The sequence below is a fragment of the Abrus precatorius genome, unplaced genomic scaffold, assembly GCF_003935025.1.
Source record: "Abrus precatorius isolate BTA unplaced genomic scaffold, Abrus_2018 Scaffold3, whole genome shotgun sequence".
In the NCBI taxonomy this organism is placed as follows: domain Eukaryota; kingdom Viridiplantae; phylum Streptophyta; class Magnoliopsida; order Fabales; family Fabaceae; genus Abrus; species Abrus precatorius.
Genome location: NW_020874373.1, coordinates 3,793,672 through 3,854,619, shown reverse-complemented (window position 1 = coordinate 3,854,619; position 60,948 = coordinate 3,793,672). Strand labels below are relative to the sequence as shown.

The following is a 60,948-nucleotide window of genomic DNA, read 5'->3' as shown; positions in this document are numbered from 1 at the left end:
TAACCACATGATTAATACACTATATACCAACAAAAGCCAGTCTGCGTGAAATATAAGCATCATGTTTACAGATCAGTAACATCTATACGTCTACCACCTCTAAATAAGATCGCAATTTGAGAAAAAAATAAAAATAAAAAATTTAAGAGTTTTTGAGTCCTGTGGAGGTAGTTTTGATGAAATAGAAAGATGTGAACCATAAAAAAAGTATCAAAGGCAATAATATATCTAGTTTAAGAAAACCTATACTTTATTAAGGCTATATATTATTTTTTTGGGGTTATATATACTTCATAAAAACGTTTTATGAAACTTAAACTTTAACAAAATATTTCCCTTATTTAAGAAAAAACAACAACAATGGGTGGAACACTAGCTGTTGGTCATGAAATGCTCTACCAAAATAAGCAATATAATTCATGTCACTCGTTACATGATCATTCATATAATATATGTATTTTCAGGGAGAAAAGAAAAAGGGAATAAGTAAAAGTGTAGGTAGGGCGTATACTAGTATAGTACACCACCGTATAACTACGTAGCAGGACTACAAAATAATCTAAACTAGACATCATGACTACAAAACCATCTTATTCATCTCTAAATTCTAATTAACATTTAGTATTCATGGTTGTAGAAACCACTTGGGTCTCAAATCCATATAGCCCCAGCATTCTTGAGCAGTGGTACTAATTCATTGCGGACATGCAAGCTCATGATTTTTTTGGATCCACCTATGAACCTTTGTCCTATAAACACAGCAGGAACACTTGGTTGGCATCCCATTTGGAGCAATGCACTTTCAATCTGTTTCCCATTCGCCATTTCATCAAGCTCATGAACAGTGGGATTTGCGCCAAAGCTACGTATCAATGATGTCATGGAGTGGCTCAAGCAACATGTGCTCTTGCTGAATATCACCACAGGCTTATCAGCTACCATGCTTGTAATCGTGTCCATGATGTATCGCTTGAAAAAATAGATGAAATACAATGAAATGATAGAGCATATAGGAGAAAGAGTGAAGAGTTTTTCAACTTGGGCTTGGTTATGTGGAAATGAGCTTCATTGAAGGGTTATTTATAAGCTTATTTGAATGTGGTGGCCATTGTATTGTCGCCTCATAATAGAAGAATAAGATCATAGAAGAGAATTCAGAGGATTCCCGATAACTGTCCTTTACCACTGTACTGCATGTGTTGTAGATAGCAAGTTGGCTATAGAATGCTATTAAGGTCAATCTAATGAATCCAGAACTTTCTTCAAGAATAAGATTCATGGTCGCGTGCATGAAGCATATATTTTCTTTTTTTTTTCGCAAATTTAATATATATGCCACATGAGATCTTATCACCATGGTACAGCATTAGCAACAAAACTGAACCAATAAACAAAAATCAATATGCTATTTTAATTTTTCTCTTAAAATGAGTTTTTCTTGTTTATTTTGGATTTGAAATCAACTTTTTTCATTAAAAGATTCGCGCCCTTCCTTTCAGTTGAGAAAACATGAAAGATGATAGAAGTGATTAAGAATACAATTAAATGGTTAAAAGCGAAAGATACGGAACTCTTGTCAACGAGAAAATCAGCACCCTACATAATGGCCATGCAAGACCGAACAAGAAAATGTTTATGCCGGCCATATAACATTTTCCATGCACTCTTCTATCTTAGAAAAATCACACATTCTTAACTGTAAATATTATTTCTGTCATGTCTTTGCTTACACCCAAAATCTTATGGTCATAGAACACTGTAATAATTGAGAACAAGCAATGCAGCTGTGTAGTTTGCTTCAGCAGATTAGTATCTAAAAATGTTTTTGTAATGCCCAACCTGCATTAGCAGCATTACACTGAATTGATCAACCACCTTAATTAAGGCTCTTCCTTGTTATTATCATCTTTGGCTCTTAAAGTCTGATCTAAAGCTTTGTTTATTCTTAAAGGGAGGAATAAACACAGGTGATCATCAACCACCTTCATGAAGGTAAATATCATACCAAGATATATCATTAAACTATTCAGTCATTTATTTATTTATGAAACCATAATTTTATGTATTTATATGTTTATTCAAAGATGAGTTATTCGCGCAACTCAAACCTGACACCTCAATTCCAATCCTTACTCACCACCTCAACCATATATTGTAACTCTAGATGAGTATGATTTGATAAGACGAATATATGGCAAAAGTGGTTGAGAAAGAGACAAAGATATAAAGGGAATAAGAATATATAATAGTTGTGGATGAGCGTGACTAGGACACTATTAAGTAATGAAAACGAAGACGGTTTTCAGCATACAGTCATGGATTACAGATTAAGGAACTTAGATATTATCTCTCTCCGCTTGTTCCGACCACGATGTATATGTTTCTACTTTAACCCTTTCCTAGATGCAAAGTGGAGCTTATATTCCTTTGATTATATGTTTGAACATATAAAAAATATGGTCATTCTATACTGCAATCTAATGCTATATACAATCAGTAAAATCATTTGAATTCATCACAACGGTACAATGTGCATGTCAACTTCACAGGATTCTGTAAGTGGAATCTTTATGAGTGCAATTTGTCGGTTTTCTTTTTAATTTTTTTTTTTCACGTGCTAAACTTTGGGTTAGATAATAACCGGTGAATCAGCATATGTTATATTTCAGCTACTGCTAGAAGAAAATGCTTCTTCTACACCTCTCTTTTAATAACTGGTCAATCAGTAAATGTTTTTCTGGTTGGATATAACTAGGTAATTAGGTGGTTAATCAATACAAAGAGGAATGGTAGTAATATATACAATGTTTTAACACACTAATATTATTTAATAAAATCTATGAGAAACTTACTAGACAGGAAATGAGGCTCATTTATTTATTTAGTAAAAGCTTACATGAATTCCATCCATTAATGAAAAATATATTTAGAAGGATTAATGTCAAAAAAGTTTATAGATTTCCCTCGATACATATATTATATTTAATAATTAACTCATCAACGTGATAAATATCGGTTCATTCATAATAAACTCGCGAAATTTAGCTCACAATTAGGAGAATTATCACAGCTAAAATAATTCTCCAATATCAAACAGAAAGTGTGCTTTACTTTTTAAAAACAACACGTTCAATCCTTACCTTAGTGATTTCATTCAGAACAATAAAAGTGCTTGAACAGATGCAAGTTAACCAGGTTATTCAAATCTCATCTCATTTGAAGATTACTAAAACGCTCAAAATCAGGTAGATGCCAGGAGAGCATTTACATGGTGATCAACGTAATCATCTAGAAAATACAAATTACAGTAATGAAATGTACAGTTATAACCACTTCAAAATCACAACTTCAGTTTCTAGAGATTTAAAGCCAAATGCCTGGCTGTAAAGAAAAATGCTACAAAGACATGATAAGCATCCCTATGATGATGATATATATGCCCAATTGATCATGTTGGGACCAGAGAATTATAATGCTCTCCTAGCCCAAAAGCATGCTTATGGTAAGAAAGCATGATACTCGAATTAGACAAGCTAGTGCCATCATCAGGTTTATACTCTTTGCCCATCTCCACATCTGGGAAGGACCCTGAAAATATCATAATATGCTTCTTCAGGCAATGAGTCAAGGCACCAAGCTCTAGTTGTCCTCCCCATATTGCCGTGGACTCCACTTCTTTACAATAATTTTCAAACTTCTGAGCAGGTGATTCATCAGAATCACTTCCAATCAAATTCTCTGACAGGAAAAATGGAAGGAAATCAGATGTATGCTTTCTCATGTATGTGGCCACCATTTCTCGGAGTTCTTGGTATGTATAAGGAGAACTACCCCCGGAGAGGAGGGCCAGCTGATCCTCAACAGCTCTATAGAGGCAGTGCCCATCAGGCTTTATTTCACAAACAGTCAAACCTAGAGGCTTCAATTTCCTTTCCAATTTCTCATTTTCAATTTCTCGATCGCTTATAATGTCACTCTGCTCTGCTTGGATTCTCTGCTCCCTTTCTACTTCTTGTTGAGCTTTCTTGTCTCGCCTCTGTTTTGCCTTGCTGACCTTTGTATGCTCAGGTTGACTAGTAACAGATACTCCAGCTATGGCCTTCACCAAACTGTCCAAATTGCTCTTTTCGTTTCCATTGCCACTGTTATAGCCTAAGGCAGCCAGTTCTTTGGCTTGTTTCTCCTTAAGCTTAGCAGAAAGTTGGGAAACCTCTTCCTCCACTTGCTTCTTCTTAGCTTTCTGCTCAGCCTTGCTACCTCGAGCTGCAGCCTTTTTCATCTCAACTTCCTTTTTCTGCAGCTGTGATATCTCTTTCCTGAAAATACATCAGTCATTGGGAGAATATGCATTACATGGGAACCAAAAGAACTTATAAAGTAACACAAACATTAAAGTTCAAGTTAAGTTCAAATACAGGGAAAGCAAAGGACAGTAGGTTGACTTGACTACCATGCCAAACAAATGTAGCTAGCAGTAGCGAGTCATGCAGTCAATTCAAATAGAATATGGCAGTGCTGGTATGTCAAATTCAAATAGATTCTCAACTAATAAATCTTAAACCATATAGTGTCTGATTAATTTACTTCGCAGCTGTTGCCAGGGGAAAATGGCAATTGGTATAAGTTGTCCAGAAGCCAAATCCCAAAGGTACAAACCCCGAGGGAAGGAAATGCTCTTGTTTAATTTATTTATTATCAATAAATAGAAAAAAATAAATTATTTGAAAATCTAAAAGAAATACATAACTAAAACTCTTAATCACCATTTTTTTAATATCTTATATCATTCATTCATGTAAAAAAAACAAAAAACAGTTAAAAATGTGATTTAAGGAAGGTGACATGAGTGGAAGTTTCAGCAAGTTGTGTGTGTTTGAAAAGAATTAAGGGTTAAAAAGAGTAGAAGTAAGAAACCTCTAGGCACTGGCTCAGAAGAAAAAACACAAACATCCCAGTTAACTCCAAAATCCACAAAATACGGCATAAATGTTGTTATGGAACCTTTGTATTGGTATTCTATGGTTGAATTGAAGGTCACGAAATATGCTGAGGAACGTTTTGAAAAGAGAGAATGCCTTGCCAAGCACTCTCCTAGACGGCAACTGGCCAAGATTTATGTAAGAATAAATACATTTATAAAAACAGTGAGATCGCATGGTTGTGGAGAAATTTGACATATATCAAGCACCAGATGGAGCTAATGGCAACCGGGTTATAAAAATAGAAAAAGGAAACTCATTCAAAATACATTACATCAACAGATTGAATCCTCAACAAAGATAATTTTGAATCCAAGATTACTTTAAACACATGGTTATCTAAGTTTCCGTCACCATTAATCTACTGAAACCACATCCTACTGGGTATTTTAATTATGAATGAGATGTAATATAATTGATTAAGCTATAGTGCTGTCTGATAACTATGAATTTACCATAAAACTGCTTTTATCTTGCAGAGCAGAACAGAAATAAATTATGCGAATGACTTAGTACTTCAAAACTTCAGAATGGGAAAATATTAGTAGTGTGAGTTTTAGAATCCACCTCTATGAACATCTATATAAGACTAAATACATTTATAAAAACAGTGAGCTCGGATGTTGTTAATCTTATTTAGAATGAATTACCTGTGTCGTGAAAGAACTTCATCAAGCGTTTCCTGCTTCTTCTCAGCTGTTTTGTCCAAAATCACTTCTTCATGTGACTTCGCCTCAATTTCTGGGGTATCCTCCATTGGAGAAACCCTAATTTTCAAAATCAATGAGAACATCTTAATAAAAAAGCATAAAAATCCAATCATCATAACGAGAAATAAAATAATGTGGCCGTCTAACGATACCATTGAGGTCCTCAAAATCCCATTGATTTGTTAAAGTCTAACTATCCAAACAGAAGAGTGCTAGGAACACATTCTTTCTAACATGCTCTCAAATCTCAATTATTGGATGAAATTCGTAGGAAACTACAAAAAATGAGTGATAATCATTATATTATGAGCGGGGCCACATGATTTTTGTAATTTTGAATTAATTTAAACCAATAATTGACAATGTTTTTGAAAGAGTGTGTTAAATTGTATGTCATTCCTCTTATCCAAATATCTAACTTGTGAAAACATGACTCACATCACATAGATAGTGCAGTGTAAGTTATGAAGCCATTAAAACAAATTCCCAAACTAGATAGCTAACCATTAACTGAGAACTCAGAGAAGATAATATCAGTAAATACAGCGCCACATGCAGATTATGGCAATCTTAGACACGTTTAAACATCAAATTCCAATCCAAACTTGTTCAGTGATAATAATAATCACAAGACTTCAGATTTTCAAGAATACAAACTTCATAACACAAGAGGGATAAGGGGACTGTAACGCAAATCAGAAACTACTAACATGCAATCAGAGATTCCAACTACAAAAAACGTGGCAACACTCGGGAAAATCCCCTTGCATGCACATGCACAAAATGGGTAAACCAATAACTATAAACAGCCAGCAATGTGTATGTGAGAAAGATGACCCACCCTTGACCAAAATGAATGAATGAATCCCTGGATTAACGCAAACTCACATCCGATTCATGAATCAGAATCAATTTCACAGACCATTTTTAACAACAATAAACAAATAAAAAATGGAAAAATGAAGTTTCATAATCAAAGATATTAACTAATAATTAAATTTAAAAAAAAAAACTAGAATAAAATCGTAGAATGGATGAGAGCAAACTGCAAACCCAACAGTTCTAGAAAGAGAGAGAGAGATGTGTAAATTCCAAACCCTCAAAGCCGAACAATACAATTACAAAGCTATTATATACATCAAGAGTGCGTAACAGATTAAAACTTAGGTCAATTTTCGAAAAAGGGTAGTTCATGGCAGCATTTGCAAACGTTTGGGGCACAGTACGAGTTTGCTTACTGATATAAGAAAGAAAGGAAACGGTGCATGGTAGAATTTAAAAATAAAATAAATAGAGTAATAGAAAAGAAGAAGAAGAAGAAGAAAAAACTAGTTTAGTGTAAAAGTGAATTGAAAGAGGAAGAGAAATTGCTTACGTAGCTAGCTATTACCTAGGGCGGAGACGACGATGTTTGTGTGTCTGTCTCACAAATAACGCAAACAGAGAACACAACTACAAGAGAAGGTCGTGGGCTGGGCCGATTCATCTTACTTGGACTACGAGTCACCATGGCCCATCGACATACCATTTCAGATAAAAAATGGAAATTTGATTTTATTTTTTTTAAGTCATTAAATCAAGACACCACATTATAAATATTTTTTAGGTGCATTATCTGCCTCTATTATACTTTAATATAAGTTTAAAATTTTAAATATAGTTATTTTTTAGAAATATTTTAAAATATCCATTATTAATAATTAAAATATTTTTAAGTTTATTAAATTTTAAAAATTATATATTACATTTTTAATTTTAATTTAATAATAATCATGCAGAATAAAAAAATGATTATATAATTATAATTATGCTTTTATGGCATAGTTAATAATATAATGACTTTTGTTTCTTCAAGAAATATTTAACACCCAATACCTCACCCTAAAACAGCATCCCGAGAAAATTTTATGAAGATAAATTTATTTATTTTATCTTAATTATAAAATCACTATAAAGCTACCTAATTAAGAAAGGATAATCAATATCTTAATAATAATAATAATAATAATAATAATAATTTGTTAAAAACTACGCTAAAGATTATAATAAAAAATTATTAATACTGTTTTCAATCATTTTTATTTTATTTTTAAATGTATGGCTGATATCTTTAGAATATCAGTTAGTATTTATGATTAAAAAATAGTCAGAATTTATTTATAAACAAATTACCTTACAAGTAGGAGAACTCTTAGATCCTCCTTTGATAATTACATTAATCATGTGAGAATTTCACTTTCCAATTCCATATCAACTTGATTCTACGAGCTGTGTACCCACAGAACTATACCAATGGAAGATGGAAGAATATTGAGTCATGACCACTGCTTTAGCTCTTTCTCGTCTACTTCAAGTTCACCCTGCTTATATCGTTAGTTCTGGGACCGACCACTCTTACATCTATAACAAAATAATGGTAACAAAATATAGTATTTACTATATACAAAAAAAAATATTGTTTAATATTATTTTTAGTATTTAAGTAATAATTTTCCATTCACTGTATTTATAATTATATGCCATATATACAAATATAAACTTCTAAAACTATATAAGAAAAAATAATTGGGAAAAGTTATTTTTATAAGACATTTGATAACAATTAATTTTTTTAATTTATAAACATACCATCATACTTATTTTTAGTTGATTAAAATTAAAAAATATCAATTTTTTTTATATAAAGATAAATTTATTATCATATCAAAAGTCTTACTAAATAATATAAGTCACTCTTTGTTTGTGGGTATACACTTGAAATCACCTAATAAATAAAAAAGAGAATGTTACTGATATAATTTCTTTAACCATTATAAGATAAAATTTTATGTTGGTTCTATCAAGTAATTTAAGTCCATTTTCAGTAACATGTTAATATAATATTTCAATTAATATTAAATAGCGTGTTAAAAATTTTAAAATTATTAATATTTTCCAAAAATAATTAAAAATAATAGAAAATATTTGCAATTATCTTTTATAAGTGCTATTCAAATCCCAAATTTCAATAACATTTAAAAAAACCCTGCCTTATAATAATTCTATTATTTGAAAATATGAATATTTTTTAATTTTTTTATATATGCACATCTAAAAAAAATTTAATAAATAAAATAATTTTTTAAGTTATACAAAAATAATTTTTCATAAAATTTCTCAAGAATCCACCATTTTTAATGACATTATTTATTCTTATATTTTATCAAAAAATAGATTTAATTCACTATAAAAAAAATTATAAAGAATATTCTAACTACATATATATCTAGTTGATATGGGGTATATATCTTAACATATTTTTAAAAAAAAGTAAAATGGTGAAATGAAATTGGTGTATGAGGCACATGATTAACAAGAGTGCTAGACAACACCACTTGACAAAAAAATAGTCCAACAGAAAGAACCCCCAATGACTGAGATAGTGTGACTAGCGAGGCTACTCGTTCTCTTGAAATTGCACTTTTCAATCTTTTCTTTTAAAATATGGTTTCAAAGGTGCACCACATCTTGTCCTCAATGGTAGCGTTAACAGTGAACATATTAGCCTTAAATCTCTGTAAATGCAACATTATCATTTCTATAGGGTCAAGTGTTCTCACTACTTTGCACAATTAAATTATGTTGTGATTTTAATTAGTTGAGAGAAGAAAAAAAAATCAAAATGAGTTTCTCAAGTTCACAGGTAACCAATAAATTAATTTGAAATACGTTGTGATTTTAATAATCAAATTTTAAGAATAGATACTTAATTATTGTAATTTTTTTTTCAGGAGTTCACTATAGTGGAGGCTTATCCCTCCTCAAGATAGAGTCATCCTACTATAAATTCTATCAGTATCTTTTGCTTAATAGCTTATATATATATATATATATATATATATATATATATATATATATATATCCGTCCCGAAGTTTCTACAGAAATCTTAGAACATAAAAGAAAAGAAACATAGTATACATAAACAGAATAACTCAAAACCTTTATGTTTTGCATAACAAACTTCATAGAACAGTTAAAGAATGTTGTATAACCCATTTGGTCGGTTTCTTTAGAGTGCTATATTATAGTCGAGTTGCCTAACTACCCAGCATAAGATATCAAAATAAGGTGCAATCTTTAACCCACTCCACTCTTAGACATGAACAACTAGAAACCTACTATAGAAGTATACCTTATCCTTCTAGCAAAATTCTCACTTTCAAGTTGACATTCTCATCCATTAGTTGATACTAAAAATTGATGTTGAAGAATCTCATATCCTTTAGATTTGCTTTCGTGGATATGCATACAAGATTACTCGAATTCATCCAAGTTAAACGTGATTACTCAGCCAAGGAATCTAAACCGAGGGAGTTCGAATCATATTGATGAAATCAAATATCAAACAGCACTAATTAGGATTTTCATGACACCCTCAATTTTTAAGAATCCCTTCCCATGCCCAAGAGCCAAATGCACATAAAATTACTGGACATTACCACTGTTTGTGTATTCCATGATTCTGATGCGGGGACCAAAGTGAAAAAGTGGAAGGGAATTGGATAAACCCTTATCTTTCTCCGCATCAGCCTCGCAACCTACCACTATACAGAAACTGAACCAACTATAACGTGTTGCGGAAATTGGCAAGAGTGTAAGAAATAATAATTAGTAATACCACATCAATATACAAGTAACTGGTTAAATAACACAAGTATGAATTATTAGCATAACCATTTTTCTTTTGCTTCTTCTTTTATTCCCTTTTTATGTTTTCATATCTCTCTATTGTGTATGAATTAATAGATATGGGTCCAAAAAAATATATAGGAAGGGTATAAGGTTTGGCCCATGGTTACCCTATTGATAACCATGCAGATGACACTTGGAATTTCTTTCCACTTCTGGGTCTCTGACTTTGCATATTATTAATTCTATTGGATTCCTTGCTTTTGATAGATTTTGTTGACAACGCAGCATTGGTTTTGTGCCACCTGCCTCAGAGAAGTTTGCTCATGTTAACATTAGAATAATGTTTTTGATGCTGAAACTAGGTCGGAAAGAGTTTTTTGGCCTAATAAACTATACGTTGTTCTTATTCTTGCATTGATTGCTCGTACGGCCACCCAAGGGATTTGAATTATCACTTACAGTGTGATGCTAAACGCAACTTGTTCATGGCATTGGCAGTGTCACCATCGACCAAATGATCAAGAGGCATTTCCCTTATCCAAACAAATATCTGAAGGAACTTTCTTTCTTTCTCTTTCCTATCCATTTAACTATAATTAATTTGTTTCTATGCTTTTTTCTAGCTTATACAATTCAATCCACTATCCTCACCAACTACTATAAATAAGAGGTGATGAAATCTCAAAGTTCACCAGGGAAAAACAAAGCCTTAGCTATCTCACAAGCTTCTCACACTCATCTTTCTGTAAAAAGCTTTGAATATTTTTTAGTTTCATATTCCCCCTAGTTCTGATATTGAAGCAATGGATAGAGTTAAGGATTTGGCATCAAAGAAGGCTGCCGTTATATTTACCAAGAGTTCATGTTGCATGTGCCACAGCATCAAGCAACTTTTTTATGAGCTTGGAGCAAGTCCAGCTGTTCATGAGCTTGACAATGATTCCTATGGTAGGGAAATGGAGTGGGCTTTAAGGGGTATGGGTTGTAACCCTTCAGTCCCAGCAGTGTTCATAGGCGGAAAATTTGTGGGCTCATCCAAAGATGTGATATCTCTCCATGTTGATGGCACTCTCAAACAAATGCTCATGGAAGCAAAGGCCATCTGGTTTTAGTTTCACCAAAGAGCTCCATGTACTTAAGTGGTATAGAGGGAGCTTTAGTATACTATTTGCAGAGACAGTGTTTAATGAGGGACACTCCTGCTTTTTCTTGAGTGTCCAGATTAAATTAAGCCAAAAAAAGTCTGCATAAAAAAGTAACTTTTTTTTTGTTGGTATTTTCTAAAGGCTAACACTATGTCTACTAAGTTGTATGAAACTTGATCATGCTGGATCGAGAAAATGGCATGGTTAATGCAAATGTAAACTTTCTGGGATTCACTTTTATGTTAAAAACCTTAAGAAAAAGAAGTGCTTTAGTTACACACTTCCTCCAATTTCACCATAACATGTTCCTCACTTTTAAGATGATATTACAAAGACTCACTCTATTGCTGACAAATTTGATGTATAATAATAATTTCCGCAGAGTATTATTTTTAATTAAAAACATAGTTTTTTCTTTAAGCTCATCCGCTTCGTGAAAAAGGAATATCCCTTCTTCATGAAAGCCAGCTCAGATATATAAACATATCATCACTATTATTCCTAGTGTTAAGGCATAACTAGGTGTTGATTCCTCACCGCTAAATTTGGGCACCTGGTGCGAGGGATAAAAATCAAGTAGGCACATCACGCTTCAAACTTTTTAGTCAAGAACGTGCATGGCGCCTTCCTAACCTTGAGACAAAAAGGTAATGCTAGCACTTTTTGTCTCCTTTATTATTCTTTCATATCCACAAGGCAGGATATATAATTTTCATGTACGATTTCCATGCATGTGTAGACTATATAATATATATACAAAGGCATAATTTAATTTCTAAAATAATTTATCTACAAGAGCACGACGTGACAATCAAGCTGCATGCACGATGAGCAATAGTTTATGTTCATATTTATTAGTAATTACGTTTTGCTAACATATTCATCAAACCAAAACTCACGTGCCCATGTTATGTAATTGTGTTTTTGTACCTAACCTACCCCACGGATAAGAAGTTGAATGGTGTAGTTAATTATGATGCCGGATTCTTTGTTAGTTGATCGGTTGTTAATGGAAGAGAATTAATTATCTTTTTCTCAAAAGGCAACTATTTTTCACTCATTCATGTGCTCATCTACACGTGAGAACACTATAGATGTGAGTGCTGCATCTATGTAGAGTCTGCAAACTCCCAAAATTAAACTGCTTGAGTGTCAGAGAGAATCCTGCGAGTTAGTGGGTGCAACACAAAGAATCTTGTAGCCACTGAAAAAGCCATCTCAGTCTCTCATTCTTTCGGCATAAGGATTCAAAGGGCTTTATTGTGATCTGTGAGAATCTGATATAAATTGACCATTCTCTAGTATTTCCATTTTTATTTAGAGAGAAAGAGGGAGAGCAAGCATCTTTATCATTCAGAAAATCTGAGGCAAGTTTAACAAATGGTTAATATGCGGCACACGTTTGACACAGGCAAGGGAGATACTGGTTTTTTTTTTTTTTTTTTACATTCGTTTATGTTGAAGAAAATCTTCATACTATATGGTTTTGGTCTCATAGCTAGTCTACCAATTGAGGCATATACGTGTAAATATGTCTTCCAACTTGCACAACCGAATAAGATCATACACTTAGTTGGGTATCTAAAAAGCACAACCTCTTTGGAATGTGCTTTGCTCTTGCTCTAACAAAGCGGTTCCTAAGCTGTCCCTATAAATAGTCTAGTATACCACCTCATTTGAAATAACCTCAAGCTTCATATAATTTTCTATTCCTCAAATCTTCTCCTTAGACTGCCAACCCAATATAGCCATTGGATCGAATTCAGTTTGGATTCGGTCTGATGGTTTGGGAGTTCTAATAAGTCTAAGGTAATCTAAGAGACATCTCTCAAAATTAAAATTTTAATTTTTCTTCCTTGTGTTATATTTTTTTTTCTTTTTGTGTTGTCTCTGGACATATATTTAGAAGAGCAGGTACTTGAACAGTAGTATATCAGGATGGACAAGGTGACGAGGTTGGCGTCTGAAAAGGGTGTGGTGATTTTCACAAAGAGTTCTTGTTGCCTTTGCTATGCAGTCAACATTCTGTTTCAAGAACTTGGGGTGAGTCCTGTGGTTCATGAGATTGATCATGACCCTGAAGGCAGAGAAATGGAGAAAGCTCTATTCAGGTTAGGTTGTAATGCTCCTGTCCCGGCTGTGTTCATTGGAGGGAAGCTAATGGGATCCACCAATGAAGTCATGTCCCTCCACCTAAGTGGTTCACTCACTCAATTGCTGAAACCTTATCAGACTTTATCTTGAAATGAAACACAAAAACACTTCCTGATACCTGCTGGAAGAATAAACTGGCTTGAATCAGTAGAGTAGGGAGCTTAGTACTGATATTCTATGTAGTGCTATATGTCTATGAAGTGTTTTTCCAGCATTTGATTAGCTATAATGTAATCAGATAAATATTCTTAATGAAGCTTGATTTATATAACTGTAGCAGTCTCATACTTCTACCAACTCACACTGTTTCCCACACTGCTATAATGCAGTTTTTGGGTTAATTAATTAAGGTTAATAATCTCAGAAGATAACATGTGGTACTAACTATATAGTAATGACTAAAGAGCATACCCTGAAAGTTTCTTCCTTTATGCATCTTAGAAAAAGCTCCACCACCTCTCTCCTTCCTTTCTTTGTCCCTCTTAATCCAATTTTTTTCTAGCAACTACCAGCAGTAATATTCAATAACCTTGAAGTCATCCTAGTAACATGAAAGTATCTACAATCACTTGCTTTGAATATGTGTGTGACTGTGTCCATTCTTCCTTCATGTAAAGAAAATATTCTATGAAAGATATGTAATCTGCATCATACTCAATAAAACACAAACAGCTAGCCAACCCATTATGGTTTTGCATGTCTCAGCCTTACCAAGCATTATAAAGGTCAAAATCAAATTTCCTGTCACATTTTGCCAATCCTTCTCATGTTAACCTCATAGAAGGACTATTGAAGAAGGGAGGCTTCTCTATGGGCCAAAAAGTGTTACCTTTCAAACTTTGAAAATTGTTTCGAGGGGGAGAATAGAATCTTGAGGCAACATATAGGAAAAGAAATATATTGTGCTGGCATTAACTTTTCCATCTCTTGGCATTGTCCACATATTTAAAAGTTAGTAGGGAAATCCTAGCTTTTTATAGCTAGTGCTATGGATTCTTCAACTTTATCCCACGATAAAGAAAGGTATTACATTCCTTACCTTTTGTTATCTTGTGCTTATTTTTATTCTATTCTTTTCCCCCCACAAATAGCAGTCAAAATCGAACTGTGGGAAAGCATACCTTAGGTTTAGTTAGCAAAACTTACACCAGGGTCATTCTCATTCCAGAGATAGTGCTGTGAAACCAATCCAGCATTTGTACAAAATTCTTTCCTTAGTTTATTTAGGTATATAATTAATTTATCTTTGTTAGGAAGCTGGTGGTTATCAATTCCAAATATATAATGAATGATCTTCTAGTTCCACAGCTGAAGGCAATAGCACAGTTAAAAATAATATAATATATGTCAGGATAAGTTAAAATAACAATTCTCTTATCTCAGCTTTTTTAAATTGACTTTTAAGTATTTAAAAAAAATTATTATATTAAAAATATAAAAATATAATAATTTTTTTATACAAAAAAATACTACTTTTTAATTCAACTTGAAATACAAAGTTTAACAAAACTGTTAAAACATATTTATTTTTTTCCTGAACAAAATAGGAATCAAATCAAATTTCCTATCCATGTCTTATGAATGTTGAATTTCCCAACTATTTGGGAAATAAGTGTCTAATTGTAGTTGAAGTAATGGTCTATTTACTAAGGAAGGAAATTTGACGGCTGTTGAAGAACAAAATGGGTCAATTATTGTGACAGTTGATGATAAAATAGGATTAGGAGTTACGTAGCAGTCAAAGACAAGTAAGGGCATATATTGCAGATAGCAACTGTGGGTGTCGTGGAGGCAATGCCTGTGAGTATTTGGTCCCCTACGCTCCGCCAGATTCATGTGATCCCTATATTTAGTATCTTTCAGATTTAACATATTTCAGTGCCCAAAAATCAGCCCCATAATGTCCACAATTATAAAATGCTAAATATAAATAATCACAATTATCATTTTTTTCCTTTTTGAACACTGAAATATGTTAATAAAATACAAAATTGTATAAAAATTTATTCTATACTTTCTTATTTAATTTTCTACACGAGTAATCTGCTAATTTGTAAATTAAAAAAACTTTTCTTGAAAGCGTACACAGCTTAAGCCAAAGAGATAAAATAATAAACGTGATAAATGATGTAATAAAAATAAGGGACGTAAAAATTAGAATTAGATGATAAAAATATTTTATTCAATAGTTTATTCACATCTCTTTTTACACAGATATATGCATTTTAAGAGGACAAGAAAGAAAGTAACAAATGTAAAAGATAATTTAATGGGAAAAAAAAAATATATATATATATATATATACAAAAAAAAGAGTAAGATAAGTATAGCCTTTAAAGTGTAAAAAAAACCTAAAATAAACATGTAAATGATACATAAGTACCATTTTTTTAATATCTATAATTAGTAGACTACATTCAGTTTGAGTAAATTTCTAAAGAAGTTTTTATAAATTAAAAAACAACTTATATTTATTTATTTTATAAATTCTTTTAAGTTAAATTTCTAAAATTTAAAGAAATAAATTATTTTCAAATTTATGATAAAAAATTTATTTATTTTTTATATTAATTTTTTTCTTCTATGAGAATTTCTTTAAAAATTTACTGACCTAATTTAAACAAGAAAATAATATATGATGTTAATTTTATGAACATTCTCAAGGCATTTGATAAATTGGATGTTTGTGATCAAAGGATATTTTCTTGTACGTACAAAAACCTAGTTTCTTATAAGTTTAAATACGATTTTTAAACGTTTAAATATAATATTTTCTATTTGACCTTCTGAAAATAATATAACTAAATTTTCATTTTCATATAATTTTTTATTAATTTTTCGTGTTATATTTTTCTGTTGAATGTCATTCTATGTCGTTAATTTAAATATTCCAAATTTATTTAATTTATTAATTATTCCAAATATTACGGATATTGTTAGTCTCTTATTCTTAACTGACACATAAACTATTAAATAATAAAAGAAATGAAAGATTAACCGAAAAATCATACAAGACAAGAAAGAATTAACAAAAATAAATTATAACATTTTTTAAAATAGAAAACAAAAATTAAAATAAAAAGGTGACGCAACTAGATTAAAAATATATTCAACTATCTTCGTGTGTTCATATATGTTCAAGGTTTGTCTTTTATGGGTTTGTTGCAAACCTAAGTGACAAGGATTGTGCACTGTACCTGATCAATAAGTCCAGACCCAAACTCAGGATGGGACCTCTTAACTATGACTCATGTCTAGGCATACCAAATCATGCAAATTGGAAAATTTTCTCCTTAAAACCGAGTATGACAATGTTAAAATTGATTGAGCCACTCACTATTGAACCATTGAATGACTCGGCCTACTCTGCATTGCATGCTTTGAAAGATGCTATAAATTGCGCAATCATGTAATTTTCACACCCAATTGCATGCACAACATTAGTAAAAATTCCCACTTAAGAATAAGGATAAATTTGGTCAAGCATCCCATCACAGTTTATGACCTAATAAGCTAGCAATGTTAGGTTTGATCTATTATAAACAAGTTAGGTCATTCTTTTATAATATATATATATATATATATATATATATATATGCTTTTCCAAATATTTAAAATAATAGTTTTAAAAACTTGTCGAATATTTTAGGCTTATTAGATCATTTAAAAGCATTAATTCTTTAACCCACATGAAGGTTTGTTGTCTTATTCATAGGTAGGTAGATTGGCCAAGTTTAAATCTCATACCTTTAAAATCAGGTTAAGCATTTAAAAATTCTTACAATAAATAATTAGGTTAGACTAAAATTATATGTTTGAGAGATTAGGCAAAACTCCTTTATAACAAAGTTTAGCCTAAACTAACCTAGTTTTATCCGTATTTAATTTAATAACTTGGGTGTGTCATTTAATGCCTTTGGACTACATTAATATGAATTGAGAAGTTAACTGTTAATATTATTGCTCACGCATATAATATACATAAATAGATAGAGTGTTTGTTAAGTAAATGTATATAAATTCAATTATAAATGAGGTTGATTTTACAAAATTAATGATGGTTAAAAAGTGGGCTTAGAGTAAAAAGCAATATATGTGTAAATGTTTAAAAAAGTGATTCTGCAATTTTTTTTAAATATCCACCAATCTAGTTGCCTAACGCAGAAATAAGACTTTTACATTTTTGCTCAAACGAGTATTTTATAACTAAATTTCAATTTAAATATGTAAGCCAAATAATATGAAAAATAACAAACTCGATTTTGGCTGAGACTAATGCCAAAAAGCATAGAAATAATTAAATGTTCGGTCACCAAAAGTAGCCTAAAAATGATCAAGACATGGAGGATTAAGAAATGTGTTTAGGCTGACAAAGAGTTGATGGCTTGTATGATATTAGTCGTCCTAATTTTCATGATAAAAACCGTGCATGATGTTCTAGTTTAGTGTATTTTTTTCCTTTCTTTTTTATTTCAAGTTCTCTTAATTGTTTCCACTTAATGATTGAAAAGAAATATGCAAATTGCAGTCATTAAAACACTTATAATAGATATGCTTAGCGATGATGATGCCTTTGTTCACACGAAAAAATTTATATTGTTAACTAGAAAAAAGTTAAATAGACTAAATAAGTTAATTAAAAACAGATTGTAGAGGCAAAAACAGTTTAAAAGGAATTAAGTTGAGAAAGTGAACATAACAAGTTTATTAAGACAAAATATTAGTTTGGAAGCAACTAATGAAATATAGCCTGATTCAAGAACATAAATATTTAGATAACAGAGCTTCCTATCATAAGTTTAGTAGTGACAAATACATTAGTCGAAAATGAGGCTAGCTAATGAACAGGTAAGTTGAGAAATTCAGTAGTCGACGAACATGTCAATCATGATAGTAGTTGGTTAATAACATGTTAGTTGAGCTTAGGGTTAAATGAGGCATGTATCGGTCAAAGTTGACAATCAACAACAATTTATATAGGAACTCTCTTTACTTTGGAAAATGGTCAAATGATGCATGTGAATTAAGACGGTGACTTTGAAGAAAATAGGAAGAAAAAGAGTTTGACAAGTTAGAACGATAATAAGCAATTAGCAAATTAACTATCTCTTAGGTTTTCGAGGTGATTATAAAAGCGAAAAACATTCATCACTAATCTTCCACGATTGTACATGTGGGTCAAAGATTAAGAACGAGACATAATGAGAGATTACTAATTTAGGCTTATAAATGATAAGTGTAAAACAAATTGTATTTGATCACTAATGAACCACCAAATAGGTACAAAAAATAAAAGTAATAAATATAAATTCTTAGACATGGTAGCTATCTATTCAAGTTGAACTTGGTCCTTGTTCTAAATCGGGAGAGTCAATTCGAATCCAAAAAACAAAAGGAAAAGGAAAAAAGAGAAAACGGTCTTTGTGAGACCGTACAGTCGGTTGGTTCAACAACCGTCGTATTTTTCTTATAATTGAATTTAATTACAACCTTTACAAAAAATTTCTTACAAGTGCAATACCTAATTTTAATTGGTACCAGACAAGAGGTGTTCTGCCACACCAAACACAAAGAAGAACTTGAACTCGGTTGACGTGGCACAATAGGAGTAGGAGATAACAATGGGTTTGTAGATCTGGTTGCATAGAATAAAAATAGATAGGTTGGGTCTCTCTCTCTCTCTCTCTCTCGTGACTCCTCCTTTCCTCTCCCTCAGTAACCGCTCTGGTACTGTTAGATCCTCTCTCTCAATCGGAAGAGATACATATTTAACAAATCGAAGAAGAAAAGAGAGGGAAAAAACGCAGTGAACAAACGAACCTAAGTCACGTTCGGATCTCTCCTTCTCTCTCTCTCTCTCTCTCTCTCTCTCTCTGCCTAATACACTATTGCCTGTCACTGATCCTTCGTTAATGGCTTCTTGATCAGGTATTATGAATTTCTTAAACTCTACCTCTCTCTCTCTCTCTCTCTATTTTAGTTTCTATGCGGAATTTCACTTCTAGCTAAGCCTTATCTTTCTGCGAAACCAAGGGTATATTGAAATCGAAGCGCGTTTCTTTACTTAGATTCGATTCTTCGTTTTTCCTCATTCTAGGGTTTAAGCTGTGCTAATTACCGAAGAATCGCATTCCGCTTACCCAAATTTTAGGAAATCGAACAATTCAGAACTTATAAATCGGTCCTGCTTTTCATTTCTACGGTTTCGATTAGTTCGGATTGAATCGATTCTCATGTGAATCTAGTGTGATCTGTGGGAATCCGATTTCTGTCTCTCTCTATCTTGGTTTTAAAATTCCCCTGTCTGGACGCAGAGACATCTCTCTCGTAAAGATTGTTTGGAGAAGCAATTGGATCATATGAGGTGTTCACTTGGTTCTCCAGTTGTCAATTCAGATGTGCAATTTTTGCAAGCTTGCTATAATAAGGAAATTTCCCTCAGAGTCACACAGGTTAGTTGTGGATAGTATGCATACTTATTTCACTCTTCGTGTTTATGCTCCCGGATTTTTATTTTTTGGTCACTGAAAACATGCTTTAGTTGCCAATTGCCGTTATTGCGGAGAGTGAGAATGTTTCAAATCTGCCTTATCGTTCTTAATACGACTATTAGTTTTGTTTCTTTTTCTCCCCTTTCTAAGAACTGAGGTGATTAGTAGGCACGTGGGTGTTTCTTTTATAATTAAATTGTGCGTTAGTGGATTGGAGTTGTGGCCTTATTGGAATGGGAATTGATTTGCAGGTGAGCAAGGTGAGATTGAATCTTTTGATCCAAGGAAGTACTGTTTTGCAGTTCCATAAGTTTGGCAGAGGAGGACACAGGCTAGCATGGCAGAAGGTGAGGAGCGTATTGAGCTTAAATTCCGCATATATGACGGAACTGATATAGCACACAGTACTTATTCATCTTCAACGACAATTGGTACCCTTAAGCAAAGGCTAGTTGCTGAGTGGCCTCAAGGTTAGTCATCTTGTGGAATGTGTGGTGTCTGTATACAAGACTTTGCTAGCATTTTGGGTCAATGTAAATATACTTGGCAACTAATTGGTTGTTCCAAATATTTATGAGATCAAGTTAGTCCTCCAAAGATTTATCGTGCCATTAAAATGGTTCAAATTGATGTCACGCGTAGGACTGATTTGAATGATATCAAGTGTAACTTTGGAGGACAGAAATGCAACTTTTCTCTTTTGGTAACCTCAATTTTATATCATGTTGATAATTTTTTCTTTTATTTTATGTTAAATTTAGATACTCTATTCACATTGTATTTCACAAAGTACTAATTTAAAACATACATTAGATTTTTGTTTTGGCAATTGGCTGTAATATGTATCCAACTATTTTTTGCTGCATGGTTGACAACAACAATAGCAACCATCCCTAGCACCATTCCATTCTGTGTGCATTTATCCTGTAGTTCTACTTGTGAGCCCAGTATTGCAGGCTCATGTATTCTGCCAAAAAAATATGAGAAAATCCAGTCTTGCACATGATCATTCTTGCAGATGAATGACTTATTTGCCTTTTCCGATGAATATAACATATATATGTCTATCGTTTGATTTCAATTTTCATCTTCTCATTTCTGGAACATTTTTGCCTTACCTTTCAATGGAATCTTTCTGTTTACAGGTAAAACAGTTACACCAAAGTCAGTAAGTGACCTAAAACTTATACATGCTGGTAAATTTTTGGAAAACAGCAAAACTCTTGCTGATTCCAGAATAACTTTTGGTGACATCCCTGGAGGTGGTATTACCGTGCATGTTGTAGTACAGCCTCCAGTAACTAAAAAGAAGACAGGTTTGTTCAATCTTTTCATCTGCAATCTTACTCAAGCTTGTAAGTTGCGTGGATCCGGGTAGAGCCATAAGAGTACCTGTATTAGTATTGATAGTATACAGGATACAATACAATTTTTAAAAACTAAGATATAAATGCGGGGAAATATACTAAAAATATGAAAACATAAATAATAAAGTAATTAAAATCACAAGATAAGTATAATTTAATGATATTTTAATTGTAATCTTTCAACAAAATTCTATAAATATATGAAGTAAGCAAAACTAGCCAAAGAAGGCGTAAGGTTTGAAGGGTCAATGCGTTGTGTCATATTTAGTTGCAAAGTGCAAACCTATCTATTTATTAGCAGAGCTTGTTTTGTCTGATACAAGCTTGTACTTGAGCGAGATTGTCTCATTGTGATGCTTTATCAAACAAAAAGCAACTCTTATGTAAGTATGTAACATCACATCTTTTGTAAAACTATGTTAATTTAAAAATAAAATAAAAACATGATCGTAAATCGTGAAAATATGCATAAATGAATAATGTATTTAAAAAGATAAAACGGTCCTTTTTTGGTGACCGGTTTACGACTTGTATTGCTACATATATCCATTTAGTGATTTATATTAAGTTGCCTTTGAGACATATATCTGATGATTGACAGACCAAAACATTACTATATATATTTTTAATGTGCTTTTTCCCTTGTGGTTTGCTTGCAGAGAAGAATCAGGAGAACAAGCAAAAGATGAATTCCTGCTCATGCACTATCCTCTAGTTTAGGAAGCATACCTTGTGCTGCCCTTGAAGATAAGGATGCATTTTTGCTTTTTCAACTCTCGGGATGATGGGTAGGCAGTGCGCTATCCAATGGCATTGCGTAAGACATGTTTGGTTTTGTCATGCTTGCTTCTTTTAATGTTCGATTCATTTTTAGTCATTGTCTTCGGAGTGAAATCATCAGATATTAGCATTGTAAAATTCTGACCTGAACGAGTACAATAAGAGTGTTGCAGGGCACAAACCTTGGCCATACTCCAGATCAGACGGCCCCAACATTCGATGAATGCATATTGTTTGGAAGTATATAATATGACGACTCCTCTCCCCTCCCCCCCTTCCCCGGGTTCTTTTTACACATGGTTGAATTCACATGGATTAACTAAGAGAAGTTATTCCAAGAGAAAAAAAATATATGAAAAATCATAATATTTTTATAAATTAGAGGAAATGAGTTGCTTTTAACTTATTAAAAAATTGTTTTTTTTTTATACTCATGTTTTCTTTTAAGGGCTTTTTATAAGTTTTTCCAAACCGATCTTAAGTCTAGCACTTCACCATTTAATGATTCAACTCAGCCAAAAAAAATGTATATATTGAACATATTAAGTTTAAGTAATTAATAATAATAAAATTTTATTAAAAAATATTTGTTGTACTTTTATGTTTTTTTGTTTTTGTTTAACAATAAATGTTGGGTTGCTTTGATTTTTCAATTTTTGTTTTTTAAAAAAATATTTATTATACTTTTAGAACTAATGATAATAAATGTTGGGTTAGTTTCTTTTAATTTATGCATTAATCTCATTTTATCTTTTTTTACAATTATAAGAATTAATATACAATAGAAATTATAATAAAAATATTAATACTAATATTTTATTCGTTTATTTGAATGTATGATAAAAGATAAATATATAAAATAAAAAATATTAATTTAAGTTTTTAAGGTTAAATTTTGTTTATCTGGTATTTAAAACATGTTTAATTACTGACTAATAAAAAATTTACTTTATTTCATACAATTGTGTTAATCTTAAGGACCTTCATGTTGAATTTGAATTTAAATATTTAAAAGTAAAATTTTTAATTAAAAAGTAATATATACATTATATTAAAGTTATAAAAATATAATAAATAATTTTTATTTAAAAAAAAATATTATAATTTGTTGTTCAAACTTGTTTTTAAGAGTTGGAACTAATATATTTTTATTTTATATTTTTATCTTTTATCTTTTATCTTACATTTAAATAAATAAATAAAGTATTAACATTAAATTTTTATAATTTATATTAAATGTCAGTTTCTATAAATTTTTTGAAAATTAATTTTTTAATGAGAAAGAACAAATTTATTATTTTTGAAATATAAAACTATACTAAATATAAGTTTGTTTGAAGATATAAGTTTTTAGTCTTTTAAAATTTTATAAACTTTTTTATTTAGTATCTTTTTTATTTTTTAAATAAGTTCATAATTTGTTTTTTATTATTTATTATAATACTTATTTAATTTTTATAGTTGACATTTATTTATAAATTAATTCTTATAGTTTTTATTATATTTTAATTCTTATATAATTGTCTTTACGTCTTAATCCTTTTCATTTAATGTTGTTAACATGTTTTTCAGCGACAAGAATTAATTCAAAAATAATTTTTGACTAAATTATAACATTTTTAGATATAGACTAAATTAAAAAAAATGCATAAAGTATTAAATTAAACTTATAATTTAATTATAAAATTATTCATATTTGTATAAATTATTCAATTTTTTCTTTTTTTTTTTGGATTTATATTTTATTGGATTATTTTATGACTACTCAAAAATTTACTTAAAAATTTTAAAGATTTTGTACAAATGTAAGTGCAACACTACAAATATTTTTATGATTGTTTTTAAATGAAATTAAAATTTCATTTGAATAGTCGATATTAAAGATGAAAATCCGTTCATGATTTGTGCATTATGTAATGCAGAGAAGAAAAGGTCAATGAGCCGTTCTCTAAATTAAATATAAAAAAACACCATTTAAATTTATGGATTAAATAGTTTGTTTGAATTAAACTAATTTTGCTGACAAAAAAAAGTTGTAATGAACAAAAAATAAGTTGTGGACATAAAGATGAATTAATTTAAATACGGATTTGGTTTACTTTATGTTATGAATAACTTTTGCTGACATCTTTCTCACAAATTTTTTTAAAGTTATATTTTTAGAATTCATGTTTTTTTAAACATGTTTCTTTTTAATCCACCCAGTCCAACAAGGTACTGGTGGGGCATGGACCGAACTCACTCTTAATTTATCTAATTAATTTAATTGTTTGCAAGATACGACGCAATTATTTTATTTTCATGCCCAAAATAACATCTAAGGGCATGAAAAAAAAAACAGTGTTAGTTGAATATTTGAAAATAGAAAAGGCTAGCAACATTCTATTCTCTTTGACGTAAAATTTATTACTGAGTAAAATTATTAAAAATTATAAAAATATTAATTTAAAAATGAAAAAAAAATACATTCAGTTAGAGTTTTAACTGGCATTCCTCTTGCTCGAATATAAAATTAAAAATCACACCAACAAATGGAGAGACAGAATTGCACTTGCCGCTCTGAACTAACACATTAAAGACAATCTAGCCCTGTCGTTGTGTTGTATATAGTGATCAAAATCCGATTCACTTCATTTGGCGCCCTGTCCCTAACCCTAATCAATGGAGGAAAACTCTGCATCTGAAAGGAGAGAGGAGTTTGGGAAGTTGCAGTATGGGTAATTTAATCTTCCAAACACAACTTCTTTCACTTTCTCTTCCATTTCTTGTTTAATACTTAAATACACGTATTGTTCCATGTATAGATGCGAGCACTACAAGAGACGATGTAAAATTCGAGCTCCATGTTGCAATCAGATCTTTCCATGTCGTCACTGCCACAACGACGCCATGGTCTTTTTCTCTCTTCCTCCCTAACGTTCACTCCTTTTATATCGATCACCTCTTTTTTCTCAATTAGTTTCCGATTCTTTTTGCCATTTAGAGCTCATCTAGCAACCCCGTGGATCATCATGAACTTGTTAGACGCGATGTTAAGCAAGTAAGAGAAGCTTGTTGCTTCTTTTTCTTCCCTTGCATGTATTGCGTTTTCTTTGACGTAGGTTTTGCTTGTAAACCCTAATGTGATTGTGCATTTTGATTGTTTCAGGTTATATGTTCAATCTGTAATACTGAACAGGAGGTAGAATCTAGAGTGTTTTTTTCATTTATCTTCTCTTTGCTTTAAAAAGCATTGACTCTATTTAGAACCTCGTTACTTATAAACAGAAAAAGAAATGAAGACTTATCCCTTGATTTTGACGATTCAGGTTGCCAAGGTCTGTTCTAATTGTGGTGTCAACATGGGAGAATATTATTGCGAGATTTGCAAATTCTATGATGATGATGTACGATGTTTAGTTCAAATTAGTTATATATATGAAGTGTACTTCCCTTCTGAATATTGGTACTGAAATCCTGTATCTTCATTATGTTATATGTATATCTTTTGGCTCTTTAATTTGATACCATATGATGTTTTTACGGTCACAGACGGATAAAGGACAATTCCATTGTGATGAATGTGGGATTTGCAGGTTAGAATCAGAAATTTGTGAGAGATTTGACTCCGAACTTGATCTAACACACTATAGATTGAGTTAAATTCTTTGATTTGTTTACTGAAATATTGATTTTTCTGTTTTTTCTAACTTTTTCTTATTTTCAGGGTTGGTGGTCGTAATAACTTCTTTCACTGTAAGAAATGTGGTATGTTCTCTGGTGAACCTTTGTAATTTATTCATCTCTCTTTCTTCAAGCATTAGGACCATATATCATCACAAAGTATACAGTTGTGTGTTTCCTTTCTCATTAGCGTTAGCATCTGCATTGCAAATTTCCCTTTGTTTTTATATGTTTTTGTCATGAATCTGCTCACCATCTTTTAGCAACACTATGAATTCAGGTTCTTGCTATTCACAGAGCTTGCAAAACAACCACTCATGTGTAGAGAACTCAATGAAGAGCTCCTGCCCTGTCTGTTTTGAGGTCTGTCTTTGGTAGTTTTAATTGCTTCATTTCCTCAAAACTCTTATTAAAACTTTTCTGACAATGTGGTTACATGTTTATAGTACCTTTTTGATTCAATAAAAGGCAGCATCATTTTTAAGTGTGGACACACAATGCATTTGGAATGCTATCAGGAGATGACAACACAAAAACAGTTAACTTGACTTCCTAATAATTCTTTCTTTTGTATCATATTTCTTATGAGCTAAATAGTAGCTCTCAATTGATAATTTTACCATTGTTTCGTTGATCAGGTACCGTTGCCCTATCTGCTTGAGGACAATGGCTGATATGTCTCAGGACTGGAAACATTTAGATCAGGAGGTGTGTGGAACTATATTAAATATTGTTTAAAAACATTTCTTGTTGGTCAATAATGGTTTAGGGTTTAGGGTTTAAACTCAAAATTTCTCTTCATACAGAGGAAAACATGAGGTAACTGCTTGATTACAAGATACTTTGACAGTATAGCTTTTGAAAAGTTAACTTTTTAAAACAGAAGTTGTGGGAGAACTATTTGTCAGCTTTTTAAAATCATTTAAGAACTATTTTCTCAGTTATTTTATCACTTGTTGGCTGATGAATACATCAGAGAAAATATATTGACTGGTGTTACTCAGGATTTATAAGCTGTTGAGTGGTATCTTAGAACAAGGTTAACTTCACATTCATCCTTCTTAATATATAAATAATTGCCAATGGTCGTTTATGCTTTGGTCTTGGAAGCTCTCGTGCTTGCTACTTAATAAATCTATCAACTATTTAAAGCTATGGATTTTCTAGGAATTGCTTTTTTGTACTTAGGTATTTTATTTCAATAATTATTCCTTTCCTCACCTGTGAAATTTGTTTCTTCTGTATGGACACGCTTATAATTCTTCTTGATAGATTGAAGCTTTTCCTATGCCTGAGGACTATAAGTTTGAGGTACTTATGTGTTTTCTCTTTGATTGATCTATTAAGACTAAAGAGCATCATTTAGAAGTTTGCCCATTTAAAATTTCACACAATCTGACACAGCTCGGTTTCCCTTTCCAACAACTTGATGACTATATTTTGTCAGTGCATATATGATAATCAGTTTACAATATCATGTCTATCTGGGTTTAGATAGGCATTGCTTAGTTTATAGTTAGACAGTGGAGGCAAATTCAAGATTTCTATTCTGGTGTTGCTTTAGCAATATCTCAGCTAAATAATGCCTCTGTGATCTTATGTGAGTGTTGTTGCAAAAGCGATGTTGAACGTTTTGGGTGGTGATTCATTCATATTCGTACATCCACACACGCACCAACACGCACATAGGAATTCATATTTCTTTACCTATGGCAATGTTTATCTTAGAGAGGGTTTTCTTTCTTTTTTCATCATATGATGAAACTTGTCAGTAACTTTATTTTATTCTCAAATATTTCTGGTCTCTTACCCTTATACTGCTCTTGCATACAATGTAACTACCGAGTGCTTGGGTATGTGACAGGTTTCAATTTTATGCAATGATTGTAACTCTACCAGCAGAGTTTCTTTTCACATATTTGGTCATAAGTGCAGACACTGCAGTTCGTATAACACCCGTAGGATTTCCTCACCCGAACATCAGTGAAGGTTTGGGTGTTAGTGAAACCCAATTATAAAATATTTAAATTTCTTAATTTATTCTTTTCGCATTTTGTTTTGAAATGTTTCACTCTTTCCTATTTTTCCCAATGTGTAGGAAACAGGTGAATATATTTGATTTTGCTGATAGTCTTGGCTCAATTTGTGGGTCAGATATATTGTGGGTGGCCTACATTACGTGCAAGCAATTTGTATTCGCGCATTGAAGGAAAATAAAATAGTGAATGATATTCGATATGTCAGTATCAATGTGAGTAAAACTGGAACATCCAAATTCTCGATACTTTTCAAGCTTGCTTGATACTTTAGTAGCCAAAAAGAAAAGAAATATTATTTTTAATCTGATGCTATCCATCGTTGGTTTACTTTGATCTTGGATACACGTCGCTAAGTCGTATTTAGGACCTAATTGTGTGTTTTTAGGGGGGACTGGGGTGAAATAGTTGAATGTATTTTAAAAAATTACAATAATTAGAGAAGTTTTCGACGCAAACTAAATTTTCATGTCTTTTTAGAAAGGCTAAAGATGATTTTCAAAAGTAGTTCAAAAACAATTAAATCTTTTTTGGATGAATTTTATCAAATCAACATTTTTAGCCCCGGGCCAGCCCATTTTCGGGGAGCTCTGTTTAACTGTTAAACAGATTTTTGGTTTGTTGATAAAAAAAATGCTTTTTGGTAGAGAAAAATAATCTTTCGAGTTTCCATGACTTGAAACTTTCTATCGATAGTGAAATGAATGATGAAGTGTGAAAATGTGGAGTCAAGTCAAAAAACGGAAAAGAAAATGTTGAGTAACGTTGACCTAAATCGTGAACAGGCATGAAGCATGCTTGCTGAGTCGTTAACGCACCGAAGGAAGGCTTTGTTCATAGCCTTTAACCCTTTGCTCTCCCTCCTTCTAAGCTTTCCCGTTGGATATACTTTAATGTTTATTAACAAAATCTTTTTATTTTTTAACTTATTAGTTATCATTTTTCTTTCATTTATGGTGGACCAATTAATACGTCCAACGGGTACTGTAAATGTATATACAGAAAAATGTAGAAAATTGTGAAAAATGGGCCATGGATCGGGTGAAATGAAATAAATTTAATTATTTTACCATTTCACATGAAAATTGGGAGTACTATTTGATATCCAGAGTTAATGAGTTGGGACCCTTAGGTATTACTATTGAAAGAATTGTTTCTTTCTACAAGTTGGTACGTGAAGCTCATCAGCTTGAAAAGAGAGAAATGGAACCATAAAAGCATCACTGTTCATCTGGATGGTTGGGTGTTACTATTCCCTTTTCTTTTTAGTAATAACTCATCAGCTAAAAAGTTGAAGTGTCTGCTATTCAGTAATAACTATACGTATGACCCGTTCAATACGTTTGGTAAACAGAGCAACAATCATTAATTTGTCACGTCTTTCCACATTAATCTCATCTCATTCAAATTCTGTGAATGTTATTGGAGCCTATGAACAGGGGACAGTTTTAGACTTCTAGATGGGGGCAATTAATGACTGTAAAGTGTGAACACTTGTGCATTCTGCCTTGCTGGCAAAAACTTTAAATATACTTTGTCTTTATACTGCTTCCCATTATTTTAAAAAAAAGGATAAAATCATTAAAATTAAAATTAATAATGTTATAATTTTGTATTATATTTACAATATTAAGTTATTAATTTAATGAATTATATATTAATAAATAAATTTATTTATTCTTCTTTATCCTCTCAAAAATCATCTTGTCTTATATAATAAGCATAACATAAAAAAATATTTATTTATTATCTTAGAAATATAAAATATATTTACTATTTATTATTTAATAACTTGTACAAATAAAAAAGTAAGAATTTATAATTACTCATTTATTTATATAGATAATAGATGAATAATTTATTAATAAAAAATTCATAATAAATAAAGAAAAAAATAGAAAAAATGCATTTAAAAACATTTTTTTAACAACTAGGATAAAAATATTGATTAGTTGTATTTAATAATTTTGTTTTCATACAAAATATTTATACTTAATTTAATTATTTCTAAACTTATTATATCATTTATTATCATTATAATACTGTGAAATTAATATAAGTTATTACAAAAAATGAAAATTAAATTTGAAATAAATATGACACAAAATGTAATATAATATCAATAATATTTTTACGTGAAATATTATTTTAAATTTGATTGATATATTTATTAGAATTATATATGAAAAGAATAAAAATTTATTTAGGATGATTAAAGTTGGAGTTGGTTGTTGGGTCAGAAGTAAGAAGGAGGGGTCCAGTTCTTCGTTTCGAGCATGTTCGGCTGAAAAGGCCGTTCCCCAAGTTGGCCCACAGCCGTAAATATCAATGCCACCGATGGTTCGTGAAAGCGAAGTATCTGTCTCTTCTAAATTCTAATCCTTCAGTGGTTGGCTCAACTTAACAAGCCATTGAATTTTATTCCCTTCAATATTAATGAACTCCAAAACTTTGTTCAAACCCAAAAAATCATTTAAGAAAAATACACCACCAAAACCAAATCCTTCTTATTCCTTTGGTTTTCTTTTGCTCTTTGTTTAGGATAAACTTCAATCCTATTTTTTGTTACAATCACAAGATGTCGCATGCCTCTCTTATTTTGTCAAATCTTTTGCCATAATAAACGGGCAATCCATGACTCGCCAATATGACCTCATAATTACATTTTCAGATAAAAACAATTGACTCTTCTAACCAAAAAACTTGATTAATTGATTACAGTTCTATTATTTTCTTAACAAAAAACTCTTAATAGCAGCCCACCAATAACTTTTGAAAGAATTCCTATGTGTTCTTGTAAGAAGAAAAAATCTTCTCTTAGGGTACCCATATTACTCAAAACAACATACCTATTAACATATTTATATGATTCAAGGATGAATATGCTTCAAAAGAAAGTATTGATATACTTGTACTGAAACATGTATAGAATACATAAATCATGACTTTGTGCAAGTCTATAATAATTCCCTTATGATACGAAACGGGGAAGCTCAAATCACAATATTCACTTAAAAAAAACGTGTTTTTCATCCTTTATAAATCTTTGGTGGAAGATGGTACCGTTACTACCATAGTACTTTGACTTACTATATTAGATTGCTACTCTTATCGTCCAAATCTAACTCCTAATCACACCCATTAGGTTATATTAAAACAATGCAGAAGTTTATATAAATTAGGTACAAGATTTGACCTCAATCTCCGTTAAACAGCCAAAAAATATCTTTTGCGTATATTTTTATATTAGCACATTTTAATTATATATTTGTGCATGCTTGAAGATTCCACGAGAAAAAATAATATTAATAATAAATAAATACAAATTGGTCCCACAGTGGAACCCACTACTTTTTATAATTGATCGAGCTGTCTGTCAGTCTGTGCTTAAATTTCTCCGTATCAAATCAAATTTAATTATTAAATCTACCTCTTCACGAGAGAATTAATGATTTTTGTTAGTGAAATTAATCTTGGAGAGTCGAACTTAGTATTCTAATAAAGGAAAATCAAGTTGTTTACCATTCTGAACCAAAGTGTATTACTTTTTTTCATATTTAATAGTAGTAAAATTTAATTAAAAAACCTGAATTGGGTAAATTATTTTTTGAAGTTTACAATTTAAAAATAACGTAACAAATATTTTTAAAACAGTAATTAACAATATAACAATATATTTGTGTAATTACATAATTTTTAATAGAAATTTTGTATTCATTGCTTTCCTAACTAACACACTAATTACAAAAGGTTCAACAAATGACACGTAAAATTATTTCCACACAATTTTATATACCAAAGTGTATTATTTGCTTACATCACTTAAACGCGAAATTGATCAATTTGGTCATAATCACAAAATTTCATTGAATTATCCTACGTCCTTTTCCAAAAAGGAAAATTGAAATAATAGTAACAAAAAATCAAGTATTAGCTTTATGAAGTAGTCCTTGTTCCCCAAGAAACAAATCATGAATATCCATCCACACCACTCACATACCAAATTCTCCTTAGCGCTGATTTGAAGCCATACCTCAAAATCCACTACCTACCCTTTTCCCTTCTCAATCTCTCTCTCTCTTGCACACAAAATCAAACACATAGCATTCACACAAAGAAGAAGAAGAAGAAGAAGAAGAAGAAGAAGAAGAAGAAGAAGCTATGAGTGGTTCTCCATCTTCTACACAACAAGCGCGACCCTGTGATTACTGTGGCCACTCCACAGCACTTCTCTATTGCAGAGCCGATTCAGCAAAACTATGTTTCTCTTGCGATCGCGAAGTTCACTCCACCAACCAGCTTTTCTCGAAACACACGCGCACCCTGCTCTGTGACGCATGTGATCATTCCCCTGCAACCATACTCTGTTCCACTGAAACCTCTGTTCTGTGTCAGAACTGTGACTGGGAAAGGCACAATGTTTCCCTCTCTTCCCTTCACGAACGAAGGCCCCTTGAGGGTTTTACTGGGTGCCCTTCAGTTACTGAACTCTTAACCATCGTGGGGTTCAGAGATATCGGAAAAAAGGCTCTGCTTTCGCCTGAAGAAAGTGATGGGTTTTTGGGGTGCGAAATTGAAGGTTTATCTTCGGATTTGTTTGTTTGGGATGCTCCTTCTGTTGTTAGTCTTGACGATTTGATTTCTTCTTCTGCTTCTTCTCACAACTTTCAGGCTATGGAGGTTCCTCCTATGCCCAAGGTATACACATATATGTGTGTTAAATATCTTTCTCTTCACTATTTGTTTTGTTCCCTTTTTTTTATAGGTGTTGGGGGCTGAAGTTTTACCCATTAAAAATAATAAAATTTTATTTTAAAAACATTTATGATATTTTTGCATTTTTAAGTTAATATATTTTTTTAAAAAAAGTTTACTACTTTTGTGCTTAAACTGAGATTAACAGAACCGATTTTTTATTTGGTGCTGGGACAATTGGGAATGAAATAGAGATTTATTTTGTGGGTTAAAGCTCGGTTTTTTAACAGTATAGGACTTGCTTTTGTTGTTAGCACTTGTTTATTCAGCTGGACATGCTGGAATTAGGGTTAGAAGTGGTTTATTTTAAAGTTTTAGCTGAATTGATTTGTATAGAATTAATTGAGGTTTTGTTAAATTTAGCCCTCCGAACTGATTTTAGGCAATTAAAAGTACTAATTTTTTATTGAAAAATTGCACATTTATTATGATGAAATCTAAAAGTGTAATAAATACTTTTTATTTGGTAAATTATTATTATTATTATTAGTTACTTTTAGAGCTGAGGTTAACATTGTCCTTAATTTTGAAGTGTTAGAACATAATTGAGATGTGTCCAAGTAAATCTTTGTGATGAATTTTTATTAGAACATGTGTTTTTATTAGAAAGTGCATTTTATTAAACTCTAAACTAAACAGGCGCTTTGGTGTAGGGTGGAAAAAAAACATTGGTATTTTTTTTTTTTCGTTTTGATTGTCTTCTGGAAATCTGGATTCTTTGGACGTAATAGAAGACATTGAAAAACTGTGTGCATTGCTACAATTTTTGACTTGTTCAGGGTATTGTTATTGATTCAGAATCGTAAGGCTGCTTGTGGGCGACATAGAGAAGAGATTCTTGGTCAGCTTCGTGAACTAGCAAAGTCTGAGCCCTTGGACCCTGAAGAACAGTATGTTCAATCGGGGAATTTGTCCACTGGTTTCGAACGTGACATGGAGGCTGATATCTTTCCTTCTCATGAGGTAAAGCTTCTACTTCACTTGTTGTACTTATCGTTTCTTATCAATGCTGGTGCTGATGATGGGTTCTGTGTTTTTTAAGACCATTTTCAACTTTGTGTGCCTGCACAACAGATGAACTATTTTATCTCTAAATTGAATTTTGCTTGATTTTCCCTTTTCACTTGTACATTAATCATATCTCCTCAAATATGGGTGAAGAATTTTATGTGATTTTCTGTGGAGACTACCTTAATTCATTAAACAGGAGAGAATTAACTGTTATTATCTCGTTTTACAAGAAATTATTTGCATCAATTGGGATATCTACTGGTATCTCAACCCACTTGTAAGGGTACTGAACTACTGATAAAGGTTTACCTGGGGATACCGTATGGGCACTTATACTCCATGTAGTGTATTATACAGTTTAACAATCCATCTGATGAAGATTTACCAAATGGTTTCCGTTAGTGTAAGATGGCTTGGAGTCATAGCCAGGAAACACCTGATGGATAGGTGTAGTGAAATTACCTTTTACGAGGTCTAATACAAGGATTTTGCATTTCTAAAGCGAGAATAAGAATGAGAATCTGATATTTCCTGATAGATATCTCATATTTGATGTAATGGTGGTTCATGAAGGATTCTCTTAATACACTTTACTTTGACTGGAAAACTTTTCTCAACATACTTTTTATTTATTATGAAATTTGAATTTTGATTCACCTTTAGAAAGTTCTTTAGTGTGTCCAATATTCTTGTAATTATGAATCCCAATTTTCTGTTATGATAAATCTTTAGTAAATCCAATCACCAGCAACATCTATCTTGCTTTGTTATTTCCTTTAGCCTGTCTTGTTCTATGGTTGTTACGGCGGGGCTAGGTCTTTAGGTTGCTCTTTTAATGGTGGAACCATTCAATGCTACCTTCTTCAATATGTACGACTTTCTTGCTGAAGTAGTATATACATAAAATATTGACTGTACAGCTATATTGACCGTGTATTTCAGTGGCATAGAGAAAGCAGTGAGCAAACGTATCAAGTTGTTCCTCCTGACACATCATTGAGAGCTTATACTGAAAAAATTCCAGTTAACCATTCTACTTCTGCTGTTGGGGAAACTCTCACCTATGGCAACAGTGGAGGGACACCATCCGTTTCTCTTAAGTCTGAAACCTTATCAACTACTCCTAAAGCAGCACCATGCGAGTTAGCAAGTCAAGAAAGAGATTCTGCATTGTTACGGTACAAGCAGAAGAAGAAAACAAGAAGGTATTACTATTATGGTATCCTTTGCTTGCTCTGTGTGTGTGCATGTTCTCGGTAACAATATCTAATGTTTGAAAGTGCACCTTTGAGACTTAGCTGCACAATTTCTCACATATTAAATTCTTATTACACCATGTCCATTTTTAGATTCTATGAAGTTATTTTCTTTTCTATTTATAAATAAAAGAAGCTTTAAATACTCTGACTTGTGGAAGTTGTATAAACACTGGTTCCAGGTACTATGGTTGGATATATTCTTGGGATTTTCCTTTCTGGTATATTTCTTTGAGAGATATCAAGAATTAATCAATACTATGCAACATAGTTTTCTCCAATATGTTGACTAAGAGTTTCAGTTCAGAATTTCTGGAAAAATACTGTGATTCTGTAGTGATCATGTCCTGTCATCTCCTCGCAATTTTAAATGATTGTTATATTGTTGATTAATATAACTTTCCTAGATTGTTAACTTTTCATACTTTATATGGAAAACAGGTATGACAAGCACATAAGGTATGAATCACGAAAAGTCCGGGCAGAAGGCAGGGCAAGAGTCAAGGGGCGATTTGCCAAGATGGAACACTGAACGAAATCAGGGTAGGCTGCTATGACATCATAATGATAATTCCCGGTTCAAATCCCATGCATTATGTAACACATGTCCCTTGTGTAGTGAACATCGACTCTATTTTGCAAGTGATGTATCCTTGGGTCCCTGTGCTTGGATGTAATGCGGACATATTCTTGCAATACAGTTGACAGTGTAGTGTTTTTGTCATCATTGCACCATAATTGACTGCACATGATGAAGACAAATAGGTGCATTTTTCTGTGCATCAAAATCAAATTTGCGGAGTTCTTTGGCCTTTGATCGTATTTAGAGGGGACCCTGTGGAATTAGACTTTTGTCCTCTTGATTCTCAAATAATAAATCACTTGAGATAGCTAGCAGACTCCTTAAATTGGTTTGAACCTAGGTGCTGAACATTCTATAGGAGCAAGAGCAAGTTACACTTAATGTTTGAGTATTCTGAGAATATGAAAGTTTAGGTATAACAACTCGGAAAATGTTAGCTGAAGATTTATGAACTAAAGAATGTGGTGTAACTCCTGCAATTTCATCTTTTCTTGTTTGATCAGAGGTGGTGTATATATTACTGGATCTGATCTCAGCTGAGCCTGCATGCTTTTTCCTCCTTTGGATTTACCTGAATATATGCTTCCAAGTAGTTCAAGAACAATAAACACCACCGACTCAGGGGAAAACGGGCAAATAGAAATGTTACGTGTACATGCAAAGGACATGAAGTGTCTAATTTGTCAGACTAATTGTCTGGTATACAATGGAGTGTGTTGATGAACAGCATTATGTTCTAGTTATCTAATATTGAAAAGCAGTAAAATCTGTTCTTTTTGCATTTTGGATTACCAACTAACTTTCAGTCGTTATTTAGTTCATTGATGTTTTATTGCATGTAATGCACGGGAGGCAATCCTTGTAACTTCATAGACCCTCAAGTTTGTTAACTTTCAAATTGTGATACTCGTTCTGATTTCTTGTTCTCTGTGATAATTTTTTTAGATCTTCCCCTCACTTCCAAATCATGCCTATTTAAAGCATTGATATCATGTGGGACAGATATCATAAGTATCTGAAGTATATTTGGTGCACATGGAGCCGAAAAGATACATCGGAGGAGAAAGCATTTTGCCGGCTAATTCATTCTTCTGCAGTTGTTTTTCAAAACACTAGCTTGTACAAGTTTCTTAGATGCCCTCACTCATTATGAATGCTTAAACAATATAAAGCTGTAAAATGTTAGTTGTACACATTTATCACAACGATTTATTACAGTGCATATGTATCAAAATAAAATAAAATTGCGAGTTACTAGACGAGTCAGCAGAAGGATGATGCAGGAAGAACATGAATTGTGAATGTCTTGGAAGTTGGAATCTGTGCCGAAAAGCCATTGCATGGTTGTTTATAAACTCTTTCAAACATTTTTTTTATCATAGTAATTTCGCTTCTCTAACTAGTATTCAAGTTTTCACTGATTGATATCTCACATATTATCGATCTCCTTATTATTCATGTATGACCAAGATAAGTAGCGTAAAATTTGAATAGTGTGAGAAAAACGTGTGTTTTTCGTAAAATGTTTCATCCTTACCCAACATTATTATGTCGACCTACAAAATGGGAATGAAACAAAATAGTATTAGGGAGCTGTGTGATCCATTACATAGACTACTTAAAGAAAGTAAAACAATGGTGATGAGGGCAGTGATGCTGACCCTACTCACAACTTGCGTAGTTCTTTTCATTACCATGTTTTATGCTGAATGTGATTTTTCTGATTCATTCTAAATTTGCATGGCACAAAAGTTATAGGTAATGCTGAACAAGATCAAGAGAAAAGTGTACCGTGGCACACAAACAATGCTAATATAATAATAATTTAAAAAAAAACTATATCGAGCAAAGATGAGTAATAATTCTATTCATACATGAACCACGGATCATCGTAGTGGATGCCACATTTCTCAAATCGAAGACATTTATTGATCCCCACAAGTTGGTTGGTCCCCTTGGCAACAATTGCATGCATGCCATTGTCATCACCTTCCTATGAAGTATGAACCAAAACCGATGATGCGAACCAGTGAGGTCCCTTTCGAACGCTTCTCGAATATCCCAAAGGTTCTTTTCATCTTAAAAATCACATTCAACAATTAATGTTGCCACCGTTAAGACAAAGGTTTCACATTGACCCAAAGGAAACATAGGATTTTCCTTTCTTTTCAGTCAAAGAAAATGAACTTTTTTTTAACACGCAATCGATCACTTATATATTTAATTTTTATTAGAAATAAGATGATATTACAAAATTTAATATATCGATAATATTAAATATTATGATTTTTAATAAAAAAAATTATTGCTTATTATTTTCTTATTTAATGTCTTTGAAGTTTCAACAAAAGACATAAAAGGAAATATAGGATGAGTTCATCATCTCGGGGTTTGAAGTTTAACTCATTGCTTGAAGCCCAAATATAAGCTAACGAATTTTTTATAAATTAAATATTATTTTACCTAAAAAAAAAAACTAAATTTTTAGAGTATGTCAAACATGCTCTTAGAATTTGCTTGTAATGCAAGTTCAGCATGCTAAAACTTCAAATTGTCCTCGAAAAACCTAATTTGTGTAGTACGACCAAAAATTGGTATAATTTGGTCAGGAAATATAGAAACCCAATTTAAACCTAATTAAATTCTAAGACTACTAATCAATATTATAAATTGAGATTTCATTATCTATGCATGCTTTTTCTTTTGTGTGTGTAATCACGTACTTTCTTTATTTTAAAACACGTATCTTAATTTAAATAATATTTTCTCTTTAACCAGTTAACAACCAAATATAATTTAAATTTTATTAAGTATATTATTTATATAAAAAAACTTTAACTACTATTAAGTATAACAAGATATTTAATAATATTATTATGATGATATTGCATCAATTATGTTTTTAACTTTTTTAAAAGTAAAAGTTTAAACTATTATATTTTAATTTATATTTTTATTACTAATAAAATAATCTCCCCTGAATATACATTTGGGCTCCAAGCAATTGTATAGTTGGAGAAGCATTTGATAATAGTTTGGACTTTCAGTAAAGGTCTATCAATTGACTTACATATTGTATGACCCATACCCCAACAAAATTTTATTAGGCTCAAATTCAAAGTTCTTTTTTCCCATTTTACACCACCCTTGCAGAAATAAATTGTATTTATAAAAAATGCCAAAAAAGTGATTGATTAATATAATTCTCAGTACAATAAATAAAAACGAAATCCAAAAGGTGTCTCAATTGTTCTTGACCCACGATACATAATGGAATGAAGATTTAGGCCCAATTTAAATGTACTTTTTTCATAAGAATTTGGAAGTAAAAAACAAAACTAAACTTATTACAATTTTAATTCATTTTTTTCTGTAAATACTTATTAAAAGATTTATCCAACACAAATTTTTACCCGGTGGAAGCTAAATTGATAGCATCTGCACTTTCCACCTTGGCTCATTTATCATAGAGATCCCTTCTCTATCAGTCAATACAAGCTGGAAAGGGTAAATTGCTTCAGATATCGGATGATTGAAAATTTTGGCGGTTATAATGAATTGGCTGGTTCTGTGTCATATAAGATGTTGGCAGAGGCTTTGATTGTGCCATGTGCCTTCAATAATATATGCATTCGGCTACAAGATCCCCCCTTTTTATTTTCAAGACACTGTCTCTTAATAAAAATTGATCTTAGAATATATATATATATATATATATATATGCGCAATTTAGTGCAAATGGTTTTTGTTTCTCTTAACGACTAGTTACAATAAACAACACTGTGCTATCACACATTTTTTTTACCTTAAGATTATGTTTAAATATTTAAATTATTTTATATATATTAGATTTCTATATTTTTAATATGATGATTCATTAAATAGAAATATAATTTTTCTAATGTATGCTAAAAAAATACACATTAAAGAATAAAATAATAATAATATATATAATTTTTTATTATGTGTCTTTGATGACATTTAAAAAGTAATAAAAATGATAGTATTAACAAAGTGATATGATACTACTTGGAAACATTATTTGCTTTGAAGGAGGAAGATAGAGAATGTGATAAATTGATATTGGGTAGCTAAGGGCAGCGTTACTACATTTACCTACTCTGGAAAGTAAAACGGACTTCATCATGGGTTCAGAAGCAAGTAGCTGTATTTAGTGTTACTGCTCTTAAATAAATAGACCTACCACTACCATCTGGTAATTAAAGGATATTTACTAGTACAAAGCAAATAATACACTTTAATTTAATCGCTACCTGCTAAGGGCATAACAAATTAAATATTTAAAAGTTCTTTCATGCATCAACCATCAACCATCAACCATCAACCATCAAGCACAAGGTCCAAGTCAAAACAACAACACTTAGGCTGACCTGTAATGGAGTTTGAAGAGAGAGTGAAGGATAAGCAAAAGAAAGACAGTGGAACCAATAAGAGAGAGGACCAAAGCGGCAGTAACATGGCGACAATAGGCATCAAACACGTTGCACACTTTCATCCATTGCACGTGCGAGTTACCCTTCTGTCCTATCACTCCCACTGCAATGGCTGCTCCATTGGCCGAAAACAAAAGTGCCATGATCACAAGGTCTAGAAAGCTTTGCACCAACACAGCTACGTTACTTTTTCCACTCTTTCCTCCAATCACCCTCATCACCAATGAAACACCCGCATAGGAGCATGCTATTCCATTTGACACCAAGAAAAACCTATTCCACATTTACATTCACTTCACATCACACCAGAAAATACCAAAAAAAATAGGTGAATAGTTTAAAATATTTTCTTTAGTATTTGGGGTATAATTTTTTCTGCCTGTCTTTCACTAGTTAGATACATCTGTTACATATTTGAACATATGAATGAGTATCTTGAAAGAGTTCATATATAAAAATAATGGTTTCATTATTTTCACATAACTAATTAATTGAATGGTGTATATACCTAATAGTTTATTTTATTTCATATATGTACATATTACAAATAAAAATTATCAAATCATTAGTAAACAATGTATTAATATTTTATACTAATAACATATATAAAAAGAGTATACTTAAAATGAAAAGAAAAAGTTAGCGTGGACTGAGTGAGAAGAGCTTACACAATAGCAGACATGTATTGCCACTTAGCAGTGGCTGTGAATTGCATTCCAGCGTAGGAAATGATCTTAGTCTCTTTGTCAACGCCAACGATGATGGTGGCGACAAGAGTGAGTGAGAGGGCAAGAAAACGCAGCAAAACATCGTAAGGCCTTTCTCGGGTTGGCCCCTGCTCCACCACCTTCACATCGCTGTGGGTGTTCATGATAATGATACTACTCTTCACTTGAAGATAAAGATAGTGATGAAGGAGTAGTGAAAGTGTTTGAAATATAAGGAATTGATGAGGAAGAGAACGTTGCTGTTGTATGTATGTATGAATGAGAAAGGTGGGGAGGTTGGAGCTGCATTCAAGACAATTCGTACGGCCTCTGCCTATTTAATGTCATCAACCATCTTTCCTCAATGCTTCAATCCTTCCTCATTTTCTTTTTTAAATGTTTTGTACCACATCATATATTGTTAAATGGGTAATACCTAAAATTGACCATATGTATTAAAAATTCAATTTCAAGAACTAGACTCTATTCCTAGCTCAAGTGTGAGTGATAAAAGTAATTTAGTTCCAAATATTTTGGTCTGATATGTTTAAACCGTTGGCTAAGCATCTTAGGTTAACATAAATCATGACCTTTTATATTTCAATTGAGAGTTAGCATGTATCTACGGGTCACACACAAGACTATTTCTTAAAAATAATGCTTAGAAGTATGTAAGTAGTATATTATGTATGATAATATTTATTTGAAGTTATGTGCATATGATATTATTTAGTAGTAGTTATTTAGCTCTCCCTCGTATTGACTTGCAAGGATATTTGACAAATTATGTTTTCTTTTAGGGATTTTGGACCCAAGCATGAGGCAGAACAAAATATTAGGCCTTCAGGCACATCCAAATTACTTAAGGTAGGATCCATAATATTTTGATCAAATTCTGCTTTCTTTTATGGATTTAGGAATTAGAATGCAAGGATTTTTAAGTTTTTTTGGTTTATTTTGATCAAAGAATGCAAGGATTAAAACAAAATATTAGGCATTGTGGCATTTTAAAATTCTACAAGTTGATTGTCATTGCGTAAACTTGAAAAAAAAAATATATTCTTTTTAAATTAACAGTTATTATTATTTTAATATTTTAAAAATTAAATAATATTTATTTTTTTTTAAAATAGATCACTAACTTCTATTATATATTATACATATTTAATATAAAATTAATAATAATTATTATTTTTTATATATAAACATATAAAATAATCTCTTAATTTAAAGGCATAGTAAAAATTAGCATTCCATAAAAGAAAACAGACTTTAATTTGGACCTTTACCAATTTTTTGGCCAACGGCCCTTGATACTCCCCTAGTCTTTCTAATTGGGCTCAGTCCTAAAGCTTTTCTGGGCTGAAGGAAAGCCCAAAACTGAATCTTCGGCTCCGTGAGCAGCGACATTGATACCCTGCAAATTATTAGGGTGTGCAATTTCTATTGTTGTTCCCTCGATTACTCTGAAGAAACTTCATCTTCCAACAATGAAGAAGAATGAGGAACGAAGCGGTAATCACAAGAACAAGAAGAAACACATAATAATGAAGAAGAAGAAGAACATTTCGAGGTTGGGAGGAAGTGGGCTTTCTCTGGACGCTTTCGCCAATGCGAAATCCAAGAACAATCAGTATAACCCTGCTCTCATAAGTATGTACGATTTTCTCTTTTTTATCCGCTCAACTTCTTCTCAATGCTTTCAACCCTATATGGTTTTTTGTGTCTTCTATATTGGCCATTCATTTCAGTTATACTTTGCTTTTCGCGAGACGAATAGAAGATTGGGAAAAACATAAAATGCGGGGCATCTTCTTCGTTTCTGTTACTTTTAAGTTCTGACAAAAATACTTTTTTGACGTTGAAATTGTTAGGTGGCGAGTGGTTATTGGCTTCAATTGAATGATTAGCTGGAATTTTGATTGTGTATAATAGATTATATTCTTTTGATTATTCCTGTTGAGTATGAGAATTGATGAAGAAACATCTATTTTTTATGTTCAATAATATCTTCAATCTAGAAAGTGATTAATGATGCTAGTTGTGCTAATTTTCGAATTTTCTTTATTCGTTGCACATATTTTTCTGCCAGCGAACGTTTAAAATCATGCACGATGATTTTATGTGGTCTTTAGGACATGGTGTTTCCTGTCATGATAATTCTGTTTATATCCTTATGCAGACTTATGAATTGAGATGAGAATGGTGGTAACATTATAACTTAAGTTCCTTTGTCATTTAACGGTACTCACTTCTCATGGATGTTCTTTCTTTTTTGTCAGAGAAGCAAAGGGAGTTCTATAAGAACGCTAAGAATGTGAATAAGTTTAAGAAGTTGTTAAAGCAGCAAAACCAGCAAAATGATCCTTCCTTGGCCCAGAGACTTGTTAAGGTCTGATATCACATTAGCTACTTGTTTTGAGGTTGTTAACATAATTGTCAAAGTGACGATGCCTAAGAACTTGCTTACACTCATAAATTACTCTGTTGAATGTGTATTTTTTTGGTATACTATTCATTTTCCTTTCTGTTTGCTCTTTACAGAATGTGAATGAAAGTGAAGAGGATATTGAAAAGAGTGAGAGGAGAAACAAGAAGAATAGCGCCCTTAGTTTGGAAGAATTGTACAAGAAGAAGCATGAAGAGAAAAAGAAAGAAAGAATGGAGAAAGAGGCAATCCTTCAGGTTAAAAAGGAAGAGAGAGAACGTACTGAAGCACGGAGAAAGGCTATGCGGGAAAAAATGCTCAAGAAAACACGGAAAGGGCAGCCTGTAATGAAATACAGAATTGAGCATCTTTTGGAGACTATTCAAGGTTCAACTAAAAATGCAGCTGACAGTAAATCCTGAGTAGCGGATTAGTAGAAGGCCAATTCTGAAAAGCATTCCTTCTGTTGAATTTTATCAGCTAACTTAGTGACATAAAACATGGATAGAACAGTTACTGAGGATTAATGGTGGGAATATATTGATTATAGCAAATTTGATTATGCAGTGTTTCAGGTTATTCTGTTATTCATCGGAATTTTGTCCAGACAATTAGTTACCGGCTTCACCTATGTCTTGGTTGTATCAAATTTTGTACCAGAATTGATGCCGGTAATTTCTATGCAATACCCGTGATAATCGCGGTGAGCAATAAGTTGACATGCGCCAATACGGAAACAGTTAAATATGAAATAAAGAATGTTTATCATGTAAATTTTCTTCAATTTAATTAATCTATTGGTTATATAGTTGAGTCCATAAATCTGTATCTTGTCTGCTATGTTTCTGGTAAATACAATCCAAACGCAGTAGAGAATAATGGTAGTTGCATATATTTTCTCGGAACTCAGGGAAGGTAACTTGAGAGAAATTTCATTGGTAATCAACTCCAATTCTTTATACAACTTTTCATAAATGAAATTCGTTGAAAATTCAACTACACGAGATATATGAGAAAAAACATTATACAGCCATCATCTGCGGGAAAAGGAGAACCGCAAATGCTTGTAGATCCTAATTGATATGCAAACTAAATAACACTTGCATGTGGGTATATCTCTGATTGAAATGCAGCTTTTATTTCATTCGATTCAATTGCATGGACAGAGAGTAACTAAATAAAAAAGTGTTTATCTACTTTTGGCGATATATATATATTACAAAAGATAAAATCACAAACGGTAAGGGAACAAGAGGATGAAAATTACCCGATGCACACAAAACTCAAGGCCAGCGATACACCACAACCCGCTTCCTAGGAGAGCAGATGAGCATGAGAGTGACAGCAATTACCAGTGCCATCACAAGTCCCATGAAATCAATACATATCTCTTTGCAAGCCATTGCTATGTGCCTTCCTCTTAGTGTAAGTCCTGCTCTTCAATAAAGGAGCTAAGGCAAAATAAGTTCATTTATGCCCATGGCATTCTTGTTATTTTTGTTCACGACTTGACTATTTTAATCTACCAATTGACTTATTATTATGAGCTCCATTGCAAGTCTATATAACTTTATTTAATTATAATTTACGAAGCTTCTCAGGACGGATCCTTGCATTGCATGGTGGTTGAGTTATGCTAAGGTCGACTCAATGAAAGGGCATGGTGTACTAATATTCATTTTATGTTAACTAATCTCTGCTTTGTTTTCAAATTGAAAAAAAAAAGCACCCCATTTTTCTAATTGACTTTCTGAACCCCCTATAATACGCAAGATTCTTTATATTATATTTTCAATTTCATACACAAGATTCTTTTCCTCAACTTGTATTATATACTAACCTCATGTACCATTTTTGTAGGGATTAAGCCTAGGCTTAACTTTTAGTTGATGACTTGAGCACTCCGTGCAGAAGGTTCCCAGTTAGGTTCCAAAAATTTAAGATTTAGTTACGCTGTCTAGAGTCAAACCAAAGTCTATTCAATCAACCAATTTCGATGAAAATCAGTATATTATTTATTCCTCATCATGAGATAAAATGCGTTTTGTTTTAAATCCATCTTAAATTAAATTGGAAAAATCTCCTTAACTGTAGACGGGAAAAGGAACAGAGAAAACCAAATCGGTCGTTTTTTTATTATTTTTACTAATTTTCATACCAAATATTTGACTAATCGAGATTCTCTCTCCACACCCACACATTAATAGGTTAAACTACATGTTCTATTAATTATTAATTTTCTTAGTAGTCTAGTTACAGTCAGAAACCGAGCAAACCAACCAAACAAATTAGGTGACATGTTTGACAAAAAAATAAAAGTAAAAAAGGATTACGTGACATGTTCTATTAATGAGAGAGATGCGTGAGAAAAACAAGTTCAAATTTTTGGTTGGGTTGCACCTGAAATTGACACTGTGAAACTAAATGGAAATGAAACTCATTACCCACACGGCACTGGCAAAATTATGTTGAAATCACATAAACCCTTTTTAAATTTCGCGAAGAGCCACACGTTAAAAATTCATATCAAAACTATGTACTTTAATAATAAAAGAAAAAACCCTCTCTGAAAATATAATCTGAAAACTTTGAATATGTAACAGCCAAGAAAGATTTTACCGTAACGATGACCGGAGCAAGTACCGACAATTGAATTCAGCCGAGAGCCCAACGATGAGGGGAGAGGCGTTAAAGATAACGCTGCTTCTTTTTTTTTTTTTTTTGTTACAAAAAAAAGTGATAATATCATTTTAATTATTAGTATAAAATGAATAAAAAAATAAAAGTATTTACAAAGATTTTGTAAAAAAAAAAATCCCATAAATGGTTACATAAGCCTTATTACAAGTCCGGTCTATTCATTAATTAATTATAGTTTATATGATATTTTGTGACAACAATTTTATTTGTATTTTTTTTGCTACTAATCTTAAACAAAATTGAAGAAACTCCAGAACAGAAAGCCAATTCAGATTATAAAGTGGAATATTAATGTACCGATGTATAATTACCATTACTCCAACTTTAAAGATATTATACCAATCATTTTGACAAAGAAAATAATAATAATTTTTGTATTGAGAGGGACGATTAAAGTAAATACTTTTTTTAATTATATACGTTAATGTGTGTATGTGAATTTCAAGATCCCTTTTTACTCCACTCGATACATGCTTTTTTTTTATTTGGATGAATAAAAAGGAAGGAAGAAGTTAATTAATTTTTTATTTAGTCGAGACAAAAGTAAAAGAAAATAAAAGGATTGCTTTTCCTTTTAAGTGATAAAACATATATTGTCTTTTTGAAAAATAGTAAAATAAAGCACCTTTTCTTTTAACCTTTTAATTTAACAGATAAATATAGTACTTTTAAATTTGAATCGAAAATTTTGTAATCGAAAAAATAATTATTAAATCTTATTATGAATAGTTAAAATTAAAATATAAAAGATATATATTAAGAAAAACAACTTTTAAAACATAGGTTATTTTACAGAACGTTGAGGTGTTAATCTAATTTTATTTAATAGGTGTGTGCTTTGAGCTTCTCTACTCAGATAGATTAGTGTAGTTGTCCCCCTCGATTCCTCAAATCGAATAGCCCAATACACATATTTTAGTAAGAAATTAAAGTATTTCAGGTATTTAGTATTGTGGGCTGGGCTGAAATACCACCCATGATTTCACCAAGTACACTTGATGAGGCCCTAAAATAAAGATCAACCCATGGCCCGGGCAATTAGAAAAAAAGAATCACATTACACCGTACGTAATTGGAATGCCAGAGACGTAATAGAATCATTCATCTGATAATTTAAGTTTTTAGAACAATTAATTTGTAACATGATGTTTTTAAACTTGGACATCTAAATGGTCCAAAATTGACTCCTCATTGCTTGTTAAAATGAAAGAGTTTTAAGGTGGGAATGGGTACCTAGCAAAGTGCAAGGCAAAACTGATAACTCTGAGCTGCAGCGTGCATGGTAACTTTTGTAATGATACAGCATCCATTTGCAACTGTAATGTAATAAGTGTGGGAGAGAATAGTGAGATCGGAATGAAAGATATGGAACAGGGAACTGAGAGTGAATTAATGATCAAAGGACCATAGTAATAAGAGAATATAAATGATGATGATCATGAACATGAAACGTGCGGCCATCATTAACTAATGAAACGAGGCCTCACTACTCGGCACACCTTCACCCTTTTCTTTCACTGCTTTTTCTTTATTGATTGGATAAGTTTTGTGGGGACCAAAGTGTCCGTGCAACATAATGTTCTTGTCTTGCCTACTTGTCCTGCCCCCACGTTGTCATCTCTTTTTCTCTTTCATTTTCAATTTCATCAAAAAATATGTTCTCACTCTCTTCTCATAAATTTAATTGACATAAACCATGGTAGTGTAGGGTTCTGTTGGGAGGCTACTTACTCTACTTAGAAAAGAATCTGAAAATAAAAATTTGTTTGATTATTAATAGAGAATTAGATTAGATTATTACTGGGTAACTCTTATTAGGTGGGTAGTGGTGTGTTGTAAAAAAGAGAAGTTGAATGAAGCAAAAAGCTGGGGACACCATCCAGTGTCACCGAATCTATCACGTGGCTCACCAGTCGAGGCCCTCCTCCTTCCTCTCTTTCCCCGAAAAACATTGAATGAAAAGCAGATGTCACCACCACACCTGAGCCATTTACCTTTGTAGCCAACTTACCATTCTACATTTTTACCTTTTATTATTAATTTCAACAAATTTTAAAATCCTCAACAATAAATCTTGTATTAATATTTTACTCGAATACTTGAATAAGTTCATAGTTTTATTTTAATTCATTTGATAAAGATATTTCTATAAAAAAATTATTATGTTAACCTGTGTAGTTAATATTTTTCAAAAAATATATAATACCTTAAAGGCTAAATAACGAGATAAAAAAACATTTTATCTCTTTTTCTGTATACATATTTTATCCCTAAAAGATTTATTTTTATATTTTGGTCAACATATCTTAAAAGCTAAAATATCTTCGTTCTTTTGCTTTATCAAAAATGGCAGTGCCACAAAATTTGGGCCATTCACCAAATAGCCTGCCTAAGCCACCTAAAATCTGATAGCTCTCCTCCGCAAGTAAAATTTTAAAAAGCTTACAGCTCCTCCAGTCCTCAGTGAGAGAGAGCTCCAAAGATTCATTTGCAGGCTTTTAGCCTTTTTGACACCCCTTCGAATTTGAATTTAGCAAGCTGTAAAATAATCATGCTCCGGTAAAAACACAGCAAGCTTATATTTCCTCTCTTTTTCAGCTAATATGAGTAAAAAGCCTACGAACTAAGATGCCTCATGATTCAGTAGCGTAAAATGATAGAGTAAAAGTAATAAAAATCGTGAAATATTACATAAAACCTGTTTATTTTGTGTCTGATTCTATACTTTCGATAGTTTATCGAAAATAAACCACTTTATGGGGATATTTTACTAAGCACAACGTAGTCCGATATCAAAACCAAGGTTTTGATCCAAGGCCTAAAGTCCAATGAAAACAAATTAACATAGCTCCAACCATTCCATGGGACTACGGAAACCTCTTGAACAGTAACACCATTTTTGGTTTCACACAATATTCGCGTTAGAAGTCGGTGGCTCATCCCAACTGTGTTTAGCTTCGAATTACTATTGAATCAAACAAGAAAGAGCAACATGCAATGGCATATATGCATCAAAATGCGAAGAAACAACAAAACTGCGTTAGATTATGAATATTATTCCCCGGGAAGGCTAATAGTGATAAATGTGTCCAACATCCTACTACGAAAGGCGAAGCTGACATACAAATAAATTGAACTATTGAAGCCCGTAAATATTACAGTATGAAGAATATAACAATTGTATCTAATGCACGTACAACAACATAGTTTAGATCTCTTTATTAATTAGTAAATTCGCATATCCCGTAGCTCAGCCAAAGTGTAAAATGAATGGCAATCGAGCTCAAGCTTTCTTCTGTTTACTCTCCTGTACCAAGCTCAACCACAAACCATAACTACAACTGCATAAGCCAGGCAACAGTAAATTCACTACTGAGCATGTACCTGCCATCAACTTCCCAAATCAAATTGGCATCAGTCCCTTGGCTCAGTCCACACAGCACGATCACTGAAGCCTTAGTGAAGAATCATCTTCCATTGTCCACACAAAACCATGCATGCCCAACTCTTATGGCTCAATCCACAGCACAATCACTCAAGCCTTAATGAAGAATCATCTTCCATTGTCCAGACAAAACCAGGCATGTCTAACCTTGGTCCGGCAATAGTCCTGTATATGTAAAGCTTCTCAACTGGACAACTCTCTGGCCTCTTGTCTGGAGGTCCTCTTTCATCAATGACTTCAACATTAAGTCTGGGCATTTTCTGACCCAGAAGCTTACATGCTCCATAACTCACTGAGCAGGAGGACATCCAAAGGGATCGCATTGTCTCCAGCTTTGCAGCATTGGCCAAAAGGGCCTTGTCACCAAAGGGGCAGTCCATGATCTCCAGCTTCCTAAGATTCTCACACCCAGTCAGCACATGATGAAGTCCCAAATCACTATCCCCAGCAAAAGCCACAGATAGCATCTCCAGCTTCTTCCCATAAGTCCCAATATACTCAAAAACACGATCAGTAAGGAGACCAGATAAGGATAGGCGTCGAAGATCCTTGCAATGCTCTACAATAGCTCCAAAACCGGAATCCAGTGGTTCATGCGTAAGATAGTCAGGAGTTCGAGGCTCAATAATACACAGGCGAAAACGGGTAAAATTAGGCCTATTACTTGCAATTGTATGTAGGGCTGCATTAGACATTTGACGACAAAAATATAGAACTGACTGGAGCTTGGGGCAACCTTCAGACACAGAGACAAGGCCCTGTTCTGTCAACGCAACATTTGGTTCCAAACCATATGGGTCAGATGGAAACACCCTCAGCTCCCTTAGATCCTTGCATGACGCAGAAAGGGCATAAAGACCGGTATCTTCTATGTAATCCAGCACCTGTAGCACAAGAATTTGAAGCATGAGTCCAGTCACTGAATCTGAGATGCAGTACATACATGTGACAATGAATGGAAAACATCACGTAAATAAGACATACCCATAACCGCAACAAATTTGGGCACTGACTGATAAGCCTGATAAGATCGGAGCTCTGAATAGTAGCATAACTCAAGTTTAATGATGTTAGCCTGGAACAGACAGGATAGACAGCTGGAAGGTAGGATGGGAGCACATCCCAAAAGCCAGACAAGCTCTTCAATTGCTTGCACCCAGAGAATGCCGCTTCCAGGTTTGAGAAGACCTCAGGTCGCATCTCAGTTGAGTAGACACCTGTGCCTAACTCAACCAGCTGAGGGCACCGGGAAAGCAGGTTGGGTAATTTATCGAGGGGCACAGCACGATTGAGGCGGAGAGTACGCACATCGGGACACCTCCCAAGCAGGCGCTCAAGCGCAGACAAACTCACCTCATTGCCTAAGCAAGAGATGTTAAGTGAAACAAGTGATGTGTAGGAATCAGGAAAATAGCTTAGCCAATGCCCACTAAGGTCCTCCACTTCACTCTCCTGCAAATCCAACTCCCTCAAATTCCTACAAAGTATAAGCAGACAGTGGATTTATCAGTGACAGAGTCAATACACTTATTTGAGAAACTGGCATTCTCTGGGTTTCTTAAAAATAATTTAGTAAATTAAACCAAAGAGAGCCATAACTTAACATCACTGTTATTGACAATGACTCCATATTAGCACTATTATCCCATACAACACTAAATTGCACCAAGCATAAAACAAAAGAATTGAACAAACGGAAATAAGTTTTACCCAAATGGTTCAGACCAACACCTCAAATCCTTCATCAAACAAAAAAATTGTCCCTCTCCGCAGGAAAGTTTCCCACCAAGAATAGAGGGAAAACATTCAGGCTCCACATTTAAATAACGGAAAAATAAAATAACCGGGATGCAAGTGAAATCAACAGCTAAAAAAAATTAACGATCCAAATTTTAAAAACACAATGAACCCAAGCAACAACAACAACAACATCGCATCTCGTGGAAACCAAACTACAACAGTCATTATACCAAAACGTTGAAAAGCAAAACCCCGAAATCACAATACTAAGGCAAATAACTAGAGAACCAAAATCAACCACACTCGGTTCAAAAACTTCATTTTTTTAAAGAAAAAAGCACCAAAACATAAACTATACAGAAAAGCGTAATGAATGTTCGAAAGGGAAGGAGGAAGAGGGATCCAACATAAACCTGGAAAAACGAATAAAAATAACGACAACTCTGTCGAATTCACCGTAACGCCAATTCTAAGTACTCATTAATAAAACAAATGAATAAATAAAAACCGATAGAACATAATTCTGCTTCGAATATCTTTTATTGGAACTAAGCCCTAACTCGAAGACTTGGTAAAAATCCGAAATATTAAACATCTCATTTCACTTAACGGTCAACACAAATGAGTCAAACCCGGCCATAAATACGCCAACTAAAACCTTGAACGGCGAGAGAGTCACCGTCATAACTTGCAACATTACAAAACCACGCAGAAGCGAAGATCCGAACTCGAAGATCTTCCGGCGACGAGAGAACACGTTAGCTACTAACTACCAATAAAAATCCACAAACTCCAGCGAAGTAAAAACGCATTTCAATCAAGAGTGTCCAGTTCGTTTCACTTAACTAAATGTAAAACTCGCTCCAACAAAACGCAAACACAAACCAACCAAAAAGCGAAAAAAAAAAAAAAAGAAGAGAAGAACGACATAAAAAAAAACCTGCAGTTGGCAGCAATGGCGGCAAGTCCATCAGTAGTGAAACCCTCGCAAGAGGTGAGGACCAAAACCTTGAAGTTTTTGAAGGATTTAGCAATGAGCTCCAAGCTCTCGTCGGTAATGACCATTCTCTTGAGCCTGATCTCCGCGAGCCACGGAAAGGCACAAGACATGGCGGCGATCCAAGGGCAAACGTAACCGCCCCAGCCGTCAGGTACCAAACTGAAGTCCGCGAAGTGTGGCTTCCCTTTCAACGCAATGGATCTCACCTCCGGGAAGCGCTTGATCACCATCATAGGGCTCACTGCGTAGCAGTTTCCAACAAAAACCTTCTTCCTACAGCACCGTTCGATCTCGTACCACGACTTGCACACAAGTGAGATCGCGTTTCGGTCCTTCTCGCACTCAATGAAGGAGAACACGTGCTCCAGCACCTCTTCAGGGAACGAGTACGCCATTCTCTTCATGTGGAAAAAACAACAAACAGAGGACCTCTCCCGATGAACGGCGTCGTCTTGTGTCAAACAGTAGGAGCGACAAATGTGGCGCAGTGGCACTGTTAGATCTGAAACGCCATTAACAAGTTCGTAGTTGCTAGAAAAAGAGTAGCATGTGATGTGAGTGAGAGAAAGACGGAGAGAGAGGATAAGGAGTTTATGCTGTGCCCGGTAAGGTTAGAATTTAACTATGGTTAAATAGGTGGTGGAGACTGAAGAGGAGTTTTGTTGTGAAGAGAGGTATCGGCAATTATGAAGAAGACACGTGGTGACAGAAATTGATAGGAGGCGTTGGATTGGCGGTGTAAGAAGCTGATCTTATCCGTTGAGAGGGATGGAAGAGCAGCCGCAGAAAACGGGTGTACGTAAAAGCCGTGGACCAAATGGGGAGCGATATTTTTACTTGTCGTTATTTTCTCGCGACTCGTCGAAATGGAAAGACCGACAAGGTTTTATCGCGGAGAGGGGTTTGATAAAGTGTTATCATGTGTACCGAAGCGGGTGTGGAAGGGAATCTCATGATTCGCGTTGCACGGCTGGATCTGAAGAGATGGGGAGGAGGATACGGTGGGGACCACCTCTGATGCTGGGACATTATATATTTTCTTCAGTCCTAAAAGAAAATGTGTTATTTATATTTATTGAGGGAATGAATGATATGAAGTGGAGTCTCGAAATCATGACATCATGGCCGTCCAATCATATGTGACTGTTTCATTCTCTGATTCTAACAGTCAGATATTTGTTTCCAGTTTCACACACATTTCGTATCCAACTTATTTTCTTACTCAATCAGACCCCCCAAAACAAACCTTGGTCCACTTTATTTATACACTCTCTCTAATCTAATCATCCATTCCATTATTTACCATATGGTCATGCTACCACTACCAATGAGACCGCATTAGTTAACCTCACTCTGCAATTGTGAAAATATACTATCACCAATCAATGTGTAATATTGTATTATCATAATTCCTATGTTACCCTTTTTTTCTCTATAAATAATCATGTTTTGTTTAAAGCAAAACAGTTTTAGTGAACTTGGATCTCACCTAATTTAGGTGAGACTTAATTTCGATATCAGCCAACTTCAAAATACACTTGTGTGTCCATTTCAAATACGGCACTCTTGAAAATATTCTATTATCTATTATCCTCTATACACGTTTATCACCCATCTACTTTTTCCTTGACGCTATTGTCATCCTTTTTTTCTTTTAAAATGATTTTTTGGTACACATGTGAATGCTCTCTGTCTGGTATTTATTTTTAAAAAAAATCAATTTCGTCTCACTTTTTTCATATGAATAAAACCAAAATAATGCAATATGATATACAAATATGAGTTGACGCGTTGTATGTATTTAAATTTTACAGTAGCAGTAATAATAATAATAATAATATATTTGTTTGAGTATGAAAAAGAAAAAAAATACATACTTAGATTTATTATTATTACTATTTAAAATGCTAAAATGGAACTTTATGGAAAATATTACCATGAGCAGAGACTTTAAGGAAAAAGCAGGGTACCCATCAGCGCGAATGAAGGATTCTACAATGCGCAGGTTCAATTAATTGAAGGTATTATTGGTTGTTAAATGACTGTGTTGGGGAATTTAATTTGAAAATCTACAAAATCATTGGAGTACCAAACCCTCGAATAGCATACAAATCTCCAGTAAAACATCCCCTCAATCACGTGAACGCGAACCTTTTTACCCTGTTGGTCAATGATCTTTATGTTTTTGCCCTTTTTGTTAGATGCTGATCATAGAACTTTAGCCAGTTAAATCATATTATTATCTTAAGTTCTCACTGGCAAGCAATTCTCTAAAAAGTGTTAGATTAGCCCAGGTGGCGATATCCAATAAGAAACCAAGTAGATGAACAAGTTTAGTAAGGCAAGAACTGATTGGCTTTTATCCATAGAATATATTCAGTCACATTCTATATAGGAAGAATTCAATCATGTCAAGCTACCTCCCAAGGAAATAAAGAATTCAAAGCACCAACCACCTCTTTTCTACTTCTTTACATATTATACATACAGCTGTGATTTTTTTATATTATATTTCCCATCAAATTCCCATTTTGACACACACTTGTGTTAATATTCCATGTATGTATTTTAGTTAAAGTATAGACTAACTACTTCACTAATTAACTTTATTATACGACTAGAAAAAAATATTTGTTTGGAGAACATAATTTATATAGATAAAATAAACTTTGAACATTACTTTAAAAAAACGTTAAACTAAGATAAATTCAAGCCACACAGACATAAAAATATTGTTCAATTATATAGGCAAACTATATGTAAATCCTAAACAAAATAATAAGGTGTGTATACCATTACAAATTTAAAAGCTAATGAAAATCCATACGAGTAGCGAGGAAGAAGAAAAAAAAGTGAAACAGAAACAAGGAGAAACAAAGAAATAAGAGAAGCAGAGAGCAATCTGAAGAATCGATTAAAGTACAAACAAGCTGCACGTTGCATCTCAATCGAAGCCCCTTCCCCTTCTTTCTCCTCAGCGTTCATCAGAACCTTTTTTTCACAGTGTACGGTCACATGCTGATGTATATTGTAGTTTATTTACACGTAGACCAACAAAAGCTAAAGCCCAGTGACATTTTTTACTCTTCAAATAATGAAAGAAGAAAAACCTTGGGTTTGTCCCCTGCTAGCTATAAATTGGTAATTTTATTTGTATGGCATGCATGAGTGATGAACATTACCAAAATTATTGGGGAGCTTATAATGAAATGACTCAATTACCCTTTGTTACTGTTCCTCCTCAACTTGCAAGATAAAGGGTACTATGGTCAAGAGATGACAACGACAAGATAGTATGGGGTTTCGCTCGCTGGGCATGGACTTCATTGAGCTGTCCCTTTTGTGTCCAAAAGCTGAGACTCTGAGAGAGAGCCTGGGAGAGGGAGAATGGACGGTTCAGATCTCATCTTAAACGAAGGTTTGTCTCTATTTGAACTATTTTCAAAATAGCAAAAAATAAAAAAGAAATGATACTATTATTATCATTTTAGGAAACAGCTAAAAGTTTTCCTTAAATAATTACGAACGAGTTCCGCTCAAAAACTAAGGTAATGAATTAACAATCAGTTCCCTAATCTCTTTCTTTTTGCGTTTGAACTTTGAAGTTCAATAATTTGAATAAAATAACAAAGCAGGGGCTGAGTTGTCTTGCACGTATAGTTCATTATTTTATTGGCAAGAAATCGAGCTTATGATTTTAAAACACATTAATGAATTAGATGATTTATGGGTTTAATATTAAGCCCACGCACGGTTCTCCGGGAATCTCTCTACCCCTCGAGTGGAATTAAATTGCCTTCGGCTTTATTATATGCTTCGCGCAAGTACTGTTTAAGGTAACCTTCAATTTATTTTTTTAATTTCGAAAACGATTCTTACAAAAAGAAAAATATGAATTCTAATAATGTACATGAAACATTTAAAAATTGTTCTGATGCATTGATTTGAGGATAAGTTTGAACTTTACTGCATAATATTGCTAGGTTTTAATTTTTGTTTTCTTTGGCTTTAACAACTCAGGTCAAGTTCTTATAAAACCCCGTTAAGTAGGACTACTGTAAGCAAGTTTATGTTAACTATAAAATTTCAATAAAATTCTTTAGAAATTAAAAAAAATTATATTTTTTTAATATGTATGTTGAATTATAAAATTGTTTTGTGTTAAATCCTGCACGTGAAGTGACACATCGAATGTGGAGCATTGAAAAGAAGATAAATAAAAAAATTGAAATAAATGCGAGGAGGAGAAAGAACGATAGGAGCATGGATCCGTGGGAATAGAGCGGAAAGCATGCCGGCACTTATGCTGATCAAATCATAGATGGCGAAGACACATTCAGCTGAGAACAACTCAACCTCGTTAACATCGCAAATTCAATCATTTGAATTGTTCTTGTTCTTTAACTCAGAATGATCCCTAATTCCACTTTCTCTCGTGTAATTTGCTGCCAATTTATGCATAAATGACCCTGGATTAGTTGATATGCATGATATTTGGCCAACTAAAATCGCTGGAGTTGAAGATTTTTCTAATGGAAATTGTAATGTTAATGTTAATGCGCCCAAGTTTAGTTTTAAGTCAAATAATCATTTGTATAAAAGTAATATGTGCACTTCAAAGAAAGAAAAGTAAGTATAAATTACAGTATAGAAATTTGAAAGTTACCATCGTGGACATAAAAGCAATCATAATTTGAAATATAAAATTAAAGTACTGCTTGACTGCATTGACAACGAGAAAACAAAAAATATAATTAAATTCAAAAGTAATTAAAAAGCAAAATGGGAACGAGCAATGACCTTGTTTTATCGGCATATACCAATGAATTAATAACGAGCTGAAGGAAAATAAATGATTTAAAATACACCAAGCAAAAAATATCCTTAAGAGACACCATAGCTTATCGTATATGAGATATTATGCGTTTTGCATTGCGTGAGCCTTACAATTTTGTTATTAGAAGATGTTTTGGTAAGAGATAAGTGTTTACAAACTACCGTTAATTCTCAGTTAAGAATTCAAGTCAATAGACTTGTTAGGTTTATAGCATCTAAAATATCGCCATACTTATAAGTTTCGTAACTCTTTTTTTAAGGATATCTTAACAAATAGAAAGAGGTGAGTATTTAAAAAATACCCTAAAAGTCCTATAATAAAAAGTTAAAAAAATTTGACTGGCTTGTAACCGAAATATAGTCTAAACTTTATTTCTAACACCAATATTTTGTTTAAATTCCGTACAAGATTGTAAATAACTATTTAGGAAAAGAATGAAAAGTTTCAAAGTTAAAATAACTTTTGCACAAAATTAGATTTTTAATTGAGTTTGGAGTGTAAAAAATCTTGTCGATTTCTATCAGCAGAATTGTAACAAAGTTATTCTTTTTTGAGATTAGGTTACGACTAAAATCCTGTTGGCAAGGTTTTCCTACCTTTTTTACAAGTTTATAAAAAAATATGATCAAGGCACACCAAATTTTAGTAAAAAATAAAGTAACTTTTTCAACAAAATTTTTAGTAAAGTATGGCCAAGAAAAAACATTATTTTTTAGTTAAAATAAAAGAATAATTTTAATTAATTTTTATAAAAAAATTTATGATAAAAAAATATAATATTTTAATAAAAAAAGTATTTCAATAAATTTTTTGACAAGTTCATATATGATTTGTAAATTTGTAAAAGTTTAAGAATGATTGAAGTTAATAAAAATAAAATAAAATTTCGTGAGATTTTTCAGAAAAACACTGTTATTTATAACATGTAAAGTTAAAACTTAATTAAAGATTATTTTATTAAAAGAATTGGATTAGATTGTTTTTTAAAGTATTTCAAGTGCCAAAATTAAAAAAATATAAATTTTCAAAAATTAAAAATATCAAGAATGATTATAAATAATTATAATTAAAAATATATAATAAAGATTGTGGATAAAAACGTGACAGCAATTATAAATAAATATTATAAACAATTACGTTACAAAACAACGTGTGCTAAGCAATTAAATAAATATTACTTCGTAACTATTTTTCCAAAGATATCTCAATAAATAGATAAAGGTAAGTATTCAAAAATTACCATCAACATTAACTTCTATTCAATCTAAAACTTTTAAAATGAAATAAAAATCCTATAGTCAAAGCTAAAAAATTTGACTTAAACTTTCTTTTTAGCACCAATATTTTGTTTAAATTCTACACAATTTTTAGATAATATCATAAAAATCTCTTAGACAAACACTATTGTTTTAAATTGAAATCAAACTCATTACATTATCTTTAAATCCATTTATTAAAATACTTTTTATAATTTTTATAAAAAATGTTAGCATCACATTTTTTAACTACACTTTTAATTGTTAATTAGAATTTATTACAAGTAATAAAATTTATGTAAATTTCACTCTTAATTTAATAAATATTATTATTGATTTAATTTTTTCTTTCACACTTTTATAAAATTGTATAAAAAATAATATATTAAAAATATTTTTTTAACACTCCTTTTATTATAAATCATAAATCATCTTTACTTAAGTTTGGTTATATGCGACGGAAATAAGCTAGTTTGTCCAATAAAAGCCTATAGTCTAATATTTTTAAAACTTAACTTGATTTAACCTATTTAATTAATAAATTTAATTTATTTTTTTAAAAAGTCTAATTAATCAAATAGATCAGACTTGAGCTTAAAATTTTTTTTATTAAACATATTATAATGGCCTATTTAAAATTTATAATAATATATTAAATAATATTATATAAAAATTTTATTATAATAATATATTAAATTAATTAAATTTTAAAATAATAAAATCTTAAATTAAAAATTCATAATCTTTTTTGTTAGAGTTGAAGAAAGTTTTTATTGTATATTTTTAATAATTTATTTAAATATAAGTCTTATAAATTTTAAAAAAATATGTTTGTTTAAATAATTTAATAGCCTATTTATAAGGAAGTTTAATGACCTATTAAATGTATCAATATGAAGTAAATCATTAAGTATTTTAATAAGACAAATTAGGTTTTCAAGAAAATCAGGCTAGACTCAATAAAAAAATTATGATAGATATTATATTAAGCTAAAGCCTTAAAATTATTAAACAGTTCAGACCTATTTATACAAAGTCTAACATAGTCTAACTTATTTTCTTCCCTAGTTATAACTATGATGAGAGAATCAAACTTCCATATTTATCCCATTCCATTAAATCATTAAATATTTACAATATATATTCAGGCCAACTATTTATTTTATTTTCACTTTTTAAAAATAAAAAATATATACCTTTTCGTGTGTGTTAGTACTATTAGAGATTGCAAACTCTTTTTTAAAGAGTTTGGATTTTACAAGGTCTATCATGGTTAAAAAAAATATTTGGGTGAATTGATCATTTATATTTAATAATATTTTATCAAAAAATGATTTTGATACAACGATTCTTGTTTGAATTGCATTAATAAAAATTACATTTAGACCAATAATTATTAGAAAAGACGTAATTATTTGGATTTGATGTACTTAAAATAAATATAATATTAGGTTAAATGAATGTTTTTGATATAAGACACATGAGATTTAAAACAAGACAGACTATTGAAATAAGTTTATTCACACACACACACAAAAAAAACTAATTAAGTTTAAAAGAAATTAAATCCGCCAAATAAATTGAAAACCACTGTAAAGACCTTGCCAAACGCGGTTTTTATTAACTACATACCCTTCCGTTTTATCCTCTCTTTTCTCTCAATAATTTTTATGTTATCCTTTATTCCCCTGTCTCAAACTCTTCCTTTTGTCTTCCCATTACAGATACTAGTACTTCTAATATAAAATATATAAATACAATTAATATGATTCTAAAACATGGCTGTAACTAGATGTTAAGAGGAAAAAAGGTCTTCAAACTAATTTAAAACATGCAATTTCACATGCTATTTGTGTTTATGTTGCTTAGTATCCTCTGACCATTTCATTTGTCGTTATCCATAACTTTTTATTTAGATGGCCAAATCAAACACACCTTTGGTCGTTTATTTAGGCAGGTGAAATATCATTGGTCACAGCGAGCGATGAAAGTTATAGTCATTTGACATTACAAAACATTATCTTGAAGAAGTTTAACAAATTAAGTCGTATGAGAATTTACTTTAGGTAACAAAAAGTTGGGGTGGGGATTGAATAGCAAGGCAATATCAAGATAAAGACTTTTATGACTTGGCCCATTAAATACATACAAGTATTGGACGACCATAATTTGCAACTCAAATGAAAGTGAAGCCAATCATGGAGATTAGGTGCACGTGATGGAAAGCTATGTTCTTTTATTATGTTTATGTCAAGTGGCTTTTTCATTAGTGGAAGGGTCTCTATCTTATCATTAGTGAAAGTTCAATCTCTTTTTTAATCTCCCTCTCTCTATACATCCTTACTTTTTCTATCTCCCATTTGCTTACGTATAACCCTTCAATTCAAATCGAATACATCATTAACTAATGAATATTTTTAATTAAGAAACCCAGAGTTGAAGGTAAAGTGATGGGTTCTTGAGAGGATCAAGCAGAAGATGCAACTAGCTTTTGTGGACCTCCAAGCACACCCCAGAGAGAGAAGACAGAAAAAGGACAACCTATTTTGCGACTGTGCAAAGATACATATCCAAAACATCATTGACTACTTTATAGAATCTTTACCAAAATTACGTGTCCCTGGCTGGTTATAAATCACCCATTTTGAAGATTAATAGCTTAAAGTCATAAAAATTGAAGATTAGTATCACCGTTTTAATTATTCTCCCTCATAAAGTTTTTAAGAAAAATTGATGACCACAATCATAAATGGCCAATGGACACGGAAAATTATGAATT

The 60,948-nt window shown here is 32.1% G+C and overlaps 10 protein-coding genes across 18 annotated transcripts; 6 read left to right on the top strand and 4 right to left on the bottom strand.

Annotated features, from left to right (window-relative positions):
• Positions 1–506: 506 nt before the first annotated feature.
• LOC113861360 (monothiol glutaredoxin-S6-like) lies at positions 507–1,037 on the bottom strand. The gene has a single exon (XM_027494132.1). It carries the CDS (start codon positions 958–960, stop codon positions 652–654), a length of 309 nt encoding a protein of 102 aa, XP_027349933.1. The 5' UTR covers positions 961–1,037; the 3' UTR covers positions 507–651.
• Positions 1,038–3,180: 2,143 nt separating this feature from the next.
• On the bottom strand, positions 3,181–7,138 carry LOC113861359 (deubiquitinase OTUD6B). 5 transcript variants are annotated; one of them, XM_027494130.1, is made up of 4 exons: positions 7,080–7,110; positions 5,842–5,964; positions 5,630–5,746; positions 3,187–4,316 (listed from the first exon to the last, which is right to left on the bottom strand). In XM_027494130.1, exons 3-4 carry the CDS (start codon positions 5,734–5,736, stop codon positions 3,449–3,451), a joined length of 975 nt encoding a protein of 324 aa, XP_027349931.1. In that variant the 5' UTR covers positions 5,737–5,746; positions 5,842–5,964; positions 7,080–7,110; the 3' UTR covers positions 3,187–3,448. The 5 variants fall into 5 exon arrangements, with proteins under 5 accessions (XP_027349932.1, XP_027349931.1, XP_027349929.1 ...); XM_027494131.1 differs by lacking the exon at positions 5,842–5,964 and having other exon boundaries at positions 3,181–4,300; positions 7,080–7,115; XM_027494128.1 differs by lacking the exon at positions 5,842–5,964 and having other exon boundaries at positions 7,080–7,138.
• Positions 7,139–11,164: 4,026 nt separating this feature from the next.
• Positions 11,165–11,473, top strand: LOC113863695 (glutaredoxin-C11). The gene has a single exon (XM_027497351.1). It carries the CDS (start codon positions 11,165–11,167, stop codon positions 11,471–11,473), a length of 309 nt encoding a protein of 102 aa, XP_027353152.1.
• Positions 11,474–13,197: 1,724 nt separating this feature from the next.
• LOC113863025 (glutaredoxin-C13) lies at positions 13,198–13,913 on the top strand. 2 transcript variants are annotated; one of them, XM_027496398.1, is made up of 2 exons: positions 13,198–13,315; positions 13,413–13,913. In XM_027496398.1, the coding sequence occupies exon 2, from the start codon at positions 13,445–13,447 to the stop codon at positions 13,748–13,750; it is 306 nt and encodes a 101-aa protein (XP_027352199.1). In that variant the 5' UTR covers positions 13,198–13,315; positions 13,413–13,444; the 3' UTR covers positions 13,751–13,913. The 2 variants fall into 2 exon arrangements, with proteins under 2 accessions (XP_027352199.1, XP_027352200.1); XM_027496399.1 differs by having other exon boundaries at positions 13,205–13,315; positions 13,421–13,913.
• Positions 13,914–19,224: 5,311 nt separating this feature from the next.
• Positions 19,225–22,565, top strand: LOC113863042 (membrane-anchored ubiquitin-fold protein 3-like). 2 transcript variants are annotated; one of them, XM_027496422.1, is made up of 5 exons: positions 19,228–19,588; positions 19,975–20,112; positions 20,403–20,621; positions 21,297–21,467; positions 22,178–22,565. In XM_027496422.1, the coding sequence occupies exons 3-5, from the start codon at positions 20,489–20,491 to the stop codon at positions 22,231–22,233; spliced, it is 360 nt and encodes a 119-aa protein (XP_027352223.1). In that variant the 5' UTR covers positions 19,228–19,588; positions 19,975–20,112; positions 20,403–20,488; the 3' UTR covers positions 22,234–22,565. The 2 variants fall into 2 exon arrangements, with proteins under 2 accessions (XP_027352224.1, XP_027352223.1); XM_027496423.1 differs by lacking the exon at positions 19,975–20,112 and having other exon boundaries at positions 19,225–19,588.
• A 2,247-nt stretch (positions 22,566–24,812) lies between these two features.
• LOC113861956 (E3 ubiquitin-protein ligase MIEL1) lies at positions 24,813–28,330 on the top strand. Its single transcript, XM_027495082.1, has 13 exons — positions 24,813–25,015; positions 25,103–25,190; positions 25,282–25,338; positions 25,447–25,479; positions 25,607–25,684; positions 25,830–25,873; positions 26,005–26,045; positions 26,242–26,324; positions 26,408–26,499; positions 26,600–26,669; positions 27,234–27,272; positions 27,826–27,950; positions 28,060–28,330. The coding sequence occupies exons 1-12, from the start codon at positions 24,960–24,962 to the stop codon at positions 27,946–27,948; spliced, it is 804 nt and encodes a 267-aa protein (XP_027350883.1). The 5' UTR covers positions 24,813–24,959; the 3' UTR covers positions 27,949–27,950; positions 28,060–28,330.
• A 3,619-nt stretch (positions 28,331–31,949) lies between these two features.
• On the top strand, positions 31,950–37,026 carry LOC113861929 (zinc finger protein CONSTANS-LIKE 13). Of its 3 annotated transcripts, none has more exons than XM_027495039.1 (5): positions 31,950–32,695; positions 33,551–33,715; positions 34,706–34,968; positions 35,461–35,562; positions 36,548–36,977. In XM_027495039.1, the coding sequence occupies exons 1-4, from the start codon at positions 32,159–32,161 to the stop codon at positions 35,549–35,551; spliced, it is 1,056 nt and encodes a 351-aa protein (XP_027350840.1). In that variant the 5' UTR covers positions 31,950–32,158; the 3' UTR covers positions 35,552–35,562; positions 36,548–36,977. The 3 variants fall into 3 exon arrangements, with proteins under 3 accessions (XP_027350840.1, XP_027350841.1, XP_027350839.1); XM_027495040.1 differs by having other exon boundaries at positions 31,969–32,695; positions 35,639–36,976; XM_027495038.1 differs by having other exon boundaries at positions 31,993–32,111; positions 32,142–32,695; positions 35,461–37,026.
• Positions 37,027–39,722: 2,696 nt separating this feature from the next.
• Positions 39,723–40,948, bottom strand: LOC113863746 (CASP-like protein 1E1). The gene is made up of 2 exons (XM_027497432.1): positions 40,725–40,948; positions 39,723–40,329 (listed from the first exon to the last, which is right to left on the bottom strand). The coding sequence occupies exons 1-2, from the start codon at positions 40,925–40,927 to the stop codon at positions 39,984–39,986; spliced, it is 549 nt and encodes a 182-aa protein (XP_027353233.1). The 5' UTR covers positions 40,928–40,948; the 3' UTR covers positions 39,723–39,983.
• A 1,247-nt stretch (positions 40,949–42,195) lies between these two features.
• Positions 42,196–43,625, top strand: LOC113863367 (rRNA-processing protein FYV7). Its single transcript, XM_027496924.1, has 3 exons — positions 42,196–42,416; positions 43,046–43,155; positions 43,308–43,625. Exons 1-3 carry the CDS (start codon positions 42,254–42,256, stop codon positions 43,611–43,613), a joined length of 579 nt encoding a protein of 192 aa, XP_027352725.1. The 5' UTR covers positions 42,196–42,253; the 3' UTR covers positions 43,614–43,625.
• A 5,249-nt stretch (positions 43,626–48,874) lies between these two features.
• Positions 48,875–52,674, bottom strand: LOC113861278 (protein TRANSPORT INHIBITOR RESPONSE 1-like). The gene is made up of 3 exons (XM_027493991.1): positions 52,017–52,674; positions 50,321–50,813; positions 48,875–50,220 (listed from the first exon to the last, which is right to left on the bottom strand). Exons 1-3 carry the CDS (start codon positions 52,478–52,480, stop codon positions 49,423–49,425), a joined length of 1,755 nt encoding a protein of 584 aa, XP_027349792.1. The 5' UTR covers positions 52,481–52,674; the 3' UTR covers positions 48,875–49,422.
• Positions 52,675–60,948: the final 8,274 nt, after the last annotated feature.

What these genes read in the sequence shown, in the direction of transcription:
- LOC113861360 (XM_027494132.1), bottom strand. Translation starts at nt 960, where the DNA reads ATGGACACGATTACAAGCATGGTAGCTGATAAGCCTGTGGTGATATTC.
- LOC113861359 (XM_027494129.1), bottom strand. Translation starts at nt 5,844, where the DNA reads ATGGTATCGTTAGACGGCCACATTATTTTATTTCTCGTTATGATGATT. An exon ending in GAAGTTCTTTCACGACACAG is followed by an intron (nt 4,317 to 5,629) that starts GTAATTCATTCT and finishes ATGTATTTTCAG; the next exon opens with GAAAGAGATATCACAGCTGC.
- LOC113863695 (XM_027497351.1), top strand. Translation starts at nt 11,165, where the DNA reads ATGGATAGAGTTAAGGATTTGGCATCAAAGAAGGCTGCCGTTATATTT.
- LOC113863025 (XM_027496398.1), top strand. Translation starts at nt 13,445, where the DNA reads ATGGACAAGGTGACGAGGTTGGCGTCTGAAAAGGGTGTGGTGATTTTC.
- LOC113863042 (XM_027496423.1), top strand. Translation starts at nt 20,489, where the DNA reads ATGGCAGAAGGTGAGGAGCGTATTGAGCTTAAATTCCGCATATATGAC. An exon ending in AGTTGCTGAGTGGCCTCAAG is followed by an intron (nt 20,622 to 21,296) that starts GTTAGTCATCTT and finishes TTCTGTTTACAG; the next exon opens with GTAAAACAGTTACACCAAAG. An exon ending in AGTAACTAAAAAGAAGACAG is followed by an intron (nt 21,468 to 22,177) that starts GTTTGTTCAATC and finishes GTTTGCTTGCAG; the next exon opens with AGAAGAATCAGGAGAACAAG.
- LOC113861956 (XM_027495082.1), top strand. Translation starts at nt 24,960, where the DNA reads ATGGAGGAAAACTCTGCATCTGAAAGGAGAGAGGAGTTTGGGAAGTTG. An exon ending in TTTGGGAAGTTGCAGTATGG is followed by an intron (nt 25,016 to 25,102) that starts GTAATTTAATCT and finishes TTCCATGTATAG; the next exon opens with ATGCGAGCACTACAAGAGAC. An exon ending in ACTGCCACAACGACGCCATG is followed by an intron (nt 25,191 to 25,281) that starts GTCTTTTTCTCT and finishes TTTGCCATTTAG; the next exon opens with AGCTCATCTAGCAACCCCGT.
- LOC113861929 (XM_027495038.1), top strand. Translation starts at nt 32,159, where the DNA reads ATGAGTGGTTCTCCATCTTCTACACAACAAGCGCGACCCTGTGATTAC. An exon ending in AGGTTCCTCCTATGCCCAAG is followed by an intron (nt 32,696 to 33,550) that starts GTATACACATAT and finishes TTATTGATTCAG; the next exon opens with AATCGTAAGGCTGCTTGTGG. An exon ending in CAGAAGAAGAAAACAAGAAG is followed by an intron (nt 34,969 to 35,460) that starts GTATTACTATTA and finishes TATGGAAAACAG; the next exon opens with GTATGACAAGCACATAAGGT.
- LOC113863746 (XM_027497432.1), bottom strand. Translation starts at nt 40,927, where the DNA reads ATGAACACCCACAGCGATGTGAAGGTGGTGGAGCAGGGGCCAACCCGA. An exon ending in CAATACATGTCTGCTATTGT is followed by an intron (nt 40,330 to 40,724) that starts GTAAGCTCTTCT and finishes AATGTGGAATAG; the next exon opens with GTTTTTCTTGGTGTCAAATG.
- LOC113863367 (XM_027496924.1), top strand. Translation starts at nt 42,254, where the DNA reads ATGAAGAAGAATGAGGAACGAAGCGGTAATCACAAGAACAAGAAGAAA. An exon ending in GTATAACCCTGCTCTCATAA is followed by an intron (nt 42,417 to 43,045) that starts GTATGTACGATT and finishes CTTTTTTGTCAG; the next exon opens with AGAAGCAAAGGGAGTTCTAT. An exon ending in TGGCCCAGAGACTTGTTAAG is followed by an intron (nt 43,156 to 43,307) that starts GTCTGATATCAC and finishes TGCTCTTTACAG; the next exon opens with AATGTGAATGAAAGTGAAGA.
- LOC113861278 (XM_027493991.1), bottom strand. Translation starts at nt 52,480, where the DNA reads ATGAAGAGAATGGCGTACTCGTTCCCTGAAGAGGTGCTGGAGCACGTG. An exon ending in GCCATTGCTGCCAACTGCAG is followed by an intron (nt 50,814 to 52,016) that starts GTTTTTTTTTAT and finishes TATACTTTGTAG; the next exon opens with GAATTTGAGGGAGTTGGATT. An exon ending in CAAATTTGTTGCGGTTATGG is followed by an intron (nt 50,221 to 50,320) that starts GTATGTCTTATT and finishes CTTGTGCTACAG; the next exon opens with GTGCTGGATTACATAGAAGA.